Consider the following 72,089-nt stretch of genomic DNA (forward strand, 5'->3'; position numbering starts at 1 on the left):
TTGAGCATTAATTTCTGCACAAAAATCAGATCACGATTATCTGATGAATCGTTTAAATCTTTAACTTTCTTTAAATTTTTGACAATAAATATAAGTCATTGTAAGTTTTATTTGAAATATAAACATGTTAGAACACTTTATTTAAATAACTATTTTGATAAACGATTGCCAGCATAGGTATTTCGACCTGGAGAATCCGGGTTTGGCAACGTCTCTCCGGACCACGGGTTTTTAATAAAATTCTTCGGGTTTTTTCAATTTTCAAAACTATTTTCCGCTATATACAATTTGGCATACTCTTAAGATTAACAAATATGGGGAATATTTTGGACTTCCAGTTGAGCAGGGACGTTTTTCATAAATTCTTTTCTGAAGTATTAATATCGACCCTACTAATGCCCATTCAATATAAAATTGCAATTGAATCTTGTAAAAACCGAATTTCCATTAGAATCAATTTCGATATGCGAAGATTTTTTCTTATATTTAAAAGCTCCAGAGCAGAAGTCTTTTGTGCAAAGTGCACCAAGTCATAAAAAGTACAATTTAAGAAAATAACATAAAAGCATGTTCATCGTTCTTCATAATTTAGAGGGATATCTACTTATTATTTAAGCCTGAATTATTTTATTTTATGTTAATTTTTCTTTAAATCTATACGATTTTTCTTTATGTTACAAATTTTCAAGCGAACAAAACTTTGATTTAATAAAGTTAATTTTTCACACCAATTTTTTGTGTTGTCATCAGTTTTTAAAGCAAAATGATGGACAGTGTGCAACTCCAATACAACTCTTTGGTTATATGACGACTCTCTATATGACTATTATTTTTCATATATTGCTATATGGCTGTGGTTTAACCATAGAGTTGCACATAGTGAGCTATTTTTCCAGTGCCGTAACAAGCTAAAATGGCGCCAGGGGATTTATGAGAATATTTGGCGCTTACCCACTAAAAATGGCTCTTTCCCCTCCCCCTAACATAAACCTACCCTTAAAAATGACCTCCCTTCTCCAAAAAACTAATTTAGTAACTTCTAATCACGTTTACAGGCTGTGGTTTGAACCTTTGAAAGATAAAAACAAAAAAATTGAAAATGGCCCCAATAAAATTCTTTAACATTTAAAAATTTATTAACAATAACGAATAAGTTTAATATACATCAAGTGAAACTTTAGTTAAGTGACTTTTCGTGCTTTCATACCTGCAAAATCATCTTTGGCCATAGTTTACCTTCTTGACTATTTCATTCTCAATTGAAATAATAACCAAACTGGATAAGTGTTCTTGTCCCATGGTTGATCGCAAGTAATTTTTGATTAATTTAAGTTTACTAAAACTTCTTCCACATGTTAAAACTGTTACTGGAAGAGTAAGAAAAATCCTGAGTGAAACTTCAATTTTCGGATATGCATCTGTTAAAGAGTACGAGTGTATGAATTGCAACATTTCAATTGGATTAGCACATTCCAAATTTTCCACCATAACTTTTGTCTGAAAATTGAAACTCTCAATCTCAGCTTGCAGTTCTAATGAATCCAAATCATTTTTGTACTTCTGGGCTAGGCTTAATGCTTTTTGCCTAAGTTCTTCGACAGAGTTAAGGGAGATTTGTTTTCCAGTGAGAAATAGAAAGTCAGATGATGCTTTGAACATCATGAATCAAATCGCCATTGCATTTGTGTGATAATGCTGTCTTAAATACACTTGCATTGAATGACAAAGTCTTGTTCTGATTTGGTTGAAATGCCATCATCATTAGCCTCATCAAACATCATACGCTTGACTTTTCTTTTTCGTTTAATTGGGAAGTCTGTGTCAATGTCAATTATTTTTGCTGTTTGTTTGGCAGATTCTATGATGTCTTTCACTCCTCTTTCTCTGAGATACTGGATCGCCGAGACAAACCCATTCATTTTTTTTGAGGCTGAAATGTCAACTGAAATTTTTTTGGCGAGCATTGCATAAATTTCTCTGTCAAATAATGTAAGAATTTTAGTCCACATGTTCAACAAACAAAGAAATCAAAGATTGAACAATATGAGTACGTCTTTTGCACCAGCAATATGACTTAAAGTTGATTTTGTACCCATGTCTTGTAAAACTCTTTAAACTTCTACAACTTGATTATTTAGGGAAGCAACTGCTTCTTTTTTTGGTGACAATCTTGTTTTACAGTGACCTTTTAATGAAATTGGGAGTTCTCTCATTTGGTTTTCCCATCTTAATGTAGAATTGGAGAAAAATGTGAATATTTTTTGAATAGATCCAAATATGTACCCACAAGAGGTGAGACTTCAGCAGCATGAACGCCAACCAAATTAAGAGTATGGGCTGCACATGGTACAAATGATGCTAGTCAATTGATATTAATAGTTTGTGCTTGAACTCCTTTGTATTTTCCAGCCATATTTGCTCCAATGTTATCGCCCTGGCCTCTACAATCTGCAATATTTAACCCATCAATTTTTGATTTTCCTAGGATTTCTTCTGGAATGCTATTTTCAGTCTTTTGATGGTTCTCTAAAAAACCCACGAAACTTTCTTCTATTGAGCACATTCCATTTTTTATAAGAACATATCTTATCACTTCACTCAGCTGCTCTTTATGAGAAACGTCAGGTGTACAGTGAAAAAGCAATGAACAATATTTTGCATTTATAATCCATGAGCGGATTTCTCCTTTAACTTTTTTTTTTATTTTGAATTTGTGGTGAAAAATATGAGATTGCAGCTTTTTTATCATTTATTGTTAAAATATGGTCTGCTAATAGAGGATTGTGATGACTAATCAACTCTAGGGTAATTAAAAAGATTCCTCTTTTTTGTTCCCCTATTGCATTATTACTGCCTCTTAGAGCTAAATTATTATTTGCATAGAATAATATCGCATCAACAATAATTTTTAAAATGCCCCTCTATTCGTTTGCTTCTCGGTTTATTGTTCTCTGAAGGTTATTGTCTAAAGTTTGTCCTTTTTTTAAATTTTGTTTCATTTCCTTCCAAATTGCATAGCATTTTCTATGCTCAGGACTATTCTCATGTACAGGAATTTTGGGATTAAGCTTTTTCCAGTCACTAAATCCTTTAGAATTATCAGACAACTTACTAGCTTTTGTTGAGGAAAAAAATATGCAACAAAAACAGAATGTTGCATCATTGACATTGCTATATAGCAACCATTGCCTTTTCACTAGTTCGCCATTGGCAAACATCTTTTTGTACCACTTTGAACTGAAATATCTTATTTTTGTATCAGAAGAAGAAGTTGATGGAAAGGTTTCTCAATTTTCTTGCTCAGGTTCATTTTCAATTAAAAAGTACTTCACTCGATTAGTTATTTGTGGCCAAGCGGCAGGATCCTATAGCTTAAAATTTGTGTTTGAAATATCTTTTTTTCCTTCTTCTTTGGGATTTGATGGTTGAAAGTTATTTTATTATTATCACTTACAAAAAAATCCTCAACAAGTGCTTTGTCTATATCAGATGAAATTTAGAAAACAGTAGTTTTGTTTAGATCTTGATTTGATAACGGCGAGGAAGACTGAATTTCGTTAATATCTTGATTGGATGAATTCAAAACAGCATGCATTTGACATGGATTTAATTGAGTTGAATCTTCTTTTTCAGTTAAATTTTTATTTTGGGATGCACTAACAAAACTATCAGCGTCTTTCATAAATCTTTTTTTTTTAATTTTTTTAGCTTCTTTTCACTTTCTTCTCTTTGTCTTTTTTGTTTTTTGTAGTATGCCTCTGATGGTTTTTTTGGAGGTGCCATTATTAAATTTTTAACAATTTTATATTGCGCAACATCTTTTTCTACGGCATTTTTACAAAATTTAATTATCACATAAATGAGATTTTTTAATTTAAGTTATGAATCGTGCAAGACATTTAGGAAAGAAACTTGCGAGTGATGAAGTGGGAGGAGATAAATAATCCTAATAAATGAAAATTGCTAGCTTTACAATAAAATAACTTAAAATATTGAAAGTCAAATTGTCCCATTTTCGGCCTTTACTAAAATGACGCTCGGGGCCTTGGCATCTAGTACCACCACCACCTTCTTTTCCCCTCTCCCTCCTTCCTTGTTACGGCACTGTATTTTGCTTTCAGAACTGATGATACTAACTTAATCTTATTTTTCTGCGGGTCGCATATTTTGAAACCTTATACAAGCTCAGAATAGGCAGAGATATGCGCAATCTGGTTCGCTGATTTTGAAAGAGAGGCTATTGGGCGTAAGCTTGAATCAAATACAAATGTCAAAAAACGTATTGATTGAAAAAAGTGAAACTGAGTAATTGCCAAATAATAACAAAAAAAAGATGATTTTTTTATCCAATTTTGTACAAATATTTATACTTTTACAAAACTACACTGTTTTTTTTAATAATATTTTCTTAAAAATAAAAATTAAAAAAAATTAGTTTGTTTTCCTAAAGGTTTTTATAACTCTAAGATATAAAAATGACGACCATTGTAACAAACTATAAACCAGATAGTAAAACTTGACTATGCTGTGATTCTTCTACGATAGATTTTTAAAAAACAGCTTAAAAATTTACCTAGTAATATCAATAAAATATTATTAACTTGATATTAGTTTTTTCAAATTAAGTTCACATTAATCCTATCATTTAGCAAGAAGAATATTTTAAAAAAGTTTCTTTTCAGAACTTTACACTTACTCCCATATATAAATTGTACACATCAATAAAAGATTTTAAGTTTGAGAATATTGCTTATTAATTGTTATAAGCTTGCCCAGATAATTTGCAACACTTTCAAATTAAAATAAATTGTAAGCAAGAGCTGATATAGACTGCCAAAGGCAATCTAAATCACCAATATATAAATTAGATACATCATTATAACATTTTAAGTTTCAGAATATTGTTTATTGGTTGTTATAGCTACCCCAGATAATTTGAAACCCTTTTATATTAAAAGCAATTGTAAGCAAGAGCTTATTTAGGTTGCCTTTGGTAATGTATAGTAATAAAGTTTTGATATAGTAAACTAAACAAAAGTGTAACTGTACAAAAGAACTGTTCAGTAGAAAAACAAATACCACATTTTTTGTTAAATTTTCCAATTGATTATTAACATACAATTTTTATCCTATTTATGATAAAGTTAAAACTTTTTTTAATTTTTCACAAAGTGTTTGAAGGTTCAAGAATGATGCTTTACTAAAGTTAAGTAAAGAAAAATATTGACGTACCCCTTTAGGTTAAACATTAACTTAGGTTAAACATTAACTTCTTCAGAGTTCGTAGATTTACATGGAACACGTAAGCTAGTTTGGTAAAACATCTGTAAAAAATTTCTTTTTCCAAAAATTTAAATGTTTATAATTAACAAGTTGTTATAAAGATGCAGTAACCAGCTTAGAATAACCTCTGTCTCAGTCTAAAAATTATACTTTAAGTACTTTACCAGTAGTCTGGTGCAACTGCATACAAACTTTGTATCGAGCATGCTTTATAGAACATGAACATTACATGAATTGCACACATGCAAATTCAAGTTAAATGTTTCAAGAGTTTATACATGCAAAATATATTTTATAATAACAAAAATATTCATAGCAAAACAACTGATTTTGTTCTTTTTTTTGATAATTTTATTGTATTTTTTTATTACCCTTTTTTCTTTAAATCGTTTGATTTTAACCACTTTTGTTTGGTTAACTTAATTGACTTCAATACTTTTTTTTTGCTTTTAATGTCAGTGTTTATATGTAACTGTACAAAAAATTACTGTTCAGTAGACAAACATAAATTTTACTTCTTTTGTTAAATTTTCAAATAATATTTTATGTATTAGTTACTGTAGCCTGCCAAAATTTTAAAAAAATGTTTAATGGTTTAAGACGATGTTTTATTAGGCGTTGAGTTATGTAATAAAAAAATATATCAGTCTCCTTAAAACTATGGCTGAAACAAAACATGAAAACAAAATCTCCTCAGAGCTCATATATTGCCATGGAACATGTTAGCTAGTTTTGCAATAAGTACCAATTTTCATTATTTAAAAACTCAAATGTTTAACTCTTTATAATTAATATATAAATCAACATATAAATAAAGTTCTTCACCAGTAGTCTGGTAAAACTGCATATAATCTTTATATGCAAAAGTACTTCACAAGTAGTCTCGTACATCTGTATATAAACTTTGTATTTGAGTATGCTTTAAGGCCAAGAACATGTTTTACGAGAAATACATTTAGAGATCTTTTCGAATTTACTTCAACCAGAGGCGATTCTAGGAAAAATACGGACTCAAAAATCCGTCACGTGACATTTTGAGAATTTGTTTTTTCTCTGCATCCATTATTCATAAGCACATTTTTTTGGAACGATACATTAAGACAATAGGCGGATAAAATCTCACTAGCGAATCTTTCTAGTCGACTAAATATTTTAAAATTTGAATTTCGCAGCAAAATGTACACTCGTCGACTAACCGTTTTGGTTTAAGTGCAAAAAATTTAGTTTTCAAAAAAAAGTTAACTTAGCAGGCTAAATTTAAGTTACCAGTTATTTAAATATTATTAGGGTACCTAGTAATACTTAAAAGACTTTTCGAAAGAAAATTAAAATTACGTTATAATATCCATATTATAATATAAAAAATTAAAGATCTAGAGTTTGATTTTTTCAACATTTTGTTCTTCTTTGCTTAGCGGAAGATCGTTTTTTAACAACACAATCAATATCAATTTTGTCAGTAATATCTTTTTCAAAACTTAACATCATTAGTGAACTTAATCTTTTAGTAGTCATAGTAGAGCGCAAACTATTTTTACCCAACTTTAATTTACTAAATGTACGATCATTTGATGCTGTAGATATTGGAGCTGTTAAAGCTAGGCGACATAACTGATTTGCCCAAGATAATAAATTGTTCAATTCGTGAGATTTCTCAATTACTTCCATTATTGTTGCTAAACTTAAACATTGATGACATAATATCTCCCATTCAGCAGCAACTGCATCAAAGTCTAATAATTAGCCAGCTTGACTCTTAGGAGGAAAAAGTGAAAATACTTTTTCTAAATTTTCTGGTGAAGCAGCTGTAAACTTTAGCGGAATATGTAAGATACTAAAAATCGGCTTGAGTTTCTCAATGAAGGCTTTAAGATTTTGATTCGACAAACTTAAAAAAGTATCTAAAACTTGATTAAATTGTTTTCGGTAAAAAGTTAACAAATCAATGTTTGCAGAATTATTAGAATTATCATCAATTTTTTTGGCATGCTTCTAACTCTGTGATATCGTTTATAATCTGCATCTGTATCAACTCCATACAATTGAGCAGCTTTTTTTTGAGCTTTCAATCAAGTTATTCATATTATCAGAATCTGATCTTAAATTTGCTAAGTAAGAAACAATAGTTTTTATTAGTACTATTGCATCACATATATTCAATTCTTTTGTTTCTAAATGTTCGGTTAAATATTTAAGATTGGACATGATGTTTTTCATGAACATTAACGATACAAAGAAATCAAAACTTAATATATTTTTTTTTAATCCAAGAGCTTTAGTTTTTGTTAAACTGTTAAATTTATTTGAAGTTGTTATGTCTTTTAATGTATCAACAATTGGATTTAGCGATGTCCACACAGATTTTATACTTTCTGCTCGAGCAGTCCATCTTATTTTCGATAGATTTCTTAGCTGTAAACTTCCTTCAATTTCTATCATACGGTCTGTTAAATCTTTGAACCTTTTTGTACTGGATGAAAAAAATACATAAATATTTTTGAGTACATTTATAAATTCTCCAATTACAGGACTGGCATCATAACTATGCTCAAGAAAAGTACTTAATTGATGTGCTTGACATTGTATATATGGAACAGCGTGGCCGACAAATTCAGTAAAGCAATGCTGAGCTCCTTTAATATGTCCGCTCATATTGCTAGCAAAATTATACGATTGAAACGCTACATTATCAGTGTTAATTTTATGTCTTACTTGACAGTTATAAATATATTTAGCGATTTCATATCCAGTTTTTGTAGTTGATTCAATAACATTATGCAATCGTTCATTAGCTTTGCCGTTTGAATCAATATATCTTATACATACAGCCAATTGATCTTTGTTAGATATATCTGGTGTGGTATCAGCCATAACAGAAAATAGTTCTGATTTGGAAACTTCTTGAATTATAGTTTTTCGAGTTTCTGCAGCAAGAAGATCTACAAATTCATTTTGGGATTGACATCCAAGATATGTAACATGGTGAGTACGCATATTTTTATCACTAAGCCATCTTTTTATGATTGCATTGTGTCTAGAAACTAAAGGAAACATTTGATAAAAGTTGCCATCTTGAGACTTATTTTCTTTTTCTTTGTGGCTGCGAAAAGCCAACCCTTGTCTTCCTAAAGTGCGGTCCACATCAATCGAAATTCCGACTGCTTTTCTGTTAAACTCTTGTTCATAGTTTTCACGTATTGCCAGTTCTCGAGGAGACTTATTAAAAATAAAATCAACACCACTTGATTGGCTAGTAAATGCACAATAATCTAACATTATGAGATACAGATGAAAAATTTTCCCTTTTTTAATTTTCCTCTGCTTTTCATTTTCTGCCATTTTCTTTTGCACTAATGTTGTCATGTTTATTTCCAATCATTAAGTCATCTAATACTTTTTTGGCGTAACATAAGTAATCACAAATACCATTTCTAATACTTGATATGTATTCTATACTATTGATCAAAAAGAGTACAGGGTTTGGAAACATTGAATTCTTAACATTATTTAAAACTTCATTACATTGCTCAAATTCTTAATTTATGGCTTGTAATAGTCCAATACAAGATATCCATGGGTGTTTTTTTGTCTCCACAGCATCAATAATTTGTTTTTCATTAACTAGTTGGATTCTTTTTTTAACTTTGACTAGAAATTAAAAATGAAAGTTTATAGTTAAATAGTAATATTTTATATAAAAATAATATGCATATATATGTAATAATATACAAACAGTCAAACCATTTTTTGCATTTTTCGAACACTACTGAATAACACTATAACTAGATAATAAAAATGATATGTCAATAATTATTCAACAAATGAAAAATACCTTTTAACTTTTCTCGATCTATTTTGTTAAATGCAGTTTGTTGATTAATGACTTTTTTCCACAAAAGTTTAAAATCAATTGGATTTTTTGGTTTTAAATTCTGCTTAACTAAAGACAAATGATAAAGTTAAAAAATCTAGAAAATCAACATCAAAACAATCAAATCTCATTTAAAATCAACCTTTTATCATTTAGACTCGTAAAAATTTACTTATATAATTCTGAGCTACATCGTTTATATTTCAACATGTTACTTCCATTTCAGAGTTCGATAAAAGTATGGTTCGAAAGTGACTCCTGTAAAATAATATATAACTTAAATATATAGTTATCTCGAGATAACATAGATCTCTGTTATTCAATGGTTAAATATAATATAACTGCTAATTATAGTAGTGTTTTGACGATAAAATATATAAATTACTCGTGTTAATTAAAAATTATTAAATAAATTATAAAGCTCAGGGACCAAAAGATTGACTTTGTTTCCTTTTATTATTGATGTCGGTAATAGAGCATTGATATCATTAAAATAAAAATCAGGAAAATACTGAAATATTGTCATACATGTAAATATTAAAATAATAATGTAATATATAGTATTTTATTAATGTAAGATATTAATATTAAATTGCTCACTCTAAGACCCTTTTTAATAAATGGTCTTAGAGTGAACAATTTAGAACTAACACCAAGACTTGATCTGAAAACACAAAGACTTGATGAAGACAAAATTTTTTACACATATAATATCTATTTATTTTATTTATGCATTATTTTAGCAAAGTATAACCGACCGTGTTCAACAAAGTCCAAGTTTAGTCGGCAATAAAATGTTCAAAAAAAATAGATATCGCCACTGTAAAAGGTAATTATATCGCGACTATTGTATCCGGCAACCAAAAAAGTTCGTGTGGTTTTGCAGATCCATAAATAAATACACATAAAAACAGTTTTGATAAAGTTTATTCTGAAATATAGTCTCCTTCAGCAAGAATAACTTTCTCCCATCGTGAAACAAGCTGGTATGTTCTATTTTTATAAAAGCCTTGAGTTTAGTAGCTAAAAAATTGAATTAACTCATTTTCGAGATCTTCTCTATTTCGAAACTGTCGATTCCTCATATGATTATCCAGGGCCAAAAGCAGGTGATAGTCGCTTGGCGCAAGGTCTGGTGAATACGGAGGGTGAGGTAGAATCTCCTATTATAAACGTGCTAGAGTTTCCCGAGTGATTTTTGCGGTGTGCGGTCTGGCGTTGTCATGGTGCAATACAACACCTTTTCTGATTGCCAAAGCTGCTTGTTTTTGGTGAAGAGCAACCGAAACTCTGTCCAATTGGGCTGAGTATATCTCAGCAGTAATGGTTTGTCCACTTGGTAGCAACTCATAATGAACGATACCTGCTGTAGTCAACCATACTCACAGTAAAACCTTTTGTTGGTGAATGCTTGGTTTAGGAGTCATCGGTTAAATAATCCATTTTTCGTCGCACGTCAACATCCGGTCAAAAAATGGCACTAAACTGTGGCGGGAAAGTAGCTTGTTTGTTTCACTCAACTCATAAGGTACCCATTTGCTCAACTTCTAACGTTTTCCAAGTTGGTGCAAATGTAAACAAATAGTTTCATCACTCACATTAAATCTCAAGGTCCTGACATGTTTGACCGGCGTCCTGCTCGATGGATGGTCTTCCAGATCTTGGTTCATCTTCAAGGTTTTCATTTCCAGAAGAAAATTTTTCAAACCACTTTTGACCTATGGTACCTTCCCCAAAAGCAGCGCATATCTTACGACAAGCTTTTGCAGCTTTGGTTCCAAGTTTGAGCTCATAAAATAAACAGGCGCGAATTATCGCATCTGACACAGCCATACTCCACTTAAGACTTTTAAATTTAAAACGCACTAATAAAACTTATGAAACACACTGATTGATTCTCTCTTAAACAAACTTTAATTTCTATGCAAAATTATCCCCCCACCACAACCAGTTTTCTTAATATATTTCTTAGAAATAGGCAATTAGGATAAACTGCACGAACTTTTTTGGTTGCCTGATGCATAAGCAGATTTTAAAAATACTCAAAAAACTTGTTGTTTTTAAATTCTATAAAAATAATGTTGAAAAATTATCCATGAAATTTACTGACTATAACTTTTATTCAAAAAAATACCGACTTTGAGTTTGATTTTACAATTGCCAGGGAAATGTAACATCCCCCGCCCCCCCCCCTCAACACACGTAAAATCGCCCTTGACTTCAACACTTGACTTCAATTTTTTTTTCCATTTCACCAAGATAAACTTAATTGAAATTTTGAGAATTTTACGAGTCGAAATTCTCTTGTACAAATAGATTTTGATACATTTTAACTACTCTGCACTAAAAAAATTAATTTCCTGTGTTGATAGTAACACAAAACTTGTATTAAGAAACTTAGTTTATCATTATGATATATTGAAATAAATTTCATATTACTATGAAATTTAATTCAATAATTGTTTAGATTATAAATATATTTTTCAACAAAGGCGCATCTGCCTCTCTTTTAAAATTGGCGAATCAGATTGCTCATATAATCAGATTGCCTATTCTGACCCTGAGGGTTTCTAAATATGCATCCGGGTCAGCAATATCTTAATGTTGGCAACCCGAGTTTTATTATTTAACAAGAAAAACTGAAACCCACGGTTGACCGCGGTTTTTTTTTTAATTAAAACCGGTTTTTGGAAACCCTAAAAATTATCAAAGTATGATTCTTATTGTTTGTCCCTACTTTTGTTTGTATACTTTCACAAACTAGAATTATGCTCTATAAAAGAATAAATAGGTATTGAGTACTTATTGAATGAATAATACAATTTATATATAACAAAAGTGAGGCTTGTTACAGTCATATGCTAACTTGAAACACACTTAACAGGAAACATCTGTTATTAAGAATGGACGAAGCAAGGTATGTTAAATACAATAAATATAGTATAAAAAAAATTAAACCAAGCATAATTAAAACTAAATTAAATTTTAACTGAAATAATTGTATGTTATTACTTTTTAATTTTTTTATAACATTTTAACTATAAAAATTATATGTTGTTGTTGTTGTTCTTGTCTTGTTTAAGATAGCAATTTAATGCTAATGTTTACTTATTATTATTATTTGAAAATTACACTTATTTATTCAATAATCATGACATTATAGCCTTGATAAGTCTACGCTTACTCTGTCCACTTATTTTTGATAAATTTTATTACACCTGATTTGAAACTTTTATTTCCTACATTTTTTGTTTCTTCAGGTATTGAATTACATAGCTTGATTCCATTACAGAAAGTTGATTTCTGCCCACTTATATTGTTTTTCACTTCCATACAAAAATTATTTGCGTTTCTTGTATTGTATTTATGTAAGTCACTGTTCTTTCTGAACATTTACATACATCTTATTATTTGAATTAGTTACTACCTCATGAATGAGATTCAAACCTTAATTATGCAATCACATTTTAGAATAAGTCTCATAGTTTTATTCAGCAACTTCTGAAGTATTTAATTATCACCTTCATTTGCATTTAAAAAGATTGAGGCACAATATAAACTGTTTATAACATAATAGTTATAGTTCTTAGCAGTATACTTGATATGTTCAGTAAATTTAAAATTTCATTAAATTGAATGCCCAAATACGTGACACATTCAGAGAACTTAATTTTCTTGTTATCCAAGATAATTGATTTATGTGACTTATTAAATGATATAGATTTAATGATATGATAACGATTCAATGATTTTTTTTCTTTTTTTTTAATCAATGAACTTGTTATTAACATTACAATAAATTAAAATGTTCTATTAATTTATTGTTATTTAATCATAATGTTTTGCAATCTTCATTTAGCTTCACAATTGCAACATTGAAGTTAGCACTTTTGATATAGATTAATCTATCATCAGTATTATTATATTGGTTATATTGTTTATGTACATAATAAAGGATAAGGGTCTAAAACAGACCCCTGATTCACTCCTATGTCACACTACATGATGTCAGATTCTTTGTCATTACTTTTTACCACTTGAGTTCTCTTAGACAAATATTTTTTAATCCATTCAAGATTTTTACTTTATGGCAACTTAATTTCTTTATTAGAAGATCTCTGTTAATAGTTTCAAAGGCACATTTTAAGTCCAGCGTTATTGTGATTACAAATTTATTATTGTTTAAAGCCAATCTCCAAATTGAGAGAATTACTTGCAAAGCATCTCAAGTTGATCTTTCCAAATTGATTTTTATACAATAAATCATTTGATTCAAAAAAATACAATACTTGTTTATGAACCCATATTTCAATAATTTTTTCATACACAGGCAACATATTAATAGGTCTTAAATCTTGTGTTTCTTTTGGTAAGTTTATTATAGGGATTGGTATTATTGTGGACTTTTTCTATGATTTTGGTACAACACCAATCTTCAATAACAAATTAATTACTTCTTATTTTTAACTGTATTATCAAGATCATTTCTGTTCATTGGTTTGAAATCATTGAGAATATTAATGTTATTTTGTTTGACATTATAATTTAACTCAGATTTAATAGACTTATCAATATCTTGAATACAATTAAAAATTTATTAAGTTTATTACTTGCAGTGTCTTTTACACTTTCTTTAAGTATAATATCTTCAAATACATTCTTTTTATTTTTTTGTGATAAGTCATTAAGATTTTTTAGGGTTTTCCACACAAGCTAAGCATCATGTTTAATCTCGTCAATTTTTTCTTTAAAAAACCTTGACTTTAAGCATCTTAATAAATAACTCTTGTAGTCTCTGCAATGTTTAACTATTTTAAATTGATCATTATATTTCTTATGATTTATTCTATTTATTTTTTTATATACTTAAGTTTCTTGTATTCTTTTGTTAACTGATTACATGCTTTTATCAATATATAATCTTTCCACCATTTTAGATTCCTGTTACCACTACTCTTCACTTCTTTTGTCTTGCCTTTTTTGTTTGATACATTATTGAATATTTTGTATAAGTACTTCAGCCATTTTATTTACATCTTTTGTATTAGATTGAAGCTCTTTACTATTCTCATTAGTATCCATAATCAGTTCACTTAATTCTTCTTAATCTATCTCATTATAACATTTAATAACTTTGATTCGATTTGTATTGTTAGTACTGAAATTTGAGTTTGAATTTAGATATGTTTTCTTTTCTACATAAATTCTATGATTACAGCAAACAAACTCACGATAAGATCAGTTTTATTTTTTCACTATATTTAATTTCTTCTGCGATTGCATTACTAATAAATAAATCAACACACATGCTAGATATAAGCATGTGTGTTGATTTATTTATTAGTAATGCAAATATAAATCAAAATTACAACCTTAAAGTTGTAATTTTGATTTATATTTGCGAATTTTTCATTTATACTTGACTTATTTAAGATTTTCAGATTAAAATCACCCATGCAGACAATATTCTTATACTTGGCACTAATGTTATTTACCCTTTTGTCCTAAAAATCTGAAAAAGATGCTGCATAAAACAGCCTGGAAAATAACGGTTGGTCAACTGTCAATGACCGCCTGAAATGACTAAAAATGCTATTTTGACCTCCAAAATCAATTCTTGCCTATCATAATAGACCGGTTGAAAAAGAAATCAATTTAAAAGCAAGGTTTGGCAAATAATCAGGATGTTATTTGGAAAATGTATATACTAACATTTTATAAAATTATCTAAATTTTGATAAAAACATTTTAAAAAGTTTTCTTGTTTGTGATACGCTACTTTAATTGCTTTAATTAGGTCAAAAAGTTTGAAAGCGAAAAGAAGTCAAAGCAAAAAGTTTAAAAGCGAAAAGAAGTTAAAGCAAAAAGTTTGAAAGCAAAAAGAAGTTAAAGCAAAAAGTTTGAAAGCAAAAAGAAGTTAAAGCAAAAAGTTTGAAAGCGAAAAGAAGTTAAAGCAAAAAGTTTGAAAGCGAAAAGAAGTTAAAGCGAATTTTTTCTTTAATCCTTTTATTTTTCAATACAGTTTTTATCTCCGTTTTAAAAACGTTCCAATAAATTTATTTTTTATCAATATAATTCAATAATTAAAAACTCATTATTAATTTATATCAACATAATTCAATAATTAAAAATTGATAATTATTATTAATTTTATATTATTAGTTCTGCTACTTATACTATATTTGAGCATATATTAAATTTATCGTATATTGAAACTTTTATCTAATGATTATTGCATATTAATAGGAACCAGTAATTTTTCTGCTTTTACAATCCAAAACACATTAACTTGCTTTGTAATGTTGACAAATGTATTGCATGTAACATAGGTAACATTTACATAACTGCGTAAACTATAATCATTAAGTTTTTTGCTTCACTTACTTAAATTAATTTGATTTTACCAATGGTGAAAATTATATTTTCTTAAATGATTGAAGTTCTTATTTTATTGCTATTTTAATATAAAAATATTATATATTATTTTAATAATAATATAATAATATACAATAAATTATGTATTTAACTATGAACAGTTTTTCTCTCATCTGCACATAGTCAATTTGTTTTATTTTTCTCTAAATCTTTTTATTTATTTCCTCATAAGTTATCCCGAAAATTGCAAATAAATAAATGAATGATTTATAGATTAATTTAAAAATTATGAATTGAGCGTTTGCACTTTTTTTTTATAACAGGATTATTAAAAATATATATATTTATTAAAAATCTCGTTTTATGTAAATTTAATTATTTTTATAGTGTTTCATTAAACAAATTGATTAACGTTTAAAAATTTAATTTCAAAATTAAATTTTTTAAATTTGTTTCATTAAACAAATTGTTTAATACTAAGGAAGACGAATGTATGAAACAATTTAAAGTATTAAATATTCAGTTTAAAAAAGCAATAAACAAGAGTTAGTAATATTGTTATTAACTAAATATTTAATATATTTGAAATTATTATATGTAATTAAGAACATAATCTTAACTGTACTTTTTTTTCATATAATCTTTTCTATTATTTTTTGCGCAGCTTTTTCCACCATTTGATTCGAAGTCATTGCAATGAAATGATTATTTTTAAATAAATTAAAAATTATCAATTGTCTGTGTGTGCTTTTAAAAAAAACATTGTTTTATTTAAAATTGGTATTATTTAAATAATTTTATTCTTTACCCTTCAAGCATTAACTTATTTTTGTATTTATAAAGTTTAAAATAATATAATAAATTATTTATATACAAATATATAAATTTAGTCAAGAAGAACTATTACTAAGATTTAAACAAAGAAAAAAGAAAAATTTTGACCATCAACTCCTTGAGTTGGCCGGTTAAATTGACCGCTCTCCTTCAATTCCTTATTTTCCACGCTGGCATACAATTAAAGTGATATATATAATCCAGAAATATTAAATGTTTTTTTAAATATTTGTAATGTTGCATTAAGAAGCAGATGTCACACTCTTTACTTTACTTTTATTACAACTCTTAATTTAATGTCTTGTCTATAATATAACAAACATCCCCTATAACATTCACTATAGTATAACAAACATCTGTGTGCTTATTCTCTGTCTAACATGTTAAATAGCATTCAATTTTAAATTATTTTTTATAAATATCATCAATAATATGTGTTTCAACAAATGCAAGTATGTGTAGCTTGAATTCACTTACTTATTTCCTAATTTCATCCATTTTATTAACCATTCCATTTATAATGATTAACACATATTTTATAAATAAGTTCAATGCTAATAAAAAGAAAACTATCTCATTTATTTAGATAAATTTACAAAGTTATTTTATGCTAATTAAAATATTTAAGCATTTGTATGTTAATACAAAAATATAATCAATAATATTTATTAGTTTGTATACATTTTATTAATTAGTAATAACATATATTTTTTTAGACATTTCCTAAATCCTGAATCAGTCAGCGTGCATTTGTACTGTTCTGTTTGTCAAGATGTTTTTCGAGAACCTTTTCGTGCTCCTTGTGGTCATAGCTTTTGTAAAGAAGTATTTTTCATTTATTTCTAATAATTTTTTTATTTGTTTTTTACTGCATTTTCCTATTTAAAGATGAGGGAGCCACAATAAAAGAGGCTACTTATTTTTGTTTTTAATGTTGTCGTTGATGTTGTTTTTATTGGTTAACTTCATTCCAAATTATCCAGTCTATTAAATCAAATGCTTTTCTTTTTGTTTCGCACTTCAACAAATGGTTCCTATTTATGAAAAAAACATTGAATGCATTGTAATTGTCAAAATATTTACCATCCAGTTTATAAACTAAATTAAATATGGTCCATGTTTGGGGTTAAATATCTCTAAATACCTTTGTATAAAACTTTTTTTTTTATTTCTAATATTTTGAGTTACTTACAATTTATATTGATTGTAAAATAAAATGTGTTGTACATAATATACATAACATTATAAAATGACAGCAACATTTTAAAATACATCTTGTTGCTTTCTGAAATATTGTGTCTCTACTACATCTATAAACTAATAAGTACTGTTAGTACCAGAGTTGTTACATTGTTGTCATTATTGTTAATTACCTGGTTATTTACTTGGTATGGCCATACCAGTATTGCTAAGCCAGTTATGACCAATTAAGATATGTAGACATTATTCCTATAAAAAAGCCCATCCTTGTTGTGTGTAACTTATTAAGTTTTGATTTGAAACAATTTATGGAAATGACTGTTACAGTATCATTATCAAGTGAGTTCCAGAGGTTGACTACACGTTCTGAGAAGAAATATTATCTGACCACAGTTGTGAAACTATGCTTAACCAGTGGTGACCTCTTTTTCTTTTGTTTGTGGCTAATTCAAAAAAAGTTTATATGAAATAATAGAAAATCAATGTTCTAGAAAAAAAACTAGAGGAATAAGAGTTTTTGGAGCACTAAGGAACAGTCACAGAAAAAGGATGGGACTTAATTGAATGGCGAGTAACACAAGAATGAATTTTAGTAGATGGCACAAGAGACTCTAGCTTTTAGAAGATCCGCCCCAGATATGGCAACAGTATTCCATACAAGGCCAGATTTGAGATTTACAGAGATAGAGAATAGAATCCGGAATAAGAAAGTGTCGAGCTCGATAAAGAGATGCAACCTTAACAGATGCTAATTTTGCTACGGACTTGATATATAGTTTCCAAGAAAGATCGGAAGTAAGAGTTATTCCTAGAAGATGGAGGGTAGCTGACTCATTGAGTATATTACCTTTCATAAATTTAGGAAGATCTAAATTAATGCGATAACGATTAACTGAAAAAAATTGAGTTTTATCTGTATTGAAGTTCACCAGCCACTGTGAGCCCCATGCTGTAGCAGAAGTGAGATCCTTTTCAAGCTCAAATGCCCCCTCCAAGCAAAGAGAGAGCGTTGGTTTCTTATCACAACAAGAATAAATGGTAGTATCATCAGCAAACAATGCCACCTTAGATATGAAAATATCTGGAAGATCGTTAATATAGATTAAAAAGAGTATAAGGCCAACGATTGAACCTTGAGAAACCCCTGAAGTTACAGGATATGAAGAAGAGTGCTGTCCATCGAGGACAACTTTTATACTAGGATTGGAAAGGAAGGATTCAATAATATTAAAGATGTTACTAGATACGCTGTAAGAAGAAAGCTGATAGAGAAGACCATCATGCTAAACTTTATCCAAAGCTTTTGAAATGTCAAGAGCAATGGCCTTAACCTCTCCACCACTATCTAATGCACGATAAAACCTATCAGTTTTTACTGTTAGCAAATCAGCTGTAAAATAAGAAGATCAAAATCTATTTTGATGGTCAGAAAGTAAGTTATCAGATTCAAGATAAGAAATTTAGTGTTTGTAAATTAAAGATTCAAAAACCTTGCTTATGATAGGAAGAAGACTTATGGGAGGGTAGTTAGATGAATCAGGTCCCTTGCCAGAATTTTTGAAAATAGGGATAGCAGATGCAGCTTTTCAGCAGACTGAAAAACAAGACTCTGATAAGCTATTGTTGAATAGTTGTTGAAAGTATAGTCAACACCTCCAGAGAACACTTCTGCAAGACTATAACAGGTATGCATGGGCCGCAAGCTGTAGAAGAGTCTAAGCAGGAAATCACTTTAGATACAGAAGCTGGAGTGGTACGAATGTCAAGCAATGGATCAACCTGTTTGACAGCTATATCAGTTAGTACGCAACTAGTGGAATCAAGAGATGAAATTGATGAAAAGTTCTTAGCAAACAATTCAGCTTTTCTTTAGGTAAGGTGACAAAGTCTGAACCGTACAAGAGTGGTGGAGTTAAAGATTTGCCCATATTATTGATGCTATTAAAGATTCTTCAGAAGTTACAGGAGCCTAATTTTTGTGATGAAATACGAGATTTCATGACCTGAGAATAGCAAGCTTTGGCGTTAGACAAAACCTTTTTACTATGGTTTCTAGCAGTGATAGCAGACATCTGTTATCTGGACAATTGTTTTGCTGATGGATGTGGAAGTAACGGTTTCGATTGGAAATTGCAGCCTCACTCTTCCCCATGGTTTTCCTCATAATGTGAGGAAAACCATGGGGAAGAGTGAGGCCTCACCTGGAATCATCGAGAGGGAATAGAAAATTTCATGCCAGTCTGAATCCACAAAGTTATGTAAGAAGGACATTTATCAGCAGGAAGGCAAAAGATTTCTACCCAAGGGCCATCACAAATGTGGAGAAACTGAGCACTGACTAGGATTAGAAACAAGACATAAGTTGAATAGAGAAGGTAAATAATTCAGATTGTTTGGAAAGTGAGTTGGAAAGTTGACTATTTGGGTTAGGGATTGAGAAAGACAAAAGTCACCAACAACTATATTGGCTAATTGATAAAGAGAGAGGGTTTGGTCAATTTGTTCAGAAATAACATCAAACAGAATGCAGCCTGAGACAAAGGAGAGCAATATAGAACAAAGAGAAAGGCGATAGAATGAAGTGGTGCTAAACGAAAGCTCAGAAAATAATAATGGGTGAATTCTTATGAATGTAAATGCCCATGCCAAGCATGTGACTATTGGAGTCTTTATGAGTTTAAGGAAGATAACCATCAACACTGAGATCACAAGATGGGACAGCTGAACTCAAATTAGTCTCTCAAAGATCAAGTAGGTCTGGTGAACTTTGTAAGAGATAAGACATAACTTAAGAAAAGTTACTTCAAAGACCACAAGTATTAGTGAATGATAGGTTTAGAGAACTAGGTGATGACAATGGTTTTTTGTGTTTATAGTTTTTGGTACTTTATTCATTTTTAAATTTGTTAAAGAACTTGACTCAAAGTACAGATAATACTCAGTACTCTATTTAATAGTCCAAGCAATTGCCTCATTACTATTAATAAACCCTAGGCCATAACAAAGGGCTCTAAATGTGGCCTTGACAATGCACATTTAAAGTGCAAACAGGGGCACCATCCATGCGCAACATGGCACTGTTAATACTTTGATATTTTTCAGCTGTTGGTGGAATCAGCCTTTCTGAAAGCTACCACAGAGTTCGGGAAATCTGACTATCAAAAAATAGATTGAGTTGCCTAGTCATAAAAACAGAGACACACTCAAAACCCATTCATTGAGTCAAGAAGATCCAGCATTCAACATCCTAAACTTGAAGCAATGTAATAAAAATACATCTGCGCCAGCCTAATAGATAAAGAAGGGGTGCGAGGTTGATCAACAGATAGAATCTATTCTGCTGATCAACAGATAGAATCTATTCCACTTCTATTATCATTTTACTGAAACAATTTTGTATTTTTTCAATTAATTCTTTATTTTTGACATAAAAAGGTGGCCAAACAGATGTACAATATTCTACATGTGGATGAACTAATGATATATATACTTTCATGATAATAATAGGAGGTTTATGGGCAATTGTGCGATTTATCAATCTTAGAATTTTGTTTGCATTGTCATAAGTCCTTAAACACTGGTTTAGGGAAAGGAAAACCGGAAGCCAGAAAAACTTAAGAAATCAAAAACCGAAAATGTTATTTTCAAAACCGGTTTTTGGATATATATCTTTTGTACAAAATTTACTTGGTTATTTGGCAATTCTAAAACACTTTTCTTGATGTGTAGTTGCTTGAGAAAATAAATGAAAACATTCAATTTGTGATGTAAAAAAGTGAAACAAATTATCACAAAAACAATGAATGTTGTTTTCTTAAGTCCACAAAGAGAACACATCAGTTTGGAAGTGCTTTTTGTACTCAAAATAACTTGAATTGGCCAAGTGCTAGCTCTGCGACCAAGAAATTATGTGCAAAGGAGGAACCTCTGCTGATAAAACATTATAAAGATATCAAGAAAACATATCAGCAGCAATTTGCAGAAAAGAACCTTATTGGTCACAAATTTAGCTTAACCCTTGATGAGTATACTTCATCCAGAAACAGAAGATATATGAACATAAATGCTCATATGGAATGAACATTTATGTTCATATATCTTCTGTTTCAATGTGGTTATCAAATGTTCAATATGGTCTATGCCAGCAGAGAAATGTTGTGTAATTGTTGACGGGAAACTGTAAGAATTTGGGCTACGTTTTGCCTGTGATATTGTTGGAATAATCACAGATGGAGCTGCTGTAATAAAAAAATTTGGCAGCTCAATTTTACCAGACCATCAGCTCTGCCTTGCACATTGAATCCACTTGGCTGTCTGTGATGTTCTATATAGGCAATCTAGGAAAGAAGTTAATAACATAAGCTTACTAGATGTGAAATCAAGATTTGTTACCCTCAAGAAATATATTCAAATAGCACTGATTGAGTTATCAAGCAATTTTTTTTGAATCTGAACCTTACAAAATCTAGTAAATGCTTTAGAACCAACAAAATGAGGCACTTTGCAGAAGAGATTTGAACTTACTCTCATCTGATGGCATTCAGAAGTTCATTTTCAAGCAGCTAAAAAGCCAGGAAAACACCTTTAGTCAAGAGCTAGTTGACTCTACTTTTTTACTAAAAAAGTAGAGTCAACTCTACTTTTTCACTAAAAAAGTAGAGTCAACTCTACTTTTTTACTAAAAAAGTAGACTAGTTCTTGACTAAATTTTACTTATTTACTAAAAGAGTTACTGAGTTGAGAAATGCTATATTAGTAAACTTAGTTAAATATCTGAATAATCCTAATGTCATTAATGGAGCAACTCATGACATTTTTGAAAATTTCATGTCAAAGAGAAATGCAATTGCTACTACTGTATCAAGTTTGTTTAATCGTTTGTTTGAGCAAAAAAGAGTCTATAGGTGAGGAAAATTTGCCAGATAATGAAACTAGTCAGGAACGAGTACAACAATTTACTTCTTTGTCAGAAAAGCTCAAGTTCTCCATCAGAGAGACAGTCAAAAGGGTTTCACCAAAGAAACAAAAAATAGAATCAACTTCTAACTAATGCTCAAAGAAATGGCAGTTATTTGAGCTAACAAAAAAAAGAACAAGCAAATTAGATTTGTTGTACACAGCTTTTTTTTTTTCTTTGTGGCACAAGTCAATCCAAGTAACAAGTGTGGAGGCTGAAAGATCATTTTCTGTAAGTGGTCTATTTGTCACTAAACTAAGGTCAAGATTAAATGATGAAACCCTTAATGCTTTATGTTTTTTACATGCTTATTGTCTTGAGAAACGTAAAACTAACAATTGTATTCAATGTATGTATATGAGATTGTTGCTATATATATTTATGTTTTTGCTGCTGTTGTTCCCCTGAAATATATATAACAAAAAATGCACTAGTAAACCGGAAAACAGGTTTTTAAACATTGAAACCGCAGTTTATTCAAAAAACTGGTTTTAGGAAAAACTTTAATATTTCCTTTCCCTACACAGGTTAGATGCTTTCTAATCATTTGATATTACAACCCCAAGGTCTTTTTCAGTCTCAATTTCTTCTAGAATAACTCATGTATACTGTATTCATAATCAATGTTCTTTTTTCCAACTTGCATAACTTTGCATTTCATAACATTAAATTGCATTTGCTATTCAACTATCACCTCTGGTATTAACATTAGCCAATATTTTGGTATCGTCAGCAAATTTTAATATATGGTTTGTCACACAAGTATCCAGATCATTAATATATATAAAAAGTTATATTTTGGAGGTGCAATTATAATTCTTTTATTTAAATGAAATTTACATCATTGATTTTTTTAAATGCAAAAATCATACTTTTATGTGCTTAATACATGGAAGAAGACATTTATTAAAAAGTTTATAATGAAAACCCCAAACTTATTAAGAAACCCCTAAAAGCCCTCCCCATTTAACAATTTTTGCTTGTTATCAATTAAAAGAACTATAACCTAAAATTAAAAAGAAAAATCAGTGTAAACTAGCCTTATAATTCAAAAAATAGTCAAAAATAGATAAGAATAAAGATTTTATTGAAATTAGGCTTTAAAAACTGTTGACTTACAAAAAATCTTTATTTCTCGAGTCTCTCTTAACTCTATAATTCGGAATCACAAACCTTGGCTAACAAGGCTTCTGCTGGAAGAATTGGTTGTACATAATCTATGTTTCATTAGTCTATGTTGTTAGAGAAAAAACTGTTTACATAATGATAAAATATGTAGTTATAAAATATAGTGATCATGGTCTATAATAACCCTGTCACTTTTTTATATAGTACAATTATTTATTGAAGAATAAATACAATTTGTCTCTTTTGCTTTTTTTTTAATAATATTTTTAGCCTGTAAATTATATCTTCATATCAAATGTCTTTTTGTGATAATAGAGTCTACCTTTTTTTTTAAATATTTTAATGTCTATAACTTCACAATAATTCAAAATTTTTTTCGTAAATTTTTTAAAAATATTTTATTAATATTTAAAACTTTGCTTTATCTTTATTTCAAAAAATTTTTTTGTCTTTTAGAAAATATAGAAGAACTTTATTTAGGGATTTAAAACAATTTTTATTTAACATTATTGTCAATATTAATTTCCTAATATTTAGTTTGAAAACTTAATATTTAACTTTATAATTTATCTAATTAATTTATTTATCATAATTATAAGAAGTGAATGTTTAGATTCTTATTTCTCAAATTATATAATATGTTCAATTAATACTAGACTTTCTGAAATCAGAATTTTACCTTTAAGATGAAGTGTGTTATTAAGCGATATTATGCTGGTTATTTAAGGAAAATTTCAAAGAGCACAAGCAACTGTAGTTGAAAAAATTGCTTCTGTCAGGTGTTTATCACCAAATAAAATTTTACAACTTAGCAGTGTCATAGCTCAATTTAAGAATTGTATATAGTATGCAAGTTTATTAGAATTTGATAAAAAATATATATAAACACTCAGTAATCCTCATATTAAATAGAATCTTAGCACTAAGACAAAGTTATGTTGCAAAGAAATTGCAGGAACATGTTAAAGAACATATTTTATTAGCACAAAGTGTTGAACAGAACTTGTCTAAGGGAAAAAGACATATTTGTGGATGGTGCTAAAAACAGTTGCAACAACAATAAAATCACTGTTGGTTAAGTTTAGTAAACTTTTTGCAGAGTATGAAAAAGAAAAGAAAAATGAAGTTTAATCCTCCAAACTATGTAAGTAATCTCCAAATTGGTGTTTAATTAGTGGTTCTTCAGTCACCCATTTTATTTCTGTATGCACTATTTATCAGAAATAAAATTAATGTTTGCAAGTAGCCTAGTTACATTAGACTGAATGTCGTAAAATATTATCTTGATAAATGTCTAGATACTGAAATTTTAAAGGCTTATCTTGATGAACTGTATAATGACTTTAAATCTGATGGTATTATAACTTTTAGGCAATCTGTAAAATCAGTTAGTAAAACCCAACAATTATTGCAATTACCAGCAGAGGAATTCATATATTAGTTGTAAAGTATTGCTTTTATCTTGTATTGTTGCCAAAAACAAAAGTGACTATTTGCAATCATTGAAAAATGAACTGAATTCAAATGAGTCGATAATTTTGATAGGTTTTTCTGAAAATTATTTCTTTGTTATTCTTTTAAAATGCGGTTCAGAGATTTTACTGGCAAAATAGCTGAGCAATTTTGCTTTTTTTGAATATTTATTAAAACTAAATGACATAATTTAAAGTTAATATTATTGTGTTATTAGTGATAACAGCATCAAGATACAATTTCTGTTTGTGTGTTTTTAGTGCATTTAGCAGCACATGCCATTCTTTTATAACCAATCAATAACTAAATTTTAATGTTCTTAAATTTGTATGATTTTCGCAAGTGGGCAATACATTTATTAATGTTGCCAGTTTTGAAGTGAAAAGTGTAAAAATTAATCAAGGAAGCAATTTCAGTACTGGAAATAAAGTTACAGGTACTCTTGATAATCTTAAATTTGTTTCATTAAATAAAAATTTAGTTTGTCAATCATATTTCAAATGACTTTTCATCTTTTATTGCAATTGCTAATTAAAGTTACAATAGTAATTAAACTGATTTATTTTCACTCATCTTGTATTAGTTTTACTGTATCTATTTCTATGCGCAATTGAAGGTGACTTGTTGTTTTTATGAGTTCTCATTGTATGGTCATTATGTGGTATGGTCTTATAGACTTTGTCACTTTACTGGCCTACAGCAGGTAGATACTGTCAGGGGCTATTCTAGACCATTTTCTTTAGCATTGATTGTATTTTGGTCTTGATGTGGGCCCTGCCAAAATGAAATTTTGAGGACCTTTTTTTTTTTTTTACTGCAATTATTGTTTTGTTTTGTTATTGTTTTTTTTGCAAAATAACGCCTACATACAGCAATAATTCTGCTAAATTTCCCTGGGCCAGGGGGAACTGCCACCCAATTTTTTTTTCCTAGAATAGCCCCTGACTTTAGCTGCGAGTTATTCCATTTATCCTAAATTCAATCAGTTCTGTAATAGGTTGTTATTTTACCATCATAATAATTTACCATCAAATGGTAAATTGCATTATTGACCTATTTGACCCAAATTGCGATCCCTGGTAAAATTTTAGTATAAAATTAAAGTTTAAAAGATACATTTTTTTAATTCTCTAAAATGATTTTCATTGTTCTAGAAATGTGAAATAAACTCACTTCGATGATGCAATTAGCAACAACAACAAAAACAACAAAAAAGCTATCCAAAGAATTTTTGGGGTTTAAATACATAAATTTTTAAGATGTTTTATGTTTGGCATCATGTTCATTTCAGATTGAATTTTATAGTTAAGTTGATTTTTACCCTTTATTATTATGTTGGCATGTAAAATCTTTAAACAAAAATTTACTTTTGAATTTTTGAAGCCAGTTAAAGAACCATGTAATGGTTCTTCAACTGGCTTATTGTAACTAATTTTAGTTATTATATAATTAAAAATTATAACTGGCTAATTGTAATAAATTTTTTAAAACCTACACTCTTGGTTTATTCAGTAACCTTGTTTTTGAGTTTAAGTTTATTTAGATAAATATAAGAACCCAGAAATGTAATAAAAATTACATTTCTGGGTACAGAATTATACCAAAGTTTGCCAAAATGTACTATAAAATTCAAAAGATTCAATATTTTGATCTAAAATTGTCAATAACATGCTAATATTTTGGTCCATCTTTAAATTTTTCTCTGTTGCCTGATGGAGTAAAGATAGTATGCACATTTAGAGTGTAGTAATCAAATATAATTATTTTGCATAGACTCTACTCTTTTTACTTGAATACAATTTATCTAAATATGACTGGAGCAAAATGTACCCAAAGGTTTCATGAGAACTTATTAATATTATCATTATTAACCCTACGTCAGGCGCAATCATTTTGTTAATTTGGGAATGCACATTGTATGAAGTTAAGACGCATAACAATTCACCAGTTTAATATTTTATTTTAATTTTTTTTAACTTTTTTTTTATTAACTGTTTAAAGGATCTTTGAAAAATATGAAATATTTACAATAATTAAAAATTCCATCACAATTGCTATTTTTAATTAAGGAGGCGCATTGATCAAATTGATACGAATTTCGAGTGACTATTTTAAAAAACACTTTCTAACATATCATTTTGAATGTCAAAACCTGGTACAGTTTTTATGCAATTGCCGCAATAGCTTTTTATGTATGTCAAACAAATAGGTTGATGGTATTGTTGACAATTATACCTTGTTAATTGTTTATTTTGTGTGCATATCTGGCATCTTTTTCTTTTATTTTCATTTCTAATGTTATCTTGGGATTGTTCTAAAACAATGTAAACTATCACTGAGTTCTTTTGGTAACCCTCTTTTTTTTTGTTAAAAATAAGTTGAGGCATCACTAAATCATGAGATAATCTCTTTAAGAACACTTTTCTTCTAACAACAAGTTGAGCATTCCCAAAATATCGTATTTATATTAGGTTATAGCTCTTAATACACACTCGGCTAGACAATGAATTTTTGTTCCATTTACAGTTAGTGTTTTTTCCAACATTAAAATTGTTATTATTGTTTCATTAAAATCAATATTTTCAAGTTCTTCTGTATTTGAATTGTCTTGATGAAACTTAGTGAGGTCTTCTGCATCTGTAACATCTTCATCTTCAAAATCCTCCACCTCATCTTCTTCATCTAATAGATTTTTTGAAATTCCTCTATATCTTTTGAACTATTAAGATTAAATAATCTCACACTATCATCCATTTTAGAGGCAAATAGGACTAATACATTAAAAAAAAAGATAATCAAATTAAAATTTCATTTAAAAGTATAAATGAAAAATGTTGTAGTTATAAGTACAAAAGGTTCGATTTATATCCAACCTTTTGTAATAAAGACTTTAGTAAGCAAAAACGCTCTAAGGCGCTATGTATCAGTTTGATATTTTAATTAAAAAATACATCCCCGTTGACATGAACAATAAATAATATCAAATTATGTGTACAAATTTAAAAATGTATTTTTCAGATATAATTTTTTTTATTATAATCAAAAATGTAACATAAAATTCAAATGATTTAAACATGCTTGATGATGTAGAACAATAAAAAAAGAAAAAAATGAAGCTATTAAAAATAGAACAATTAGTCATTACTCAAAAACTCGTACGAGATAAAAATGATTGACATGTATCAATTTGATCAAGTGTGCCCGTCGGAGGTTTAATAAATACAAGCTATAAATTGTATTATTTATATATCTCTTATACCATTATGGTTATGAGTTCATTTTGCAACATTATCTTTTTTTAATATCATGAGCTTAAACAGTCTTTATTTTGTTATCCCTGTTTAGTGTCTTCATCCCCATTCAATCACCTAATATCAATAATTTATAATTCTTATTCACATTTCAGCCTTATAAGTAAAATTCTGTAATACTGAAAAGTCAATAACATCATTCTTCAAAAAACAGGCAAGCATTATTTACACCACTTTACCTTTACAACCTTTGTCAAATTTAGCAATAAATCTTTTCTTGTGTTAAGAACTATTAAATAATAAGTAACTTTATTCTTTATCTTTTTTTTTTTACAGTGTATCAATAATTGGTTATCTCAAAGTAAAACTTGTCCAGAAGACCGGTAAACTTCTTTAATCTAAAAGTTTTATGTTATATGTTGTTTAGTATTGTACACAATTTCAATAATATTATATAATAAATTTAACATTACATTTATAACTTATTATGTTTTATATTTATAATTTATATTTTTTAATTTTGTCCAAGGTTCTTGTTAAGTCTAGGGGTGTTTGATTTGAAAGTAGTTTTCTCTGACTCGAAAAGTGTTTGTAAATTAAATGTATTTATATTGAAATATATTTATATTGGAAAAAGTTCATTAAGTTATACTTTATTGTTTGAAGGTAAAAAAATGAAACTTTCCAACTTTCCGGAAATGAATCCAGTGGAAATGAATTGAATTCAATATATTTCCATTTCCAAGAAAGTGAAAACTTTTAAAAAATTAATCACTTTTTTTCAGGTTTTTACTTGGCAATAAAATTATATCACTATTAATTAAATTTGACCTTACTTCCTTACACTTTCCAATCACTTCCCTTTAGAAAGTCAAAAACCACTGTGCTCTCCTGAGACCGCCAGGGTAAATTTTGGTTTACTCTAATTTTTTTTGTTTAATTATTAATATTGGGTTTAGGTAAGTGTTTTAAAATGATTTTTAAAATCTAAACTAACTTTTAAACATATTTTTTTTGTAAAAATAGTTTTTACCTAAAATAACATATGGAGGGGAAGGCGGGGATTTTTTTTCAAAGTTTATAGGGTATTACACCTCTAAAACAATTTTTGTTAAAAGAATACAACTTTGAAATGAAAAAATGAGATCTTTTATGATAAAATTGATATAAATTCCAGAGTTAACAATATAACATCAATGCAATAAATGTACCAATTTAACATGAATTATTGAAATTCCTTATAAAATAACTCAATCACTTCAAAGTTCATAATAATTAAAAATTTTAAAAAAGGAGAGAAAAGGTCTACTTGAAACTGTTTTTACCTAACTCAATTACACTTTTTTTAAGCTGTTTTGCATAATCATTGTGTTCCAAACGACGCTTTTATCGCTTCTATACTTGACAGTGATAGTAGTGAGCACCTTCTCCTGCCTGCTCAGCATATACACCAAGCTTAAACTGACTATGCTGAAGAAAAGGAAAATGATGACATAAAATATGAACTTTCCATCTAATATTAAATTGGTAGTTAAACTTTTTCAAAAGATGAAGCTGCAGATTTTTGAAAGCTTTTTTAAAATCTAAAACTGATTCAGCAATAGATTCTCCAATTAACATGCTAAAAGCTTTTGTTTTAATAATTGAAAACTTTCTAATACAGCTAACTACAGGTTGGAGAAATATCATATTTAGTAATATAGAGGCTGCCCTTAAAAAGTTAACTTCTAAAATATCTAATTTATCTAAAAGTCTCTATGAATTGTTACCATCCAAACCAGTTCCATGGTAACCTCTAAGGATTATATAATTCAACTTTAGCCACGAATCAAAATCAGGCCACTGTGTAATTAATATTTTTACAAACATAGAAGTAATACCAATAAGAATGTGCAACTCTGGTGGAGGAATGAGATGTTCCACTATAGTTTCTAGAGGTTCATAAAGGTACACAACTCAAGGTACAAAACAAACACAAGGTACACAACAAAGGAGAAATACAGTTTTTAAATTCCATCATGTGATTTTTTTTGCATCCATCTTCAACGAACTTGTTGTAGTTGATATCAATTGAACCTAAGGTTCTTTTTTTTTTCCGCTCTCAAGAGTACTTTCCCCTTCACACCAGAGACATGCATACTTGCCGCTGTGATTGCTTAAACCAAATAAAAAGATTTAGATCAAATGCTATTGAATATTTTATATCACTCAGAGCTAGTGGTTTCAATAGTTTACTAAGATTACCATTATGCTCGAAACATCTTCAACTAAAGCTAAAATCAATGATCTTTTTACACCACAATCATCAAGACTTTCTGAAGTTGTATGTTTACGTAGTGGATCAAAAACATTTATATCGCATTTAAGAAAACCCTGTCCACCATCAATGGAAATCCTAGCAATAGTGCAATAAGGATTCAAACCTCTTTCATTAATTATACGAAGAATTAAATCAGAAGTATCTTTTACAAATACCAAACTGTGACTTATCTCTTCATCCCCTGAAATGAATGATTCAGTTTTGACATCTTAAAAATCTGAAAATACATTATGCAGCTCCTCTATCTGAGTTGATATATTAGGTTCTAACATTTTCTTCCCTAAATTTTGTCGCATATGTTTACAAAGTAGCTTAGTCTTTCTTTTACTCAGGTTTAGAGTATTAGAGATTTCCATTATAGTTTCTAGAGATAACTTTTTAACGAATGCTCTGCTGCATTTATTAACAGGTGTACCAACAACAACAAGGAGATTGTTTTCAATGGTTTTTAAAGGAAACCTGTCTCCAGATTTAATTTTGTCTCTTTTCATTTTTATTTTGATAATCCCAGAAGCAACTTGCTCACTGGATACATTTCCAAGACCTTCAGCCAGCATAATTAGGTTTTTTACGCTTCACTCTTACACCAAAAGTGAGAAATTCTTTTGCCTAAATAGAAATTTAAACTAGGAAAAACTCTGGTATTACTATATTTGTAAAACATATAAAAATAATACACTAATATTTAATAAGTCTATCATAGACTATGCATTGAGTAGCATTGACTCTATGCTAAATTTAATTTTTTTTTTTTTAAATTGAAGAAATAGTTTATTAACTAAAATTTTATATAAGTTATACAATATTTTTATTTTGTTTAAGGAAATCATACCTATTGTAGAAAAGCAAAAAGGACATGTCTTTTTAACAATTTTATCAACGATATTTTGGTTATTTGTTGTGATCTGTTCAGATATTTCACTAATATCAGATGATCTTTTGAGTTTTTGTCTTGAGATATTTTCTCAATCCAATCATTTAATTTTGATGTTTCACCCCTGTTCAATGCATATAAATTTGTTTTACAAGAATTACAAATGTTTTTTTGGACAACACTCTTTTTCTACATCATATTCTCTCCAAAATAAATTTTGAATATAAAGTTGTACTGCGTTACTTTAATAAGTTTATGTGATCCTTTTCCAAAGGAAATAAAGCAACATGCACAAGTTAGACGTTTTTCGTCAGCCATTTTGACAAAAAAAACGCTTTTCACTGTAAAAATAATTATTTTCATCTGCATTGCAACAGTTTGTACTAATTTGAATAGATGATGTAATCATAAAATGACGCAATTTATTTTAGACATTTTGATTAATTAAATCTAAAATTTCTATGTTTAAAAGTTAGTTTAGATTTTAAAAATTATTTTAAAATACTTTATTTAACCCAATAATAGTAAATAAACAAAAAATTTTAGAGTAAACCAAAATTTACCCTGGCGGTCTCAGGAGAGCACAGTGAAACAAGTTAAAGAATTATTTTGTTTTTATTTAGTTGATAAGATTTTTTTTTACAAATAGTTGGTTAGATATATGGCTTCTTTTCTTTGATTAAAATTTGTATCCTTAAAAGCAGAAACTACTGCGATAGAAGATTCTGCTATAATACAACACTTTCAAACCACTCTAGCTAACATAGACATTTTTGATGAGTTTTTTTTTCAAAATTGGGTAAATTCTAATGGACTTAGGGAAAGTTTTCTTTCTATAAAAGATTATTTCTCCCAGTATGTCTTATATCTTATACAACATGTATATCTTCTGCCTTTCTTAGGGTGACTTGGTAAAAAAACAAGCTTAAACTGCCAGCTATTTGGTCTGCTGTGGATTGTTTTGTTATGCTTTTTTGCTAGATTAGGTCAGAATTTGTTTTGTTAGGTGTTTTGCTAGCTATATATAATAGCTAACTTTGTATTGGACCAATTTTTTTTAAACCACAGCTAGTACAGCCAATGAAATCAATGACAAAAATAATAAAAGTAAAAAGTTTTCTACATTAGATGAATAATAAAAAAGAAGGTAAAAAAAGGAAATTTTATTAGAAAGCTATTAGGCAAAGAAATCTATTATTCATTATTATAACCAGCAAGTCTACACTTATGTAAAGAAGTGTTGAATATTATAAATCATTTCTTTCAATGAAATGCAAAGCTAATTTATATGATTTGATATTTGATAGTGTCAAAGTAAATGCTTAATCATACTGGTTATGGTTGCAGTGTCTGAGATGTTAGTTGTTTTTTTTTCTTCCATTAGTTAAACTTTATCTCTTGTTTAATCTTCAGTCAAGCTTTCTTCTTCAACTTTATTGCTTTTGTTGTTGATAAATTTACCAGACGCTTTAATTTGTTGCATAAATATTTTAATATTAAGTATGTTTCAATTCCACCTATAACAAAACCTGCAGAAATGTTGTAATGAATGCTTTTGCTTAAAAAATTTTAGTAACTGCAGCTGTATAATGCATGCTCAATGCTAATATCAATAATAATGACTGATGTTGATAGAAGTAATTGACGATTGAGTTATAGAGCTAGTTATGTTTAATGGTTGCAAAAGAAAAAAAATGCAGACAAGAAAGTCATTAATTGCTGGAACAGGACTGATAGCAAGAACTTGATTGTTGTGTTGAAACCTGTTTTTTACTTGTGGCTCCCACAATCCAGGCCAGATTTAATGTAATTCTGAGCAGAATGCTGAAATTACCTATATGTTTAAATATTTTTCTCTGACTCTTTTGTTACATTTTTTTTATTTTTATAGGGGGTTTAACTTTAATAAAAAATTGTTTATACTATATTTTCTTCTCGAAATCCTGTTTACCTATGAATAAAAGAATAGGACTTACTATTATTTGTTAATAAACCATTAACTTTACCATGTTCTTATAAGTTAAGTTGGATTCGATAGTTCAACTGGATAGTACATGTAAAGCTCAAAGTATAGGAAAATAAAAATTTGAATTGTAGGTCTTAATGGTATACAGCTTCAAAAGTCATATGTTATGTTATCCTTGGTGTTCTACTCTGCATTTATATTCTATTTATCAAGATCTTATAAATGTACCACATGCCCTTGTCTTGGTTGCTTGATATCATTATGGTTTCCACCAGAGGTATGATGAGGTGCATTGTCTGATATTCTTTGAATGAATATTTACTGAAAATTCAGTAAATTTTCATTCAAAGGTGTTAGGTTCAAAATGACAAAGTAATAAATTTGGCCTTAAAAGTCGCTACAACTTTGTTGTATTTATAAAAAATTTTAAGTTTTAAGTAAAACAAAATATCTTTCTTCAAGCACGTTTTGAAAAAATTGATGCGTGACATTCTTTATAATCCTGCAAAGAAAAAACTTCATGTGGCGATAAAAAATTTTGAACGATTTTAAAAATAAAATAATTTTTTTTTCCATAAGTTAGTTGTTAGTTTCTATAAGTAAGTTGTATATCATTTAAATAAATTTTTTCTAGGATATGAAAAATGCTAAATCTGTCTTTAGTTTTTTTACTTTAAGTCTTTAATTTTTGCTGCTTACCTTTAGAAAACCAATCAATCAAAAGCAGCTACATTATGATTTTATTCTTGCAAATATAATTGGGGATCAAATGGTAAGCTAATTATTTAATTTTTTCATTTTTACATACCAAAGTTATGTTACTAAATTTATTTTTACCAAAAAAGAAATAATAAATTTAAAAAAATTAAAAAAGTTTGCAGAGATTAGAATCACAAAAAGTAAATAAAAAAACTTATCAAGTCAATACATCTTTTAGAAATTATTCCCTAGTTTTAATTATTGTATTCTTTCAAATACTGCTCATTTATAAAATAAATATATTCATTAGATAACTAATGGTGCACGTTATTTGGTGAGGGGTCACTTACAATTTATATCACACCCTGCGGGAGGGGGGATTTAGCCTTTTTTTTTTTTTTAGAGTATTCAATTTTGTGTTGCAACTTTTTTTCTTTTTTTTTAAATCTAGTAAAACTTTTTTTATTGATTAAAAGAGTGTCTAGTCTGAATATTAAACCCTCAGTTGATGTACACTTAACTGCGGCTATTCTAATTTAACTTAAATTAGAATCGGCTTTTTAAATTTTAGTAAATTATTGTTGACTCAGCTGCGTCTACAGCTTTGTTTGTCAATTATATACTTGATATATCATCAATGAAAAAATAATAAGATTATTTATTCTGTGAATTGATGATAACGAATAATCAATAAGATTAATAATTGGGCATCATTGATGAAATAATAATAAATGCATTGCAATCAAAATCAAATAGACACATTGCAATCAAAATTGAATAAAACTTAGATTCAGCTACAGAGTGATTCCATGCCAACCAGACCAATGTCCAACATGGACCCCCTGTTAATATCAATGAGAAAAGTAATTCCTGAATATTTCAGAATAAAATCATTTGTGGTTCTTGAGGTATGGTTATTTGAAATTTCTGATTTTTCCAAAAATAAAAACTTCAGCAGCAAAAACATGTTTTGTTCATACTTTGAAGCTCTATATTTGAAAAACAAAATTTCAGAAAGTCTTCTAGTTTTTTTTATTCTATTCAAGTCTAGACTTACTTTAATAAAACTTTGACATTGAGTTCTCGAATGTCACATTTTTTCCATAATAGCTACCTATAAAACCTAAAAAATCATTTGCAAATATAAAAAGTTGATTTTTGAGTCAATATACAAAATCTGCAATTTAAGAAGTGAAAATTCATATTTTTTTTAGTTTCTATAAATAGTAGGCTTCCAAATTTTTTAGAAATTTACTTATAAGATACAAGAATAGCAGCTATTTTTAGAATTCTATAATTTTTCACTGATAAGAGCAGTAAAAAATTATAGACTTCTAAAAATAGCTGCAGCTAAAACTTAGGAAAATGTGCTACCACTACAAACCACCGGTAACCTACTATCAACACTAGATTTAATAAGATTTTCTTCTAATTTAATAGACTTTATTAAAGTGATTTCAGAAAAAAAATAGTGGGTACTCATGGGAAAGTTACAGAATCAGAACAATGAAAATTGCCCAAAATGCATTAAAAACAATATAAATAAAGTTATTATTGCACTTTAGTTTATATTATCTATTATAATTCAAAGTTTGTATGAATTTAAAAGTATTTCATAATCAGTACTAGAAGGAGGTCTTTAATAAACCCTGAATTAAACTCAGTTTTTAAATAGTCTGAACTCTTACCTGCCCCCTCCCTCATCCATTTTAAAATACTTTTTTAAAATGCACTTTTTTGCCGAGATCAAAAAAAAAAATTCTAATTAGACACTTCTCTTTACACGATGTGTCTGTTATTATGTCTGATGTATGAAGTGCCTTTATGCCCAAACACACCACTAAGCAAACACATATAAAAACTGTGAAATTTAGTTTTTAATGTTAGTGAAAAAACTACATATAAAACTTGTAAGTAGCCTTTAAGGTAAAAATAAAAAGAAGGTAAAAATTAAGGTAAAAATAAAAAGAAAGACTTTTTGTGTTTTTCCAAGACATTCACTATTTGTTTGATTAATTTATTTGATTCAACTTATTTGATTATCAAGTTTAGATTACAACTTATACACCAAGTTATAAGAGTTATTTGATTTGTCAACCCAATGCACAAGTTGATTATGCAATAAAGAATACTATTAAACAATCAATATAAACATTGAATCTATTAAATAAATTTTTGTTAAAAAACTATGTTTAAAACAAATAAACTAAATGTATAATAATTTGGCTATGTTGTTATTTAATTATGTTACTTATGCTAATGTACAAACGTAATAAGTCAGTTTTTTCTTGAACTGATAATTAATAGTATCTACCAGTTGTTGATTGAAGATTTAAAGATGAAATTTTGCATAAATCGTGCGTTATGAGAACCTAGCAAGTATCCAAATAAAAGTGTTTAAGGAAAAAGATAAAAAAAAAAAAAGAACTTGATAAGAACATCTTGATTTTCTTCAGATATTTCCATAATATTGCCTAAAAACCAGTTTGCATCATAAACACATGCTATATTAATTCCTGGTAAAAGAGAAGCAAGTGGAACTATATGCTGCATTTTAGAAACATTAGTATACATATTGTCAAATGACACCCGTCTCATCTGTAAAGTAGTTAATGATTGTAATATAAAACAATGGTGATTTATTTTTCCTGAAATTGTTGAACAAGTAGTATAACGTTCTTCTAATTTAAACTTTATGCAAATTAATACAATTGCATTATTTGAAATGTATAGAAAATGAATTACTTTGATATTTCGTCTACACCAATCATACATTTTTTCAGGTGAATTGATAGGATTTGCTTGTGATTGTAAACTGGCCCTAGCTATATGTCTTTTGACAGAGCTTCCAACGCCATCACTTGATCTTTTACTGTTAATTTCTTTAGTTTTTTTGATTTTGGTAAATTTTTCTTCATGACAATCTTTATTTAATGATTTACCAATGCAACATTGAGTTAGATCTAACGATGCACTGAAACTAAGGTTTCCATAAGTTTTGGCTCAACAATTAAATAGGATATTATAAATTTGATATATAAAATAAAGATATAAAAAGAACACTCAATAATTTGCTTGTTTTTTATTTCACAGCTTTTAAATGTGTATGTGAATTCTTTGTTTGTGTATATAGACACTTCATGCATCAGACATTTTTTTATCTAAGTTCTGGGCAAAAATGTGTATGTTAAAAAGTAAATTGATAGGGGTAGGGGGTAGGTAAGAACAAGGACTATTTAAAAATTGAGTTTGATTAAAGGCTTAATTAAAGACTTATTTCTAGTACTGATGATGAAATACTTTTAAATTCATACATTAACTGTATGAATTTAAAAGTATTTTAAATTCATACAGTTAATGTATGAATTTAAAAGTATTAACTTTTAAATTCATACAATAACTTAATTTTTATTGTTTTTAATGCATTTTGTGCAATTTTAATTGTTCTGATTTTGTAACTTCATGAAGTTTGAAGTTTTGTAACTTCATGAAGTTTGATTTAATACCTAATCATAAATCTTTATGGGGATGAGAGCCCACAATTTTTTTTGTTCTGAAATCACTGTAATAAAGTCTATTAACTTAGGAGAAAAGAAAAACCTTATTAGAACCAGTGTTGATCTTAGGTTATCGATGGTTTGAAGTGGAGGCACATATTCCTAAGTTTTAGCCGCAACCATTTTTAGAAGTCAATAATCTATAACTGAATTGTATCTTATCAGTGATCTAAATATTAGAAAGCATACCATACCTTAGAATCACAGAAGATTTTATGCTAAAATTTTCAGGAATTGCTTTTCTCATTGATATTAACAAACCCACCAAGTTTTATCAAAATCTGAGGAGATCCATGTTGAAATCCTAAAATTTTAATCCATTTGGTATGGAATGACTACAGGGAAAAATCTCTGGTGATAAAATTTTGAGAGTTTTATTTGTAGAGATTTATCGTTTATTTATTATTTATTTTATTTATGTTATCCTTTGTATTTTTCTATCTTTTACCCAGGTTGTTTACTAAAAAATGACTTGTTTCCCAGACAACCCAAATCACTTACCTCTGCTTCTTGATTTGTGTTTTGTGTCTGACCTTAGCTTGTGCTTAGTTTTTTCTTTTTTTTTTTTTTTTAGGTAGCTTGAACTATGCTAAGATTCTTATTTCTCTTTAGGTAGTTCAAATAATGCTAAGATTTTTTTTTTTTTTTTTTGAATTATGCTAAGATCTCACTAAATCTTTGATCTCATACTTGTATTACATTAGATTTATTCATCTTTTCATTCTTACTAATACCTATCTTCAGTGTTTTCAAAAATTGCGGTTTCAATTTTTGAAAACACTTAAGGTCACTCTTATCCCACTATTTTCATTCAGTTTTTATACTACTAGCAATGTCGTTGACTCTTTAATTAACATGTATCTTATCTTGAGTCTGACAACACACTCTATGACAATGGATTTTAATACTCTTGTTCTGCTACTGATTTATTGCTAATTACAGGTAGATATATACTTACAAGTAGATATATAATTACAGATAGATATACTTACAGGTAGATTTATATACTTACAGGTATATATATATATACTTACAGGTTGATATACTTACAGGTTTATATATACGTACATGTAGATATATACTTACAGGTAGATATATACCTACAAGTTTATATATACTTACAGGTTTTGATCTTTTTGAACTATTTGTCAACTTTAATAACAGAAAGGTTTTGTTTTGCTTTTCACATATCAAAGACTTTTAATAAAGTCTGGCTGATTATTTTCATAAGCTTTTTTTATATTTTGTATCTAAAAAAATTTTTAAATTATGGAATCATTCCCTTTTAATTGCAGTATTAAAGCTGTCCTTAATGGTAAACTTTCTATTTTGTTTCCTGTAATCTCTAGAATACAAAAAGGTTTTATTTTTCGTTGTGTTCTTTTTTATCTCTAATAATATTTTTTATAATAATCACTTTTTTTTGATAACTTAAAACAAGTCACAAAAGATTTAACTAATTGAAAATACTTTTTTTTTCTTTTTTTCTTTTTTCATGCATATCTGAGAATGCCTGACTTGTTCATTGCACGATTCACTGTCTATCTTAAGCATTTCAATTTCCATATAGCAAAAAGTAATGATTTCATATTTACTACATTAATACTGAAGAACAGAATGGAATGTATGCATCTTTAGACTGAAGAATAGTAAATAATATGTGAAAAATGTATTTTATTTTTTTTATTTGTTTTTATTAATTATTAACATTTGAGATAAAAATAGTATACTGGACGAGATAATAATGAGTTAAAGCTAAGGACGAGTTAAGGTCGAGTTAAAACAAGTTAAATGATCCATAGATGTTGACAAGTTAAGGTAAAAATAACATTTTAAATTAAAAAACCAGGTCCACATTATCAAACGAAATCTAGGCTTATTTTGGGCAAATATATAAAAATATAGTCTATCTGACTTTTTTTGTGGGGAAGGATGGGGGCTGGAGGCTTAAATGTAAGCTTTATTGAGCCATGTTAGTTTAATCTATTAGATTTAACTAACATGGCTCAAACAAAAGCTTGAAAACAAAAAATTATCTAATAAATGGTAAAAAAAATTACAGCTTAAATATTTTTTTTTACTAGATTTTTTATCTTTTTAGGTTGCTTGTCCTTTTAGATCGAAAGGCTGCGAGTTTGTGAACAAATTGGAAACTTTATCTTCACATAAAAAGTCATGTGTTTTTAACCCGATTAATTTGCCTTCGTTTATGAAGGAAAGCCCTTTTTCTATCAATCCGAATTTAGGTAATTAATTTTTTTGTAATTCATAAATTTGTAATTATTTGATATCATATTTTTAATAATTCTTATATATGTATTTTTTTATTATTATTATGATATGTGTATATATTTCAAGGCGTATTTCCGTTTTTTATAAATACCACGTACTGCTTATAACTATTTTAATTCAATATTATTTAGGTCAATCTCGTGACGAAGAAACGCTGCCGACACCTGGAAAACCTTCGCTTAAAATGCGTCTTTTCTGCGACGAAAACAAACGAAATTTGCTATGCTCTGTTTTTGAAAATAAAGTTGAGCAAACTTTAGTCAAAAAAGAAACTACAAACAAAGTATGGTTAAACAAAGAAAATGACATAAAAAAACCAAAAAGACGTGCAATTGAGATATACAGCCCGTAATACTATTTTATATTTTTTCAACTTTTATTTTTTACGAATATACACATTTTGACACATTTGCAGTATACACCTTTTGTTTTGTGAAGTGTTTGTTATTAAAGTTTATTATTATGAATTTGGTTGTTGATAAATTTAATGTTTTATTAATTTAGTTTTTAATTCATTATTTATGTTAAAATATTTTGTTAGTATATATAGATAGATATTTAATTATTTATAAACATAAGATTTTAAATTTTTTTTGGTAATAGCATTTTTCTGGTGAGCGTCAATCGCCCTTCAAAATGTCAAGAAATAAATATAACTCTTTCATAACTTAATAACTCTTAACTATTCAATAATCATTAGGGTGTGTCATACTCAGGTCTAAACTTAAAAAATCAGATTTTCCATCGGCATTATTAAAAAAAAGGTGAGGTCCAAAATATCGAATTCAAAACTATCAAAAAGCTAGCAGGGAACTGTCTTGAAAAAAGCAAAAAATGTTATTTTTTCATATTTTAAGAGTCAAATTGAACATTTTTAGATTTAAATCAGCTTTACAGCAAACTTATCTACTGAAATTAATACAAGATAAGCATAATACATTTAGTAGTTAAAAGTGTTTCAGAAATTTTGATTTACAGAATTTTGAAAGTAAAAAAAAGATGGGGAGGGGGGCTTTTCCGAGTTTTGTATATAATAACTTCAAAACATATATTTTATTAGGTCACTTTCCAAATAGCTATAGAAAAAATTTATTTTAAACTTTTTTAAGCATTTAGTATATAAGTTATTGGTTTTTATATATTGTCAGTAAAGTTATCAAAAGGAGCTGCAGGGAAGAAGATACTTTTTGTTTAATTTTTATAGGTCTTTATAGTGGGATATAATTGGCGAAATGTAGTTTTTAACAAAGAGACTTGATGGATAAAAAAAGATAGAGCTAAGATTGCACTTTGTTTCTTTTTAAATAAGACTATGCTACTGTATTTTTTCAATTCTTAATCTATTTTATTTGTTATATAAGAATAGCTTACCAGGATTATACTTCTTATCAATATTGATGTTATTATCCTTTTACATAAGACATAAATTGATAGTTATTACATTTTTAATTAAATATTAAAAATTACTAGATATAAAGTTTAATTAAATATATAATGGCTGCTGGAACAAGGAGGGAAAATGGTTATTGTTGATTTCGCTCTTATTATTTCATAATAAAACAAAAAATCTTTTGTATTTTTCATATTCTGTAACTTATACCTGAAATAGAGTAAATTTTTGAAATACACATGGCGGACAAAAAATGGCGTGAAATAATTTTTGTTACTTAGATATTTTTTAATGAAAGCAATGTTACTAGGAGTTGCTAATGTCAAATGTTATTTTACAAGCAACACAGAACTAAATTAATTTTAAAAAATCAAACGCAAGTAATCTATAAATACTGCATAACTTGTCCAGAGATAGGGTTTGAACTAACGATCTTAAGTTTCTGAGTCAAGTGCGCTACCATATATATATATATATATATATATATATATATATATATATATATATATATATATATATATATATATATATATATATACAGTATTGGACAAAACATTTGCAACCAACATCGAACAATGCTAAAAAGTGTTCCTAATTTTACATGTCTTAAAAACGAAACGAACTATACTACCACAGCAAACAGTTCAGGAGTTTGGAGTCATAGCATGCCATGACATGAGCAATCAGCTGACAGGTGACGACACACAGGCAGAATTTCGTTGACAAGTGCCATTTTGCAGCGGACAAAACAAGTGCAATTTTTTTGGTTTGTTTCATTTTCTTAAGTCTGGTCCGTGTCAACGTCACGGAAGTTTTTTAATAAATTAAAGAAAGTATCAAGAAGTTTCCAGAAGCATGCATAAGCTTCCAGAAGTTTTCAGAAGAAGCATCTGGAAGCATCCAGTAGCATGCAGAAGTATTCAGAAACATTCAGAAGCATCGAAAAGAAGCATTTAGAATCTTCCAGAACAGGTTCACACAGGTTCATTTTACTATATAAGAGACATGTAAATCGACATGTAATTCAGTCAGTATATGGAAGTCAATCAGTCAGTATTATCAAGACAGTTTATCGAAGTGAGTTTTACCAAAGTGTTTTATCGAAGAACATCAATACAAGAAGTGAAATACAACAAGTGTTTCATTACATCAATACAGTCCACATCCAACCAAGACGTTGTGTTCCACAGAGCATTACTGTATCATCACAAGGTAAATGTAACACGGTAAGCCTTGAGAAGCGCGATTATTTATTTTTATTATTTTTATGACTTCAAGTGCAAAAATGGCTCCCGACAGTCTTGGATTGGAACTAAGAAAAAAAATTATTGGCGATTACGTAAATGGAATGTCACAAAAAAGTATTTGTGATAAATATCGTGTGAAAAAATGGACCGTATCAAGACTATGTTCCAGATCAGATCCGTCAAGAAGGATCGCTTGATATCATCAGTCGAGATACAAAAGCAATTAGAGCTGTCTGTATCGGACCGAACAATCAGACGACTGCAAAGAAACCGCTGATTTCACTAAAAAACCAGAAGAAAAGACTCCTGTTTGCTACATCTCATATTGACTAGAATGTGCAGAAATGGCGAACTGTCCTGTTCAGTGATGAATTGAAGTTCAACAACATTGGGAGCGATGGCATTTGCCGTGTACGTCGACCGGCCGGAAAACGCTTCGATTTCCGTTACTTCCATAAGACCGTGAAGCATGGTGGAGGCAATGTAATGGTCTGGGGGTGTTTTTCTGCCAACGGTCTAGGTCCAATACATTGAAACGATGCAATAATGGACCGTTTCATGTATAAAAATATCCTGAAAGATGTTATGTTACCTCATGTTGAATGGAATATGCCAATAAAATGGGTTTTTCAGCAAGACAACAATCCGAAACACACTGCAAAAGTAGTCAAGCAGTGGTTTCAAGACAACCACCTATCGGTGATGGATTGGCCGCCTCAATCTCCGGATCTCAACCCTATCGAGAACCTGTGGGAGATCGTCAACCGCAGAATTAATCGTGAATTGTTCGTAATAATGATCAACTGTTTGAACAAATCCAAAAAGCCTGGGCAGCGATTCCACAAAGTTTCATTGATCACCTGATTGAATCTATGCCTCGAAGATGCAAGGCTGTGATCGACAACAAAGGATTCGCCACGAAATATTGATAGCAAAATACAGCTTGGTCAACATTTTGTCAAGTTGCACTTGTTTTGTCCAGAAGGAAATCAACTTTTTTTAATACTTTTGATTAATTTATTAATTTTCGTGTACAAATAATGAACTTTGTGATGAATAAAACTTGAAGAACTTTGTCTCTAAACAGTTACATAGTTATTTCTCTAAATTGAAAAAATGCAGCACTTTTATATAAAGAAACTAAATTAGCATTATTTGGTTGCACTCGTTTTGTCCGATTCTGTATATATATATATATATATATATATATATATATATATATATATATATATATATATATATATATATATATATATATATATATATATATATATATATATATATATATATATATATATATATATATATATATATATATATATACATAATGAAAATAGATTTAAATAAGTTAGAAGTTAAAGAAAAAGAGAGTAGCCATTTTTTTTGTAAACTTTTTATTGTGACTTCTAATTCTAATTCTAAGTAATAATTGATGATGAATAAAAATTATTGATAAACTTTTTCACTCTTATTTTTATTAAGAGATTGAACAGCAAGGCTATTTAAGCCACATAACTATGTAACCAAGATTATAAAACTGCTAAAAAAAACCTTTCTCTAAATTAAATGCATCTTGTAAATACTGAATGTATTCGTGTATCTACTTTTTGCTAATTGCTTATTTTTGATTTCATTCTTTGATTAGAATTTCAATACGCTTTGTTTACGGATCTGCATTAAAATATTCGGCGGATTGATTTACAATTTTTTTTTTTTTTTTTTTTAATTGATTGAAATTGAATTTTAAATGGATTGAATTGGATTACAAGCTTTTTACTTAAAGTAATTAGAAATAAGGGTTTATAATTGAGTTAGATTAAGAAAATTAAGGGTTATATTTGGAAAATTAAGGGCTAGATTAAGTCAAGCTAGTTAGCTTCAGGCTATACGAAAAGGTGTTTACCAACATGTGCTATATTTTTAAAGTTTGCTTTATTTTATTTTTTTTGTAAATCTTTGAGTCAAAGGAAAAATAAAATAGATTAAAATCAAATAGATTAACACCAGTAAACGTAGCAAGCACGTCAAATATATAACTTTAGGTAATGCATGTGCCTAAAAATCAGAATCTAAATCCATCAACACCCATGGACGTCCACGGATGTCTAATTACGACAATGCAATGCTTTAAACTAAGTTGTATATCCTCCGACGTCCAAGCACGCCACAGATGAGTGAACCTGTTTTGCATGTTCTATAGAACAACAAGCAGACGTCCAATGTTTACTAGAACAGTTTATTTGAAAATGCTTTTTATTGTTTTTTAATCTTATTGACATTTATATGTGGCTTAATAATGAATGTAGAATAAGGAAACATTTTAAAAAGAGCATTAATATTTCAGTTTTAAAGTGTTAAACAAAGTTATATTCTTTTTTATTTTCTTTGAAAAATCCATTTTTTTTTTTTTTTCAAAATCTGTTGATCTCTGAACCTTCAAGTAAATATTTTTATAAAATATCAAGTATGTTTTGCTCCTTTTCAATGACAAAATTTTTTTCATTATTGAACACAAACCTTTTTATTTAAAATTTAAAAATTTTATTTGTCAACAATTGATGATAAAATAGCATGAAAAATATAGTTTTTTTTGCTTCCTATATTGCGCGCTAACATAACTCATACAGTTAACTAGCTCATACAGTTATTTGATGCAATTGACTATAAGCAAAATCAAATTTACAAAACCTCAAAAAGTTCTGTATTCCTAATTTCTATTTTTAGTTTAAAGGTTCAAAGACTAATAACAGTTAAATACGGTAAAAAAGTCATTGAAAACGAAAGTCCACGGTGAAAAAAAAGTCACTACAAATGCGGACAACATTACAGGTCAGTTTAAAAATAACTACATGATTGCATGAAAGTTTGAGGGTAATGTTATGTTTGCACAATAAAACTAAATTACAATTTCTAACCGTAGACACAAGATCTAAGTCAAAGGTCAAAGTTATTCCACAGATAAAAGAAACATCATAAATTTGTGTTCTCAGCTGAAACACCAGGAACCGTCAACTAATTCTTAAATTGCGACTACAAAAGCTAAATTTTATATATTCAGGGGTAAATTTATATGGGTAAAATTTCTATAAATGATAATATTTTTCAGTAAAACTTTAAACCCTTGAATAAATTTTTAAAAATAAACTCATCATGGTATTATATTTGAAAAATATTTAACAAGTGTAAGGCCAATAAAAAAAATAATAATAAGTCGTTTATGAATAAAAAACGCCTTCTTTAAAAATTCCTTTTACACTTTTGCTTAAAAAAAAATAGTCGGCATTCAGCAATTTTTGTTTGAATCAATTTTTTTTATAAATCAATGTCAATAAACTTTTGAAAAAGCTATTGGGATAAAACTTAAAAAAAAAACGATCGTATTTTTTTCGGCATACGTTCCAAGGCACCCGTCTTGCAATGGTTAGAGTACTTATATTAATAGCAAGAGAGCTCTGTGAATATTTTGCGATATTGGTAAAAAATTGATTGTTAAAATATACGTATATATATTTTAACAATCAATTTTTTTTTCTATTAATTCCGCAAATTAAACACGTTCTAAGTAGGCCGGTGGCCAATATTGATTATCGCTTCATCCCGTTGGACACATCTAATAACTGAAATTTCTATATTGAATCAAGCGTTTCTTAGTATTAACATTTTAAAAATGTAAACTTGCCCCTTTTTTACTCTGCAGTTTTTTCACAATCTATCATTTTACTTTCCTTTATCGTGCTTTATCGTTTTCTAACGATATCGTTGATAATTAGTAATTTACGGAACAACTTAAGCGACCGAATGTTATTCAAAAGTTTATAATAAATCTTTCCTTAAAATATCTCTGTCACGTTTGGTTAAAAATATAAACAGACAAAATGGAAGCTACGTCGTTAAGCGACAATATTTGTTTAATTCATTTTAATGATATACCAAATAAATGCATTAAAAAATGCAGTACTAAAGCTATAAAAAAAATATTTAGCACACGAAAAAGGTGATGCAAGCTTCGAAATAATGGAGATGTGGCAAAATTTTCTTTTAGAAACATTAACGCTGAAAACAGAAGAGGAATTCAATTGCAGATATTATAGAAACTCAATTGTAGACATTATAGAAATGGAAAGCTTTGCCATGGGTTATTTTTACCATCCAAAATGTTACAAACGTATTTGTAATGTTTTCAAACTTGAAAGAGCAGAAAACAATAAGCAGACTGAAAAAATTGACTGGGATGAACACCAACAAACTGAGCTAAATTAATGTAGGAAAACTAATATAGATGATGAAATGCAACAATCGACATCTATAAATGCAAGCACTCACAAAGCTCAGCCAAAAAGAAAAAAATTTCGGTGTAGGCAATTGGGTGAGAGTAATTATTTGTGGCCAGATATATGCATAATATGTCAAAAGAAACAAAAATGGAATAATAACAAGGTAAAATTGTACATTATTAACTAATTTCATTTAATAATCTATAGCTAATGCATACTTTATACCATAGTTTTTCTCAAAAATCTCTCTTTATTTTATTTTTTAATTTGTTTGATTTGGTTGACGTCAATGGTGCGAAAACAAGTATTATTAAAATTAAAAAAATAATTTTTTGTTTGTATTGCAAACAGTTCAACAGGAAAATTATATTTTCACAATATAACTAAATTTTTTTTTTTAATTACTTTAAAGTAACTTTTTGTTGATAACTGTTGAGAGGGTAATAACTGTTTAGAAATATTATTTTTCAATGCTGGTTTCAGGTATCTCAACAACGAACGATTGAATCACTCTCAAGATCAGAAACATTTGATTGTGGGAGGTTAAGAGAAGTAGCCAACTATAAATTCGATGAAAATATTCTTATACATATTAACGGAAAGAACTGTGTCGTTCTTGAAGTTAAATATCATCAAACGTGTTACATAAATTATACAAAGTGTTTAGCAAATCAACACAAAGGTCAGCCTAAAGTTCAATATTACAATAAATCTTTTCATATATTTTCAAATGAAATAATAATAGAAAAATTAATTAAAAAGAAGAAAATCATGTGTATGTCAAAGTTGTTTAGTCTGTTTCAAACGTTTATTGTGAAGAAAATATTGATGCCAGTAATTATAAAGTGTCCCGTTTAAAGTCAAAGATTCAAGCAGCTTTTCCACAATTAATTTTCCACACACCTGGTAAAAAAAATTCAAGTGAATTAGTTTTTCTTGAAAATCTATTAAGTGGCCATTTTGCTGAAAAGAGCCTTGTTTATGATAATGAAACATCACAAAGTGAGTTTTCTCAAACAGAACCTATGTCGGATACTGATAAACCTCAAAATGTCAACTATGAATTTGTTGATACAAGTAGCATATATAGAACAGCATTGCATTTTTGAAATATAATAAATACAACTTCTGATTTAATAATATAATAAATACAACTTCTTTTCAACATGGCCTTCATTATCTTCTGAATTCTCATTTAAAAATATAGAGAACATTGTACCACCTGGGTTATTTAATTTTTTTGTTTGGCTGTTAGGTATTGATGATGAACCAAAAATTGAATCCTACATATGTATAGAGAAAACCATTAAAAAAAAAGTTTTATCTTTAATTCAAGATTGCATTTATATAAGTTCAAATGGGCACAAACAAACACCTAAATCTGTGGCATTGTCACAATGGCAACAAGGCAGATAACTGGATCAAAAGAGTTGATAAAAATATTGAGTGGTTTTGGTCATTGTATATCATATTCGGCAACAATGAGGTATGAAACAGCATTAGCATCTATCAATCTAAAGGAAGATGTAGTTTTACCACAAGGTAAGATTAAACAATATCTATGATGAAAAATAATTTTAATTATAAAGTGATCAAAACAAGGCTTTTGTAAGTGTTATCACCATAATATAAACAATAATATATTCAAAAAATCAAAATAAGTATACAATTTATCTTAATAATAGCTTAATTTTTTTATCGGGTTTATACAATAAATTTCTAGTCTTCTAAATCAAATTTTTAATCAGGAACTAAAGACACATCACTGTTTGGGTTTAGGACAACATCGATTTTGGTGAGGAAACAAGATCTGGGAAAGGAACTACTCATATGGCTAATGGAATCATTGTTCAACCTTTAAATATTGGACCAACCCAAGAAAAAAGAGAGATATAAACAGTGCGCAATGTTAGGGGAAAAACTAAAGGGACAGTTTTCACTAATTTATAAATACAATTTTTCTTGTCTAATCTTTGCTATGTTAGGAAAGATATAGAAAAGAGTGGATTATAGTTTTTAAAAAGGTGGCTGGATGACATCTCGCCCTTCCCCCCCCCCCCCCTCACATGAAGCACTGCGTATCAATTATACTAAATCAAAATTAGAAACTTTATGATCTTTTTTGAAACATTTATGTTGTTTGTTAAAACTACATAGTTTTATAGCTAACAATTCTTTTTTTTTAGTAGGTGTTCATTCATTTATGTTTCTATATTGGATTTAGCTATTTTCTATAAAAAAAATTCATTCTTTTAGTAACCCACTTCATACCATTTCCCTTTTTTTTATTAGATAACAGTTTCAAAACGACCTCGATCTATTCAAGAACCACTTTCTAGCATATTACGTAATCAGATTGGGAAAAAAGAATCACCCAAGCTTAAAAAGCTAATCAAAAAATAAACATTGATCTTGTCATTTTATCTATATCAATAGAGAAAGTCAAGGATCAAGATAGGGCTTATCTATTATGCAAAAGTCAAATTCAAGAAAATTCCTTTCCTAGTTGGACTGCTTTCAATATTGGTCAAAACAAAGCTGCCTCTCATGTCTCATACATTGGATATTTACCAGTTGTTGATGCTCCTGTTACTGATATTGCAACAATATACACAATATTGCGTAGAAGTGTTGATATTATAAACAAACTAAATTTGAAGTATGGAGTAATTGTCTGTGATGAGGCTGTGTATTCAAAAATTCAAATGGTTTGGTGGAAGGAACCTGAGTTTTCGAATAGATTTGTAGTAAGACTTGGCGAATTTCATACTATGATGTCATTTATGACTGCTATTGCTAAAAGATTTGATGGATTCGGTTTTAAGGAATTTAATTAGTTTTAAACATAAGGATGAAAATTTTAGAAGATAGCTATTTCTATTTAGAGATAAAAGATATTTTGATAAATTTTGATTTTTTGTGTTAAAGTTTTTGATAAAATTATAAACTTTAATTTTTTTTAAATATTTGCAAGCTATCATTTATTGGTTTATTAAAACTGTAAACTTTGGGCATTAATATCTCAGCCTCAATTTAACGATATTGTCATTGAATCTGGTCTAGTGGCAGAGGGAGCAATCAAAGGTGTTCTCACAGGTAAACACTATTACAGAAGCATAATGGTGCATAAAATCATGTTTAAGGCTTTATGTCGCCTTAGATTTGAATCATTCTTGAACTCCTTGGATGTTGACAACCGACGTGAAGTAGAGGATTTCTGCTTGTTATTAATGGAATTACATGGAACTTCTGAATTCCAATGGTATATTGAAAGTGGTTTGTTTGTTGAAATTAGAGTAATTATTAGTGAAATTAGTAATCCCGCCTCAGTTGGTATCATAAAATCAAGTCGAACCTTATAAATATACTCGAAGATAAATTTATCGATAAGTTATCAGTGGATATTCCTAAAAACATCACATTAGTTTTGGACGGTATGGCTATATTGCAAATAATTAAACCTATACCCGAAAATTTTGAGAAACTCAGTCGATTGATATTCACTATGGTAATGAATTTTGGCATAAGTCAAATAGAGTTGACTTTGTTACGGACAGGTATCGAAATATTAGTATCAAACATGCCGAGCGACAAAGACGAGCTGAATCTGGTGTCCAGAATGTTACTATATTTGGGTCTGATCAAACAGTACCGAAACAATGGAAGAAGTTTATGAGTGTTGGCAGCAATAAAGAGGAACTGGTTAAGTTTTTTTAGAAGAATGGAAAGGTTATGCAATAAATGAAATAGAGATATTTATTACACATGGTGATAGCACATACTGCTTCAGAAATTCGATTTGTACGGAATTGTCAGAACATCCTAGCGACCAAGAAGAAGCTGATACTCGGTTATTGTTACATTGTAAGCGCGCTTCGGTTTCATATGCTCATGTTATACTTGCAAGCCCCGATACAGATGTGTTCGTAAGTGCATTTTACCATAGTTGGTTCATCTCTGCAACTCTTTATTTTGAAACAAGATGTGGAAACAAACAACGTATCCTTAATGTAAATAAAATCGCAAAAGAGATTGGTTACGATTGGTGTGATGCAATGATTGGGTTCCATTCCTTTACAGGTAAATTCAAATTAAATTTCATAAGTGAAATCATTATCTTTCTTGCGAAGAGTTTATTTCATGCACTATTTTGCTACTTTATCAAAAATAATGTAAATTGTGCTGTTTATCTAAACTAATTATGTATCTGAAAACGTAAATGTTTGAAGTGCTTCTACTTATTACTTAGGTTGTGATGCAGTGTCTGCTTTTCAAGGAAAAGGTAAATTATCTACCCTAAAGACGGCAGGAAAGAAAAAAGAATATTGTACAGCATTCCGAGGTATCGGAATGTCACTAGATGTATCAGATGACGTTGTTAATGGCATACAGAAATTTGTTTGTCACCTTTATGGTGCAAGCAAAGAAGATGTCATTAAAGCACGATATTACTTGTTCAAAATGAGCAAATCTACAAAAGAGATGCTCCTCCAAATTATGATTCGCTTATTTTACACATTAAACGTGATAATTATGATGCTTACATCCGAAAAGATACATTGAAAGGTATATTAAATGTTCCTTCGCTTGATGGCTATGGTTGGTCTTTAAATGGAGACCAGGTAAACTTGGTTTGGACAACAATTCCACCTGCACCCGATTCACTTCTTAAATTTGTTCACTGTTCTTGCAAACCTGATTGCGTCACAAATCGATGTTCTTGTAAACAAAACGGAATCACATGCACTGATCTATGCGCATGCGGTGAAGCGTGTGAAAACACCTCGTTTGACGAAAGACTCTATGATGATGATGATGATGATGAAATAGAGTCAGAAAGCGATCTTGATGAATAAAAAAATAGTTGACATTTCTAGTATTTTTTCTTTTTTAAAACTTTAGGCGCTCTACTTTTTGTTACACAATTTATGAGTACGAGGTAGTTCACTTGCATCGACGAAAACAAAACTTATTATCTTGAGACATGGCCGGCGAGAATAGATATCAAGTAAATGGGGGGGGGGGGGGGCGTAAATCTAAAAAGGTTACTATTCCAAACTTGCAAGCTGATCCGACAAAAAAGTTTAAACTTGCAAACTAAATGAGCTAAAAGGTCCACATTTGCCAACTGAATGAACAAAAATTTATTAATTGTTACCCCTTCCCCTCCCCCCTCCCTAACCACAATTAACGTCGGGTCTATCCTTGAGAACAATGCATTTTAAGGTCAATTTTGTTAGAAAAAATGTATTCAGTGTTTAATTTACTACAAGTAAAATATCACTTTCACAAAATTTGACCATAATTTTTTTTTCTATTGCCTTTATGGGGTAAAAGACACAGGTCCTAGTTTCTCAAAAACTGCAGGGCAAAAATGGGGCAAGTTTCTGTTTTTCGTATCTTGGTACCATGCTCTAACAATATCGAAACAAAAAAATTAGTTATTACAAGTGTCCAGCGAAAACTCATTTTTAATCACATTTTTGCTATATGGCCACCGGCCTAAAGATCCACTATATTGCACAAAGTGTTAAACATTTGATTTAATGATGAGATTTGAAACGAAAATCCAAACACGTTAGTTTTGGGAAATTTTTTCACTAACGTTTTTCTATTCGTACCTAATCTAATTATAAATAGTGAAATGTGTTTAAATAATAAGAGCTAAAATGACAAACTTTATTATTTCAATAACAATGTTGTTACATTGATTAACATTTTCCTCGCTTATTCCAAAGTATAACACAGTACAGAAATAAAATAGAAAGAAGTTTAAAAAGAAAATTGAACAACTATATGTATTTAGAAAAAATACAAAAAGTATATATTTTTTTTAGTGAGCAGAACTTCAATAAGTCGGAAACCCACTTCCACTAACTACTGTTAAATATCAGAAAACAGATCGTCGTCCAATGTTCAAAATATATTTATATATACCATAAAATCGCCTAAGTTTGGCCACCATGTAACTTAGAAAAAATATTAAAAAAACATGTACATTTCACAAACTTTTTTTTTTCGAATATTATTTTAATTGCTTCGTAAATATGAATCCATAAAAAAAAATAATGTTAAATGCAACCTGCTGAAATAATTCTTCAGCAAAACAACAATTTGAAAAAATGCACACTATTAAAATCTAAAATAAACAAATTATTAATATAAATGATCAAATTTAAACCAAATTAATTATAGTTACAAAAAAAAAAATTATTAATTTTTGAAAATTAACTACTTTTTATTATTTTTATAAAAATTAGTGAAATTTTTGCTCTAACTTCGATCATTTAAGGATAAACAACGAAGGAGAGAATTTGCAGTAATATAGTGAGATGATGATAAGTGTTGCAAATGTAAAACTTACAGGTAACTTTACCTGTAAATTTTTGACATTTTTATAATGGATACGCACCAAGGTATTTTATTTGAATATAAAGTTTGTTTATAGTTTCAAAGTTAACTGACGGTTCTTTCAGTTATAAAAAAAGTCAAGCTTGTGACATTTTTTTGGAGATAAAATCACAGCTCAACATCAATTATGGATGCGTTGCGAATCCTGTGACAATTAGTTATGTGGATCTTGCTGTTCTACTACGGTCAATAATACATGCAAGAATTGCCAATAAACATACAATGCTCAATTGAAGCAAAGTAGTGTTTTTTTTTGGTTATTGAAAAAACCTTTCTAACTTAATTGAAAAATATATTTTTAATTTTATTAACTAGTGACGTTGCAAATCTGATAATGGCCAAAGTAATAAAGTAGTTGACAATAAAATTACAATTACAATAAAAATTATAAATAGTCTTACTTATATTTAAAATTTTTATGTGCTTTTTCTTGTTTTCTTTGATGCCCCAAAAGACATTTTTATTCAGCCCGGGGCGACACTCTACTTAGTTACTCGTATTACCCGAATTTATATCATGATTTTACAATAAAACAACATTTAAAAATTAGTTTTTATTATATGTGACGTTTATGATACGCTATAAGAAGCATAAGAAGAACTTACACTAAAAAATTATTAATTTAATGATAATATAAATAAAACACTTCATTCATAAATAAACTTAAGTAATTTAAATTATAAAACAATACCTTAAAATAATAACACAGTATAAATTAAAATAATAACTAAAAATAATATGAACATGCATGAATATACATGAGTTTGTATTTGTTTTTGAAAGCACCACCCTAAAAAATGAAAGCGTCAATCATCGCTCAATCGTATTCGATTTTTGAACATAAAAACCCCACCGCTGAGAATGCTCGTTTGGACTACACACTTGCTGGCCGTGTAGATAGCAATTAATTAAATATTTTTTTAAAGGAGATTGTGTCTTGAGCTACTACTTTCAAAGGAAAGTGTTTCTTTTTAGATTTTAGATTTTTTTTTTTTACCTTATTGGTTTTTACCTTATTGGCTTTTACCTTATTGGTTTTTACCTTATTGGTTTTTACCTTATTGGTTTTTACCTTATTAGTTTTTACCTTATTGTGTTCGTTTTGATGCCAATTCTTTTTCCATAACTTCATTTAATTGTTCACTAACTGTTTTGATGTTATTATCACACTCGTTGCTTAAAAAAGTCTGGTTTAACAACTATTACTACTTAATTCTGCTGCTGTTATTATATCTGCCAAGTTTAAACATTTTTATCTGGTTTATCATAATTTTTTTTATTTTGGGTACATGATTTGGTACAAAATCTATTTGGATTTTTTATGAAGTAATTTGGCCATGAAAATATATTAAACTCATTAACGGGGTTCTCCTCTCTTTAATTCGGTGACTCAAAGCATGATATAATTGTTTTTGATTTCAGATTGTTGTTATTTTGTTTTTGTCAACATAAACTCTAATGCCAGAGGAAATTAAAGTTGAGTAGAGTTGACAAAGTGCTACCATGTTGCTGTAAGATGTAGTACAAATCAAATATCATTCTACATTCCTTTTCGTTAATTTTAATTGAATCATCAATTTTGGAATATAATTCTAAATGTAGATATGCCTTTTTAACACAAAACTATTAACACAAAATTTCAATATTACAAATCGGCCCATCATAAGCAACAAGTTGCTAATGCTAAACCAATTAGTGAAGTTAAATTTAAAAATATAAATCGGGTTTTGCAACCCATGATTAAATGAATGATCTTTCCAAACTCAACTGAAAATAACTTACATTTTCGTTTGGGGACCTTTAAACCATTTTTCTTTTTTCCTGACTTGTGTTATAACGTAACCAACAATTTGATGCCTAATTTTAACTCCAGATGTTTCATTATATAACAATGAATCATTTGAATCTCGAATATAATCTTATCCTTCAGAAAACAATTTCTACTTTAAATAATAATAAAGTATATTAAATAAGCCTTCTGTATTTGGATAACTTCATTACTTAAACGGACATAAGTAAACTTTTGTCATTCGATAAACTTTCTGTATTTTGATAACTTTTTAATTAAACTGATGTTAAAAAAAAATTTGCAAATCACGCACACATTTTAATTAAATTAGGTGGACTTAAATTAGGTGGACTTAAAAAAGGAATTAAAACCACGCACACATTCGAATTAGAATAATTTAAAAAATTTAAAACAAAAATAACGTATTCCTTTCATTAAAGATTTTTGATCTTCCCATCAGCAAACGCTAAAATTTTATTTATCTTAAATAATATATTCGTTTTAATATCATACTAAATTTAAATTTTTTATTTTTTTGATCGTACATATTTTGCAGAAAAGCAACAACGTTTTTAGTTTGTATTTTTGACAAAATAGGAAAGAGAAAGAGAAAGAATAAAAAGAAAACATTGCAAAGAGAATAAACAACTACAAAACCAAACACTATTCCTAAGCCTATATTTACATTTTATGACGTAAAAATTTTTAATTACAAATTAAGTTTACACTTTTTATACTTTTATTATGACAATCCCGAAATCCTGGGAAATATTGGAGATTAATCCTGGGATTTCGGTATAAACAGTTTGTGCGGAATCCCAGGATTCCGGGATTCCAGGATTACGGGATCCGGGGATTGCCATCCCTAATTGGTAACTAATTTATTTTTTTTTAAATTTTATTTTTATTAATTTTTTTAAAACAATTTAATCTTTTAAAATCTTTATTTTCTAAATCTTAATTTTTTTAAATAATATTTAGATTAGCTAAGCTTATTCCAGATATGCGTTTATCTGCACCTCATATGGTTAGGACGATGAGTAATTTTAAATTGTTTTCTAGGTACTACTCCATGCTTTATTAAAAAATAACTTGACTTTACTAACTAAATAGGTGGGATGTTTATTTCAATTTAGATTTTTGCCAATGAAAACGCAAATTTAAAAACGCTATCCCTATTTATTTCTTTATTTTCAATAAACATTTTTGAGAAATATGATTGAACTATTTTTTTTTAAAGGAAGGATGAAATAAAGATAACTTAGTTTTACTTGAGTTAATAGAGAGTTTGTTTGCCCTGAAACATTTGAAATTTTTTTGATTTTATTATTCATTTCTACGCACATCCGCTTATAGTTTTTGCGGAGATAAAAAAAGAACATCTAAATAGGTTTTTATTCACTGATTTGAGCTACTTGTTATGCCATACCTGTTAGGCTTTAATAATAACATTTTGTGGTCAACTGTATCAATTGTCCTAGGGAGATCGATTAGGTACCCTGTAACTTTTCAAGGGTCTTCGGGCACCTCTTGAAATTGTTTTTTTTTTAAAAAAAATTTACGTCCAGTATTATTATAATATATATTAAACATTCAGAGTTATTTTAAAGCCATAATAAAAACGCCTCAAAATACCTTCCGATTCTAGTAAATTTACATACATATATTGAGGGAAACAGGCATCATGGCGAATGAGACACATGGATAGATTTTCATATAAAAAGTTTTCATTTAACAAGTTTTATATAACAAAAATTTTTAAAATGCCTAGAAAAAAAAACTGCAATGAAGTTTTATAAGGAAAAATTAATATTATTACCTTTTTTTTTTTTTTTCCAAAAAAAAATAATAACAATAGTAATAATATAAATCTATATATTATAAATTTATATTATTACTATTGTTATTATAAAATTTTATATTATTATTTTTTTCAAAAAATAAAAAATAATGATAATAATATAAAAATAAAAATAATAATAATCATAATAATAATAACAATAATAATAACAATAATAATAATAAAAGATTTTAATGGTCTTTCTCGGGTAACTTTTTTAATGACTTTTTTTTGCGACGCATTTTTTTAACTTTACATAGAATAATCGGTAGTTTTTACAATTTTGTAAAGTTTTGAAACAAACAAAAATATTACAGTTATCTTATCATTTGGTCACGTGAACAGACGAAAAGTTTTCGTTGAAAATGTAAAATTTATAACCTTTGCATTTTAAAAAATTATATTATTCGTGTAATTTTAAAGTAATTTGACGTCATTTATTTTAGAACTATTTTTTGAGACAAAATAAAAATTCAAAAGTTGGCATTTTTGTGACTTATAAAATATTGGTCTTAAATTAAAAGAATTTTTTATAAAAAATGATTAAAATGTTTCAATCCAAGTTTTTTCGTAAAGATGATGAAAAGAAAATGGTAATGATATCACAAAATCAATCATTAAAAGGTATATGTTTAAAAATACTTCATATATTATTTGTGTTAAATATTTTCAGCTCTAAAATTTTAAATCCAAAACTAAAATGATATCTTATTTATTGTTTAGAAGAGAGCAAAACAAAACATAATTTGAAAGTAACATTTCAAAGAAATAAACTTTTTAAAATGTTTCTAAGAAACAAGATCCGTCCAATGGAAGAAAGTGAAACGTTTAAATACGAGCCATCCGATGCGCGAGAAGTTGAGGAGTCATTAGACAGCAGAATGAAGGACTCTTCATCTCAGAATACATTTCAACAGGAAAAGAAAAAGAAAAATAAGAAAATAAACTTTTGGAAACTTTTTCATCGTGGTAATAAAACAAACAAAGAAAAAAAGAATGTTGAGAGTACATTTTATGCAAACATTTTTGAGAAGCTTATCGAAAACGATGAAATTGACACCATTGATAAGGAGAACCTTATCGAAAACAACAAAATCAACATCATTAATAATGAGAATTTTATTGAAAACGATGGAATTGACATCTTTGATAGAGAGAATTATATAGAAAATAATAAAATCAACCTCGATGATAAGATTTTTTCAGAAAACGATAAAATCGATATCATCGATGATAAGATTCTTTCAGAAAACGATAACGACCTAAGTTTTGATAGTTTTTACTCATGTTTGGATGAAATTTACATGGATTCAATAACATATCTAAGTCAAATAGATTCGTTTGATTTATTCGAAAAAGAAAAAGATTTTGAATTTATTCACGACATAGAAAGCGTTGAGAGTTTGAACATAGAAAACATAAACCAGAGTTCCTCGTATACATTTTCTGATTCAGATGATGAGTTTGTTTCTGATTTTGTTAGTAATGACGTATTGAACTCTACTTTGCAGTTAGCTAGTTTAGATAAAGAGATATGGAATTCGACATCAATAATCAATACAATAGATACGGTAAGTTTTGTTTTTTTACATTTTTTGAAGGAAAAAAAATAGTTAATTTTTAGTGACTAACAACGGCGCTTCATTTTCTTCTTCATATATTTGTATATAACTGAAGATTTTTTTCTAATTACTCATTCAACTAATTATAACTTTTTATAGAACAATGACCAGTTACAGTGTGAGATTAATGAAAAAGAATTGTTACTGTGCGAGAATATCAAGAAGGAATTGTTACAGTGCGAGAATATCAAGAAGGAATTGTTACAGTGCGAGAATATCAAGAAGGAATTGTTACAGTGCGAGAATATCAAGAAGGAATTGTTACAGTGCGAGAATATCAAGAAGGAATTGTTACAGTGCGAGATTATTAAGAAAGACTCGTTACACTGAAAGATTATTAAGGAAAACAAACCATTACAAACAATGTGCGAGGCTGCTTTGTGCGAAATAGATGAAGGATTTAAATGAAACAGAGTTTGAAATTAAAGTAACAGATTGCTGTTCAACTATATGATAAACATATGTTTGAAAATGATGGTGCGCAACAAGAAACTATTTAAAAGTATTTTGTAATAACTATATTGATTTTATTTTAAACTATAAAAACTTGTTTTTAAATTTAGATAATAATTGATAGTTATTTAACTATCAATTACAGTTGAGTTAACTAATATCTCCCCCCCCCCCTCCTCACTCCCCACTCAAGTGTTAAATAATAACTCCCCTACTCCCCACTCCGAGTTAACTAATTCATACTGATACCATCCTCCCCCCCTCACTACCAACTTCGAGTAATACACACTTAAAACTTAACTCCAAGTTAATAAATACCCCTCCCTCAAATCCCCGCTCCGAGTTAACTAATACCTCCCCCAGTCCCCCACTCTAGTACTAAATCTTCATGCTTTACTAATTTCCCTCCCCAAATAATTACGAAATAACTTTGTTACCCAATCCCTATATATCTTTATACGGTTTTTTTATAATTTTTATAAGGTAGCAGGGCTATAAAAGCGTTAACAAGTTTCTAAATATGTCAGAAAATTTTTTTTTGGCATCAGAACTACTCTTGTTAGCATATCTAATTGTGCTTAGAATTGATAAAGATATATATTGATGTTTTTTATAGTTTTTAGTTATTATAATCTTTAATATTTGTAGTTTGATACTAAAAAGAATAGATTCAACAGCCATCTTAAAAATAAAGATTACAAACAAAAATATCTTCAACAAATTAACTATTATTTGACGAGTCAGCAAAAGTTCGAAGAAACAAATAAAAAAGCAAAACACGATCACTTTATCTACAAATGGTATTATTTCTTTAGCTTTACAGCTGGTATCAGTATGAAGTTTGCTACAGTAAGACAATATATACTTAACTTGTATCTTAGGCAAAAGTTTTCAAAATTGATCAACTGTTTCAAAATGGCAGAGACTATTTAAATTTTTATGTTTTCTATAAATTTCTATACCAACTCTGAGAGATATGTTAAGAGATGGTATTTTTCTAAGAAAAACCAGTATACATAAGAAACTATAGTTATTTTGAGTTTATCTATGATATTTACATTTAAGTTTCAGAAAAATGGCTTATTTATTATTTTATTTAAGTTTTCTGTAACTAGTTTTAAACATTAAAATAAAGCTTGTAAAACTTTCTCAAAACAGAGCAAGTAAAGTTACAAAACAAAAGTTTGAAAAATTATTGAAAAGTTATTTGACTTGGTTGATTGTAAATGTATGATTTCAATTTGTACTTAGCAACAATATCCTCCTGATTGTAAAGTTGGTGCCCACATTACCTGTATCTGTCCTAAGGAGAAAAAAATACCAACTAATGAACTGGTTTCTATAAATGAATGAGTGGATATACTAAAAATAATATAAAAGTATTACTAATGCTAAAAATAAAAAGTTTCTTAAAAAATGTTTAGTTAAAAAGCCTAATTATTATATTACTTAACTTCTCTTCGATTAGTTTAAAACAAAAATATTTTTTAAATATTTTTTCATTAAATTTAGAGGTAAACAAATTATTGCCACAGTTTTTTTAGGTTGGAACTCAGTTTTTATCAACTTGGGCCTGCTGATTTGAGGGAGTCAAAAAGGTTAATAAAGGTAGAAAGTTGCAAACGAAAAAGAGTAGAAGAAAAACTAATGACTCAAAACGAAACTAATGCTCAAGATAAACAAATTAGCAAACATGAAGTTGTTGAAGAGTTCAATTTTGATGAAAGTGAGATTTCTATTCAAAACTCAGGTACAAAATGTTTAAAAAATCTAGAAACTGTGAAGATATCTCTAATATTGCATTAGGCAGTATTCTATATGGTGTTGGATTAAGAGCAACCTCAGCAGTAGCAGTATGGGTAGATAATTAATCATTGTCAAAAATGATAATAGGGTTATCATTCTGTCCTTTATTTGCAGGAACTGTCAAGTATGCTTTTGTATCTTTTGGAGGATAGCCAAATGAACGCACTGTATGTTTATTGAATCCGGTAAAAGTTGCCTTGAGGAGGTGAATAACAAAAAAAATAAATAAATAAATAAATTAGTTTATATGGTTCTATTATAATTTATTTTAATTACCACCACGTCCCTGGTAGTACCGCGCTCAACTTGTTTCTCCGCGCAGCGGCCTTGTTCGTCAAGGTTCGTGTTTCGGATTTTTAGAGTTGAGAGAGGGTTATAACCACTATTTAGTAGCCTCCTCATCTGTATAGGTTATAACCACTATTTAGTAGCCTCCTCATCTGTAGTGGCCTTCTCGGCCTTGGGGAGGTGAATAATAAAAAAAAAAAAATAAATAAATAAATTAGTTTATATGCTTCTATTATGATTTATTTTAATTACCATATATATAGAAATGTTAAAGATATCGTCGTTAAAAAAACATATTGAAATTATGTGATAAAAACTTTACTATTTCATCCTCTTCCTGCATCGAATTCTCTTTTATTTTTAGTTCTTGTTCTACTTCTTTCGTTTAAAATTTAGTTCTTTTTGTCACTAACTCAACTTGTACGAAGACCGTAGAAGAAATTCTGATATCTCTTTTTGCCTCTTTTTCAATATGTTTGGCTGGTGTACAAAGTGCCATAGTTATAAATCAATTGATTGATTTAGCCGGATTTTAGCTACATTCCAAAAGTTAAAACTGAGTCTCTTTTTTATTCTATTTAGTCTTAGGCATAAGTTAGGGCAATTATCTTTAGTATCATTCTATGGATACCACATTTATCTTCGTAAATAAAGCAAAATTTGTATATAAAATATTTAAAACTAAATCTTCTGCAAATGAAAAAAATATATAAAAATTTATTTGAAAAATTCGTAAAAATTTATTTCAAAAATTCGTACAAATCTAAAAAAAAAATATTATACTAATCTCGATCAATATGTTTAAAAAAACTCATCGCGCAACTGACAAAAAATAAAAGAAATAACCGGAAAATCAAAATATCGCTTAAGTTCTCTACCACAAACTATAAAATTTGAAGATGTAAATGTATGTGAACCGAGAAAATTAAAACATATCTGATAAAACTTTTACTGTAATGAGAACCAATCTTTCTAATAAAAGTCCTATGACCAAGAGTGTGTTTGAAGACTACTAGTGCCCTTTAGGTAACTCTCATTGTAACTATGAAAACTCTTCTGAGTTATCTCACGACAAGCTTGATAGAGCCTTAAAACTTCTAAAACGAAATAAAGCTGATGATGATGCTGATGCTGATGATGATGATGATGCTGATGATGATGATGCTGATGATGATGCTGATGCTGATGATGATCATGCTGATGATGATGATGATGATGATGATGATGATGATGATGATGATGATGATGATGATGATGATGATGATGATGATGATGATGATGATGATGATGATGATGATGATGATGATGATGATGATGCTGATAAAATAAGTAGTAACATAATTGCTTTGAAATTCTGAAAGTTTTTGAAATTTTATATAAAATATTTAATACAACTATAAAGCAAGGAGTTTTTTCAGATCACTTAAAATTTGCAAAAGTTCTACCAATTTACAAACAAGGCGATAAAACAAACTTTAACAACTATCGCCCATTTTCGGTTCTTTCAACTTTTCAAAATTATTAGAAAGAATAATATATAATAGAATATTTAAATATCTTGGCCAAAATAATATATTAAAAAAACTATTTCAATTAAGCACGCAGTTATTCAATTTGATAGGGAAATCTCAGAATCTTCGATAAAAAAAATCGACAAAAGAATATATACGTTAGCAGTCTTTATTGATCATTCGAAGACTTTCAACACCGTTAACCATAAAATTTCACTAAGAAAGCTCAAATACTATTTGCATTAGTAACAATATGCTAAAATGTTTTCATAATTACTTATCATATAGAAAGCAATTTGCTACCTCTAACGATGGCCTTTAAAGCGACTATTTTCAAATAACCTGCAGTGTTTCACAAGGCTATATTCTAGGTTTTTAAATTATGTTAATGATTTAAGTAAAGCAACTAATCTTTGGGGTATTATATTTGCTGATGATATGAAGTTATTCTTATCAAAGAGTAATATTTATGAGCTGTTTTCTAATATGAATAATCTTAGTGATTTAAATGTAACCAATTGACCTTAAACTTTGATAAAATAAAGTATATTTTGTTTTACATTATATCAAAAAACGTTTTTTTACCAACAACCTTGCAAAAATTATTATTAATGAGTTTGAAATAAAAAAGGAAACTTTTACTAGATTTCTTAGCGTTTATGTTGGAGAGAATGTTACACAACAACCGCATATTGATTACATTTGCACTAAGTTTCTAAAAATGTAGAAGTCCTATATAAGTCAGGAAATTGTTTAACCGAAGTACAATGTAAGGGCTCAAATCTTGCGGCTTGCATATTAATTTTTTAAAATCATTTCCAACTTTCTAAAATACAAATTAAAACATTTTATAGTTTTATAGTTGATATATAATTAAATAATATACTATAACAAACAAAAAGGAGAGAATTTTAAAAAGCTTAAAATTGCAATAAACATCAGGGTTGTCAGATATTTTGCAATATGCGGTAGCCAAAAATATATAATAAAGTAGCCAGAAATGGCCAAAAGTGACCAAAAAGTAGCCAAATTCTCCGCGATCGCATTGATTTAGTTTTGAAAATGTAAATCTTAGGTAAGAGAATTAAAAAAAAAACGTAAAAACTGCCTTCGTTATAAAAATAAAATGAAATATAAAAACAAGTTAAGTAGTTAAATAAATAATAACTTTTTTTTATGCATTTTTTAATAGTAAGTTATTAACTATTTGATAATAAACATGATTAATATATACTTTTTATCAGAAAATTAAATCTATAAAAATGATTTTTATTTAGTTCTTTGAAAATGTAATTTAAAATTTTTATAATAACATTATTTTACACTTAATAAAATAAAAATCTTTTTAAGCCATGTAATAATTGGTTTTAATAATTATTTTTTTTAGGACAATAATTGAGAAGAATCTTAGCTCGGGTTGATACTTTTTTAAGAACCTCGTGTTAACAATATATATAATCGTAACAAAAACCCTTTTGAATTCTACAATCAAGAATTCCAGATAAACCGGTAATATAATAACAAAAAGCCGTAATAAATCATAACACTTTTTACATACACCCTAAGTTGACTTAGTCAACTAATGATATAAATCTTTTAAACGCCGCAAATTTTCACCTGCGTTCGCTGCCTGTCTGGTCGGCCGCTTACTAATTGACCTGCACGTTTCATCGGTAGCAATCACACCTGGTTCATCTTCCATTACTTTATTATTTTTATTTTCGATCATTTCGATTGGCTTGTTGTTGCTAATTTCGAAAGGTATTAATTTTTGAATAGGTCGAAAACAGGTTGTTCGAATTCCTTCTTTGGATAAAATTTGTAGATGTGCGCCTCGTACTTTTCCATCAGTTCCTCTAATAAGTTTCAAAACTTTTCCCATACGCCATTGACTTCTAGGGATCTTGGGGACTTCTAGGGATCATCTCGTACAAGAACTACATCATTTGCTACTAGTTGTTCGAATTTTTATCTTTAACATATAAATGGTGTTGTTTAAGTTCATTAAGATACGAAGTTGCAAATCTTTTCCAAAAATTAAATATTGCTGTTTTTAAAAATACTGTTCTTCTTGAAACATCTTCAGTTAGTTTATAAATTTCATTCAATTTATTATGAATATTTCGACCAAACATTAAATGGTATGGTGTTAAAGCTTTATGAGTATCATCCTCGCTTCTGTAATATAAAGGACGACTGTTTATCACAGATTCAATTTTACATAGTATTGTTTCTAATTCTTCGTAAGATAGAAGAGCCTTTCCAATCGTTTTCTTTAATGTAATTTTAACAGATCTAACTAAACGCTCGTAAAACCCACCCCACCAGGGGGAAGCTGGCAGAATAAACTTCTGTTTCACATCGTTCTTTGTCATATATATTTTAACTTCTTTAGATTTAAAGGTTTTAAAATTATCAGAAATAATAAGTTCAGGATAACCTATTCGTGCTGCAAAACGCTTAAAAGCTCTAATGAAGGTTGGAACTTTCATGTCAGGTGTGAGTTCGAGATGGATTGCTCGACTAGATGCGCAAGTCAATAGCAAAACATAGACCTTACAGAAAACGTCCTTAATAATTGTTTTAATAAATAAAGGTCCTGCGTAATCCAAACCAGTTGATTGAAATGAATATAAATTATTAACTCGAAAATCAGGTAAATTTGGGCTGCTAGGTGGTAACAATGTTCTTCCTTGGAATTTCTTGCATATTACACATTGTCTAATAATACTTTTTATCGTTGATCGTCCTTTTATTATCCAGAATTGGGAACGTACTTTATTCAGCGTTGATTCGATTCCATGATGCAAAACTTTTTCATGACAGTTACGAATGAGTAATATCGTGAACCAACTTTCTTTGCCTCGTAATATTAAAGGGTGCTTTGCTGTAAAGTTAGAGTTTTCAAATCTTCCTCGTAATCGTAGAAGTTTATCTTCATCATCGAATAACTTAAGTGAACTTCTTAACTTATTGAATCTTCTGTCGTTTTGTAAAATTCTTTGTTCGTCTTTAATCCATTCATTGAGTGCATATTTGTACTCGTCTGTAGTCAAAAATACTTGTTTGTTTAATGGTAGCTTTTTTATTGTTTTTACCAAATTGTTAATAAATCGAAAAACATATGCAGTAGTTATAGTTAATTTTTCAAATGAACTAAATCTACCTGCATCAATAACACTACTCAAACCTGGCGATGATTCCAAAACAACATTACAAACAACTACATTCCCCCCTCGTTTACATTCAGACATAATATCAACATTTAACTCGTTATCAACTGTAAATTCTTTAATCTTTTCATTCATATTTAACAAAAATTCTGGTTCTATTAACCAACATCTTAAATCAACAAAATTACTTATGCGAGTAGGAAAATCAGCTGGGTTCAATTCTCCACTAATGTGATTCCATTTTTGTCTATAAACAATTTTTCTAATGGCATTCACTCTATTCTCTACCCATGGTTTCCACGTTTTCTCTTTTGCCTTAATCCAATACAATGCTACCTCTGAGTCAAACCAACAAATTACTTTATCAAATTACACTCTTCCACTCAAAACTCTTAACACTTCCTCTATAAGTCTGCTCAGTAACACACAACCTAATAGCTCTAGTCTAGGTATACTTATTTCTTTTAAAGGCGAAGCACGTGACTTTGAAACTAAAAACTTTCTATTCACTCCAAAACAGGTTTCTATAACTAAAAAAATAACGGCACAATAAATTAACTTAGAGCTGTCACAGAATCCATGTAATTGAACACTCTTACTATCTTCATTAACTCTCTCAAACACAAATCTTGAAATTCTAACTGAACTTAACAACTCAAGGTCTTTTAAAAATTCTGTCCATGCTAATTCTATTCTTCTTGCTACTATTTCATCCCATTCACTCTTATCTTTACAAATCATTTGAAATATAGTTTTTACTCTTGAAGTTATCAGTGTTATAAAACCTAAGGGATCAAAGAAAGACGCAGCCATTTTTAAAATATTTAGTTTAGTAGTTTTGATGGCTTTAGCCTTTTTAACAAAATCTTTAAATTCAAACACAAATTCATCTTTCACTATGTCCCACTCAATTCCTAAAATCTTATCAAATTATTGTTATTATATTTATTTTTTATAATTTCACTTTCAAAATATTTTAAATCATCAACTATTAGATTGCATTCTGGGTTTTCATTTTTAATAGTTTCCTTTTTATTAAAATAATTTTGTAATTCGTGATCATATTTTACCCACTTTCTTAATTCAAACCCTGCATCTAAAAATATACTTTTGAATTTTTTATAAAACATTTTTCCATCTAAAACTGTTTCACAGCCAGAGGCTATGTCATCTACATAGAGATCATCTATTAACCTTTCAATAAATATTTTATCATTTTTTAAATACTTATTCAGATAGTGTTTTAAAGTGGCATTTAAAAGAAAAGGACTGCTAGTTAAACCAAAAACAGCTCTAAGAAATCTATATATAATTAATTTATCCTCCTTATCAGATATTCTCTCGTACCACAAGAACCTCAAGTAGTCTCTGTGTTCATAAGAGATTTCAATGTTCAAGAATGCTTGTTTTATGTTAGCAATTATTCCTATAGCGTTGAACCTAAATTTTAGTAAAATATCAAATATTTTAGATAATAAATTTGGACCTGAATACAAGCAATCATTTAAAGACGATCCCGTCGTAGAACATGATGCATCGAAAACAGCTCTAATTTTAGTTCTATCTTAATCTCTTCGAATGACAGGCCTGTGAGGCAAATAATGTACACACCCTGGTTCTTTAAATATATCAAACTCACTAACTCTTTCTATTATATTATTTTCATATTCTACAAAAATTTGATTATATTCAGCGACCAGTTTTTTATCGTTTAACCTATTTCTTAAATTAGCTAGACGTTTTTTACAAATATTGTAGTTATCAGGTAGAAGGTCATGTTCAGTTTTGAAAGGTAACTTGGTTATATATCGTTCTCCATTATGTGTGATATCCCTTTAAAACTGATAACACAACTCTCAGGAGATTCTATAGTCTCAACAGACCAAAATCTATTTAGGTCATGCCTAAGCTCATTTATTTCACTCTCTACCTCACAATGCATAGAATGACTCATAAAATATGACTCTGTGGCCTTTTGAGTAATATTTTTCTGTGGGATAGGACCACTTAATACCCACTCTAAAACTGTATCACTAGCTACTAAACTACCCCTTGTACTTCTAATGATTCTACCAGACATAAAGCTATGATAAAAATCTATACCTACTATAATATCTACATGAAAATTTAGAGACCGTCATCATGATCAGCTAATGAGAGCTTAGCTATTTGTTTAAATTGACTACCAGCTAATGACACATTTTGCCTTTGAAGAGGGCTACAAAAAATGGGAACACATAACGCTTCCATATAAACACAATGATCTGAATATTTATGTTTGACCTTAAGCTGAACGACATCTAACAATTGTAATGTTTGTTCATTATCCTTCCCGAATGTTTTAATTATAATCTTTTCTTTTCTAATAATCTTTAAGTTTAATCTTTTTTGAATATTCTCGCTTATATAAGACTGTTGACTACCACTATCACATAGGATTCTTGCCTTTAAGGATTTCTTTTCAGATACTGCACTTATGTTTGCTCTAGCTGTTTGCAACAAAATAGTTGAGAAATGTTGTGTCGCATGCCCAACAAAACTGTTTTCTTGTTCACACAAGGAAATGTGATGCTTTCCTTCGCACTTACTACAAATATAATTTGCCTGACAATTCTTGAGTATATGATTCGTTTTAAGACAATTAAAACATCTACCTTTCTTTTTTAATATTTCTCTTCTAGTTGAAAAATTTGTTATCTTTTTGCATTCTCAAGGACTATGATTTTCTGAACAGTATACACAAGGATAATTAAGCTTTTCTTTTATTTGAATATCCTTTTCAAATGAATTTGCATAAGCTTTTTTTTTATTATTTTTAAAGTTATGATGAATATAATCCTGCAGTTGTGAAAGGCTGACTATTTACTTTTCTGTATTCAATATTTTTATTATTAGTTAAACAACACTCTTTTGCATTTAACTCCTCTCAAAAATATTTTAGTAATAAATCTATAGTCCAAACCTTCTGTTAATTTCCTTGAAATTAACAGAACTAAATCGTCTGGTAATATATCCTTTAAAATAGGAATCAAAAGACTTCCAAAGGTGTTAAAGTTTCTTTAATCCATCAACCTTATCACTATTTTTCACTTTTACTAGTTTTAATAATGAATCCATGTGTGCAGAGATTAGAACTTGTGGGTTACCATACCGTTCGGTCAATAAAGAAACTGATTCTCTCTAATTTTCAGACGATAAGGTTAAGCCACAAATAGTAGTCAATGCTTGACCTCCTATATATTTTTTTAAATAATTGAAGCGATCAATATCATAGCAACATTAAACTGATCCCAGAATGTTTGCCATTCTAAAAAGTTACCCTTAAAAACTGGGAGTTCAATTTTTGGCAATCTACAACTAATTTTATTTTTAGAGCTCTGTTCAGAATTATTTTCAAAACCTAATTTTACAGATTCTAACCTTAGATTCAATTCAGAAAGTATATTGTGAAATGGAGCAGTTATTTCAACACTCACTAAAACATCCTCCTCAACCTCATTTGGATCAAGTATATTAACTATTTCTTCATCAATGTTATTTAAATTGGTATAAGAGTCACTTAAGCTATTTTTCAAAGCTATAAACTTGGACTGTGAAGTTTCAGGGTCTTCTAAAGCTTGACTAATTTTTACAACATTTTTTTGAAAGATATTTCTTAATGCCTTTTTTCTAGCTACCTTCCTACCTAATATTGCAGCCATAACTTATTCTCTCTATACAAATTTCTCGCTTACTCTTATTCACAATACTCACAATGAAATATGTATCAACAACAACAACTAAGCCATGTAATAATTGGTTTTAATAATTATTTTTTTTACGACAATAATTGAGAAGAATCTTAGCTCGGGTTGATACTTTCTTAAGAACCTCGTGTTAACAATATATATAATAGTAACAAAAACCCTTTTGAATTCTGCAATCAAGAATTCCAGATAAACCGGTAATATAATAACAAAAAGCCGTAATAAATCATAACCCTTTTTATAAGCCAATTAAGTTATAAAGTATTGAACATAAACTGTTAATTCAAAACAAAGATTTGACAGATTTATTAGGCCGGGTAAAAAAAAAAGCAATTGCTTTTTTTACTCAGCATATTTGGAGCAATTGTTCAGCTTTACGTGGATAAAAATTTTAGAAAACTCTCTTATATTTTTATTCACGTAAAGCTGAACAGTTTACTCTGAGACGCTGAAAAAAACGCTGAGTAACTGTTCAGCCTTACGTGAATAAAAGTTCGAAGCAAATTAATTAAGTTTTTATTCACGTAAAACTAAATCATTACTGAGTAAAAGCAGTTTGTTGTTTTTTTCACCCAGCCTATTTTCTACCACTAAATAGCGGTTTGCGCAACGTCTAACAAAGCGTAATTTATATGGTAGTATATATATTTTGTATTACATATATTTTAATATTTTAAAGCTATGTTATAAATTATTTTTTTATTTATAACTTTAAAAGGTAGACAATATGTATTGTTTTTCTACCGCTTACTAAATAAAATATTGAAGTAAGGTATAAGTATAGAAACGATCGGTGTGTAATAGACTTACCAAGACCCGTATTTTATGGGTTCGGAATGCTAGTTATTAAAAATTATTAAAATTATATAAATTTTAATATTTGTAAATGTAAATTTTTGCATTAAAAAGTGTATAATAATAGATCTAAAAAACGTGTATATGTGTGTTTATTTGTGTATGCGTAAAAATTTGTGTATTTATATATGTATATGTAATCATATAAATAAAAAATAAATAAGAAATTATCAGACTGGAACACATCGGTCAAAACAACAATTTTTCAGTATCTACGTCTTCTTCGCTTGTCAAGAACGAAATTTGAGATTTAAAAGAGGAAAAAGAGTGTTAATTTATTAAATCTGAAAATTTCATTATAATTTATAACAGCCGAGAAAATATAGAAATTGAATAAATTTAAATCCGATATGAAATCCAAAACGAAACTCAGTTGATAGACGTTAAGGACTACGGTGCTGATGTTTAAAAAAAATATTTTTCAAGTTTAAAATTACACATAATACTCAAAAAAAGCAGTAGAAGCTATTAACACACAATATTCATAATGTTCAAGATACTCTAAAAGTTAATTAATACAAAACAAACAAAAACTCAAAATACATCACGCAATACTCACAAAAAAAAACAATAGAAGTTAATTAAATGATCCTTTTACTAAAATACTTACTGATTAAACAATTCCGATTTCTTCAAGTAAACTCACTTAATTCATTTCTGTCAAGTAAACATTTGTCTATGTTTGCATATATTTTAGTTTCAGGAATTCTCCACTCGTCCCAAGATACTTCGAAACGAAATGTATTAACAGTTTGCGAGTGGAATCAATTGTATGCGTACGGTTCACAGACAAAGTTATTTATCATTTCAGATCCAACTTTGATTGAAGACACTTGAATTGATTTTGTTAATGCATCTAAGGCAAATCGCATATATTCATGCAAACTACAAACAAAAACATTTTGCGGAAATTTGTAACTGATTTCACATTGCGTACACGAAGGTCAATTTTTATGTGCAGATGCTTTTTCTTGAATAACTCGAAAGCTTCTTTTAGCGTATAATATAAATGACGTATCTGAATATTGTTTGCTTTTCCGTCAGATAATTAAATTCGAGTGACACATTTTTTGTTTGACGATATATGGGAAACTTTATCTTCATTATAAAAGTTTACACTTGGTGAATGGAGTTATGGTTTAACCCAATATGAACTCAGAGTTGTTGACAAGGCCAAAAATATTTTCAAGATTAAGGTCAAGAATTTTTTATATATGTATATTTCGTGATCTTCATAATAAATTATTTACAATATTTTTTAGTTAAGATGTGACATGCTGGAGGTAGATCCAAATTATTTTTACAAGCAGAGCTATTTGAAGGATTAGAAAGAATTTCAGATTGTTTCTTCTTTGAATTCGATAGTGCTTTTAAAACTTTTTTTCAACTCTTTTCCTCATTGCTAAACGTTTTTAAAAGCTCATCTTTAGTCTTGATTGATCTTTAGATTGATTTAAAAGTTTTCTTTTTAGAGCGCGACTTTTTACAACTCTTAATTTTGCTTTAGCATTATAAGCTGCTTTTTTATTAGGATCAGCTTTCAATTTTTCTTGATATCTCTTAGATCTTACTCTGGACATTTTTTTTTATCAGTTTTCCGAGAA

General features: G+C 28.5%; 5 protein-coding genes across 5 annotated transcripts; 3 read left to right on the forward strand and 2 right to left on the reverse strand.

Annotated features, from left to right (window-relative positions):
• Positions 1-7,311: 7,311 nt before the first annotated feature.
• Positions 7,312-8,646, reverse strand: LOC136083373 (52 kDa repressor of the inhibitor of the protein kinase-like). Its single transcript, XM_065802768.1, has one exon. It carries the CDS (start codon positions 8,644-8,646, stop codon positions 7,312-7,314), a length of 1,335 nt encoding a protein of 444 aa, XP_065658840.1.
• A 3,088-nt stretch (positions 8,647-11,734) lies between these two features.
• Positions 11,735-40,575, forward strand: LOC101236294 (RING finger protein 151). Its single transcript, XM_065803833.1, has 6 exons — positions 11,735-12,071; positions 17,080-17,188; positions 28,709-28,755; positions 34,238-34,304; positions 39,890-40,034; positions 40,212-40,575. Exons 1-6 carry the CDS (start codon positions 12,058-12,060, stop codon positions 40,430-40,432), a joined length of 603 nt encoding a protein of 200 aa, XP_065659905.1. The 5' UTR covers positions 11,735-12,057; the 3' UTR covers positions 40,433-40,575.
• Positions 40,576-50,110: 9,535 nt separating this feature from the next.
• On the forward strand, positions 50,111-51,648 carry LOC136083374 (uncharacterized). Its single transcript, XM_065802769.1, has 3 exons — positions 50,111-50,306; positions 50,709-51,071; positions 51,241-51,648. The coding sequence occupies exons 1-3, from the start codon at positions 50,111-50,113 to the stop codon at positions 51,552-51,554; spliced, it is 873 nt and encodes a 290-aa protein (XP_065658841.1). The 3' UTR covers positions 51,555-51,648.
• Positions 51,649-57,431: 5,783 nt separating this feature from the next.
• On the forward strand, positions 57,432-59,193 carry LOC136084343 (eukaryotic translation initiation factor 2-alpha kinase 1-like). Its single transcript, XM_065804380.1, has 3 exons — positions 57,432-57,655; positions 57,755-58,602; positions 58,753-59,193. Exons 1-3 carry the CDS (start codon positions 57,571-57,573, stop codon positions 58,981-58,983), a joined length of 1,164 nt encoding a protein of 387 aa, XP_065660452.1. The 5' UTR covers positions 57,432-57,570; the 3' UTR covers positions 58,984-59,193.
• Positions 59,194-64,663: 5,470 nt separating this feature from the next.
• On the reverse strand, positions 64,664-67,964 carry LOC136083375 (uncharacterized). The gene is made up of 5 exons (XM_065802770.1): positions 67,727-67,964; positions 67,496-67,553; positions 66,955-67,324; positions 66,258-66,805; positions 64,664-66,131 (listed from the first exon to the last, which is right to left on the reverse strand). Exons 1-5 carry the CDS (start codon positions 67,962-67,964, stop codon positions 64,664-64,666), a joined length of 2,682 nt encoding a protein of 893 aa, XP_065658842.1.
• Positions 67,965-72,089: the final 4,125 nt, after the last annotated feature.

Source organism: Hydra vulgaris, chromosome 08 (assembly GCF_038396675.1).
Source record: "Hydra vulgaris chromosome 08, alternate assembly HydraT2T_AEP".
Taxonomy (NCBI): domain Eukaryota; kingdom Metazoa; phylum Cnidaria; class Hydrozoa; order Anthoathecata; family Hydridae; genus Hydra; species Hydra vulgaris.

Bases quoted from the DNA above. Each gene is read 5' to 3' on its own strand.
- LOC136083373 (XM_065802768.1), bottom strand. From the start codon at position 8,646: ATGACAACATTAGTGCAAAAGAAAATGGCAGAAAATGAAAAGCAGAGG.
- LOC101236294 (XM_065803833.1), top strand. The intron at 17,189-28,708 runs GTATTTTTCATT...TTTTTTTTACAG, and splicing joins GTCATAGCTTTTGTAAAGAA to TGTATCAATAATTGGTTATC. The intron at 34,305-39,889 runs GTAAGCTAATTA...TTATCTTTTTAG, and splicing joins ATATAATTGGGGATCAAATG to GTTGCTTGTCCTTTTAGATC.
- LOC136083374 (XM_065802769.1), top strand. From the start codon at position 50,111: ATGGTGCATAAAATCATGTTTAAGGCTTTATGTCGCCTTAGATTTGAA. The intron at 50,307-50,708 runs GTAATCCCGCCT...AAGTTTTTTTAG, and splicing joins AGTAATTATTAGTGAAATTA to AAGAATGGAAAGGTTATGCA. The intron at 51,072-51,240 runs GTAAATTCAAAT...CTTATTACTTAG, and splicing joins TGGGTTCCATTCCTTTACAG to GTTGTGATGCAGTGTCTGCT.
- LOC136084343 (XM_065804380.1), top strand. From the start codon at position 57,571: ATGATTAAAATGTTTCAATCCAAGTTTTTTCGTAAAGATGATGAAAAG. The intron at 57,656-57,754 runs GTATATGTTTAA...TTTATTGTTTAG, and splicing joins ACAAAATCAATCATTAAAAG to AAGAGAGCAAAACAAAACAT. The intron at 58,603-58,752 runs GTAAGTTTTGTT...AACTTTTTATAG, and splicing joins TAATCAATACAATAGATACG to AACAATGACCAGTTACAGTG.
- LOC136083375 (XM_065802770.1), bottom strand. From the start codon at position 67,964: ATGTCTGGTAGAATCATTAGAAGTACAAGGGGTAGTTTAGTAGCTAGT. The intron at 67,554-67,726 runs GTTTTAAAGGGA...AAATTTTTGTAG, and splicing joins TCCTGAGAGTTGTGTTATCA to AATATGAAAATAATATAATA. The intron at 67,325-67,495 runs GTGTGTACATTA...ACTAAAATTTAG, and splicing joins GATATATTTAAAGAACCAGG to GTTCAACGCTATAGGAATAA.